General features: G+C 33.1%; 2 protein-coding genes and 1 long non-coding RNA gene across 3 annotated transcripts; 1 reads left to right on the top strand and 2 right to left on the bottom strand.

The window, feature by feature from the left end:
• Positions 1–19,260: 19,260 nt before the first annotated feature.
• LOC120124886 (truncated transcription factor CAULIFLOWER A-like) lies at positions 19,261–42,227 on the top strand. The gene is made up of 9 exons (XM_039143452.1): positions 19,261–19,442; positions 21,328–21,330; positions 39,541–39,616; positions 40,033–40,094; positions 40,417–40,516; positions 41,432–41,473; positions 41,667–41,708; positions 41,743–41,870; positions 42,140–42,227. Exons 1-9 carry the CDS (start codon positions 19,261–19,263, stop codon positions 42,225–42,227), a joined length of 723 nt encoding a protein of 240 aa, XP_038999383.1.
• On the bottom strand, positions 26,951–27,416 carry LOC120124887. Its single transcript, XR_005516312.1, has 3 exons — positions 27,394–27,416; positions 27,220–27,307; positions 26,951–26,963 (listed from the first exon to the last, which is right to left on the bottom strand). It is a non-coding gene; the product is annotated as an uncharacterized LOC120124887 (long non-coding RNA).
• Positions 42,228–52,998: 10,771 nt separating the features above from the next.
• On the bottom strand, positions 52,999–53,400 carry LOC120124922. The gene has a single exon (XM_039143478.1). It carries the CDS (start codon positions 53,353–53,355, stop codon positions 53,041–53,043), a length of 315 nt encoding a protein of 104 aa, XP_038999409.1. The 5' UTR covers positions 53,356–53,400; the 3' UTR covers positions 52,999–53,040.
• Between the last annotated feature and the right edge of the window lie 18,689 nt (positions 53,401–72,089).

Genomic DNA, 72,089 nt, shown 5'->3' with positions numbered 1-72,089 from the left:
GATGACTTGACCTATTAGTAAAATGGTTTAATTTTTATTTTAACCCCAAAACTTCAGAGAAAATATTGATTATGGGTCTTTTTGTAAATTCAAATTAGTTTAGAGATAACATTTCTTTTACCCTTTTTTAATATTTTTTTCCTCAACCCTCAATATTGCTCATCTTCTCCTCACTTTTTCTTCAGAATCTTTGCTCCATTGCAATAGCCTTCTTGTTTTCAATTATTAGTTGTAACTATCTGAAGTCAAATTAGGTGTTCTCAGTTGTAAGAAAAGGTATAAAAAGAAGTAATGGAGATAGTGAAAAATGAAGAGAATTCACCATTAAAACTCTAAAAAGATTCACCACCACCACGATGCCACAGCCTCGAGCCGAGAAAACAAGAGCTTATTCAATGGCGACATTATTGACTACAAAATACTAGGTTTCCATCTCCAATGCATTTTTTACCAATGAAATCCCCATGATGCAAAAGATCATCAAGAACGTTTCGTCGCATCTGAGTGTGATCTACCTCCACGACCTTTATAAAGATCAAACTGACATTCAATTAGTACTGGAGCTATGCTCTGGTTATGAGTTGTTCAATCGGGTCATTGAAAAAATGAGGTACTCATAGGTCGGCGTGATGGTGGTGTGACATATCACGCATGCCATAGGGGTTAACAATGATTCATAAGGGGAACATTATTCAAAGTTATCTAGAATTGTAAAATGGCTTGTTCTAGAGAAAAAACAAAGATAAAACGTTAAAGATCATAGACTTTGGTGAGTTCAGTATAAGAATTCACATATCCAATTATCATGTTGTTTGGATCCATTGATTATGTTTCGTTGGAGGCGTTTTCTCAAGGGAAAATCACCACGAGGACTGATATATGGTTATCAGGTTATTTGGATCCATTGATTTGTCTTTTTATATCGTGTTGGATTTGGCATTTTGCAATCTTAATCTTTGGAAATTGAATTTTAGTTTGTATAACTAAGATTACCCAGCTTCATTTTATCTCTAGATGCATACCTTCTCATTTTTCTCTGAATTTGTGGTGTTATTATTTTTTATCGAAAGTTGGAAATCTTGCATTGTTCTTGAAATGCAACATGAATCCTTAAAAGAAGGCAAATGGAGCAAAGATGTGTGAGGAAAAAACATTGAGAAAATGTACAATAACAAGATTGGGAAGAAAACCTATTAAAAATGAATAGATTGAAATATTGTCCCCAAACTAATTTAAATTTACAAAAAGACTCATAATCAATATTTTGGGTAAAGTGTAGGGGTTAAAATAAAAATTAAACCATTTTACTAACGGGCCACATCGTAAAACTGACTATATTCAACGACCAAGTTACCAAAACTTAATAAAACAATAACATAAGTGATCAAAACTTAATAAAATGATAACCTAAAAAAGTAAGTGATCAAAATTATATTTCCTTTTAAATTTAGTGAGAAAAAGTGTACAAATATGAAAGGAAAGTGACCTATATTTAATTCATGTATTATATACGTGAAAATGATGTAATTTTAATTTTATATATTTATAGTTCCACATCAGTAAACCGTTAAAGGTTTAACGGATGTTAACCTTCAATAACCATATCTTTAGGGGTGAGCATTCGTTCAAGTCGAGTAAATAAATTTCAAGTTATTCGATTTGACAAGTCATATTTTACAACTCGAACTTAACTTGAAATATTTTTGAATCAAATCAAGTTTAAGAAATTCGAGTCAAGTTATCGAGTGTAACACCCCGAAACCCGAGTTAGTAGTTTGGGTCAACACGAGACATTTAAGTCAAGCTAATTAGACATCCCAAGATAGTTTGTCCAAGCTATATAGGTGTTGGGCCTAAGGTATGCCCAAGAGTTAAAGCTAAGAGATAGTTTTAAAGTGAGTTAATAGGTGACCTAAAGTGTAGTTTACCCATTTTATTGAAGCTGAGAAACTTTCCCCCTCTTTTTATATCATTTCACGTAACCAAACTCCCCATAATATCTCACACATTCTTCTTCTTCTTTACATTAGTTTTGATTTCTTATTTCTTTCAATAACCAAGTTTCAAGCATTCCAATCTTAGATTTGTTTAGCCAATGTAAGAATGTTTCTCTCCATCCCTCAAGCTTTGTTTCAAGCGCCATTTTGTGAGTTTTAGATTTTTTTTTTCAAAATGGGTTTTTGGGAGTTTGAAAGGAACCTAGAGATTTAAGCTTGTTTTGAGTACTATTAAGTAGTATAAAGTGTTTTAACTTAGTTTCCAAGTCAACGACAAGTTAGTAACCCCTAGTTTTGTTTTTATTAGCCAATGAGGTGGGTGAAGTTCTAAAGAAAAGGATAAAGGTATGGTGACACTTAATTGAGTTGAGGGAGATTTTAGCAACCAAGTAGGTCATGTAACATACTCATAACTCTTTCATACTTCTAGTGGTCATTAGAAATGAGTTCTAGCTTGAGAGTAAGTTTTGAAGCTTATTGTGGTATGTTAATGGTAGATTACATGTTTTATGTTATAAGCATGATATAAAGCCTTATTTATGCTCTTTGTAATCACACAAGAGTTTAAGAACGTTTGGGTACCTCACTATAGTATTTGGGATTTAAATATAGTATTTTCATATTGTTTTATGACTTCTGCAAGTAGAGTATCGATACTTGTTCTTCATTTTGGGCAAATTCATGAGTTTCTAGGAAAGAGTATCGATACTCTTTCAAGAGTATCAAAACTTTGGGTCATAGTTTTGAAACTCCCAGAAAGTTTCGAAACTGGGCAGAATAGAATATTTAAAAGTATCAGTACTTATATAAAGTATCAAAACTTTTGCAAGAGTATCGATACTCTTGGGCTAGTATCGATACATTCAGTCTGTTTTGGGTAAAAATGTCAGTTTTAAGGGAATTAGACAAGGTACCCAACACTTCAGTATTTCTTCACATAAGACATCAATTAAGAACATTAATGAAGTTTAATTTAAACGTATAAATGAGAATAAAGTATGGTGAAATAAGACAAGCCTTGTTTGAATTCTCGAAAAAACAACCAGGAAACCCGAATTCCTTTAGAAAAGATAGTAGAGTCGAAAGTGAAGAATCAGTCCATATATCCTTAGTTAGTGTATAAGGCACTTAAAGTTGACTAGTTTTAGCGTAAGTTCCAACACTCAAGGAGTGGACTAGTCGAGAGTGCAGTGTCTGATGCATAGATTTTAGGGGCCACTTTCTCGATATACTAGATGGGTATGTGAGCTTAGAGATGCAGAACCCTCAGCCGCACCATGATGTCTACCATAGAGTAGAGAGGAAGTATACAAGTATACTCACTAAAGCATAACAAAACATATCAGTAGACCAGATAGCAGCAGACTTGATAGCTTGAGCATTTCAATGACAAACTTCTAGTATGCATTAGTTGTTAGTATGGCGTTGAGCTAGTTAGAGCAGCCTTCGGATGTTTCCGTGGGTAGGTTAGTAGATCCAGCAATTGAAAAACATTAGAGAGACCGAGGTCCAAATCCAGTGCATGGCAGAGTACGTTACAAGTTTCTTAAATGGCATGTATATTCTTGAATTCAGTTGTATTGAGTTGTAAAGTCAGTTAAGAGTCAGTATGTAGGTATCTATATATTTTGAGGGCTCTTAAATGTAAAGAGTCGTTTTAAAGTACAAGAAAGTAAGAATAAGTTGGTTAGCCACTTTGGTGGTTCTGTGTGGCGTCCTACATCGGTCGACTATATGTAGTACTGATCTAGGGTGTTACATCAAGCTTCTAAACTATTTTTTTATAATTATTTATATTATTATGACAATGATTTGTTCCAACTTTTTGACTTTATCTAACCATATATATATATATATATATATATATATATATATATATATATTCTTTCATATTTTAATGTTATTTAATATATCAAATACAATCTAAAATTATGAAATATATTCATAATACTATATTTTAAAGAAAGTATTTTGAAGGTAAAATATTGATGAGAGTATAAATGAATCAAGGAATTGATGAGAAGAAAGAATTTGCAAACAATTGTAGTCAAAATACCAAATTGAGTAAAATGCAAAGTTAAGGGACTAAATAAAAAATAACAAATAACAATTGAAGTTACATAGTTATTATATTATGAAATATGAGCATGTGGTTTAAATTTGGTAAAAAACGAACTTAAAATAAATGACAAATTGAATTAATAAGGAGATTATGAAAAATTAAATGACTAAATTGAAAAATAAAAATTGTTATAAAAAAGAGGAATTGAAAGTACAAATATATATTCTATTATGGTATAGGATTATGTGGCTCAAATTTGGTAAAAAAACAGACATAAAATAAATGACAAATTGAAGAAATAAAGAGATTTTGAAAAATTGAAGGACTAAATTAAAAAATAAAAAAAAATTGTTATCAAAAAGAGGAATTAAAAGTACATATGTATTCTACTATGGTTTAGGAGCATGTGGCTCAAATTTGGTGAAAATGACTTAAAATAAATAACAAATTGAAGAAATAAGGAGATTATGAAAAATTCAATGACTAAATTGAAAAATAAAAATTTGTTATCAAAAAGAGGAATTGAAAGTACACATATATTCTACTATGTTTAGGAGCATGTGGTTTAATTTGGTAAAAAATTGACTTAAAATGAAGAATGAATTGAAGAAATAATAAAATATGTGAATAAACCGTAAATCTGTCAAAATTTTTAGTCAAATTTTTAGTTTTTCGAGTAACTTGAAAATTCAAAATTTCAACTTGACTCTAACTCGAAAACCGAATTTATAATTCGAGTTGACTCGAATAACTTGAAATTGAAAAAAAAAATTATTTTTCAAGTCGAGTTAGTTTTGCTTACCTCTGCATATCTTAATTAAAACGAAACAAATATGATCGAATATTTTTTTAAAAAATTCAATATAAAAAAAATTTATAAAACTCAAACGAAAGTGATCATTTGTATAGTTAAAAAAATAATAATCAACTGTGGTAAACTTTATGAACAGTAGGAGGCATTTCATAAGCTCATTCGATGGAGTAAAATGCTTTCCTTGGAACATCCAATGCCATGTCCAAACGTAGCAGTCTCTGGAGAAGCATGAACCCCATTGGAACAAAACAAAACAAACTGAAACAGCAATAAATCAGAAATGACCCCAAGGTTGTTGAAATAAGAGGTTTAGGGGACAACTTTATCACTCTTACGTACAACATTCGACACGTAGCATGTCTTGTTCCTTAAAAATAGGAAGTTAGGGGCCCAAAGGCTACTAGATATAATGGAAAATCAATGTACAAATGACCATCAATTCACATGCACATGATATTTCAAAGTCCGGTGCGTTAGTGGCTGCAAAATAGTTCGGAAAAAAAGGATTAATCTAAAACTATAGAGTTTTGACATTTTATAATATCTCAATTTACAGAAATTACTATGAATTGATATTTTAGGTTCAATTTTATAATTTTCTTCAGTTTATACGTCTTGATAGGCTGATGAATTGATTTCTTAAAATTATGTGTATGGTCAAGAAATTGACCCAAAAAAAAAAAAAGAAACAGAAGAGGCATTAGTTATAAGACACCCAATAACGAATTTAAATGGCACCAAAGAAATAATTTTTGTCATGTTTTTCTTTAATGGATTAGCAAGCACCTTGACAATAATCGTATTCACCACATTACATAAAATATATAGGTTTTAGTTCTTTCTTAGTAGTATAATTATTTTAAAATAAACAAAATTTATATATTATTTGATGAGAGTAATTTTAATTTGAAAATTATCATCACAGTTATACGGTTAATTTATGATAACAATACACATTTTTCTTTAATTACTAAAATAACACTTAAACAACATTATTTACATAGATGACACAGTTTTAGATCATCTAAAACAATGGTGTGTCTAACTGGTCACATCTTTATCCTACATGGCAAGACGGGTTAGATCTCGACATTCTGATTGGTTGAAACGGCCATTTAAACTGTTATTTAATGATTTTTATATTATTTTAATTAGTTTATATTGTTTTAATTAAATAGATTGATGTTTAAGTATTTTTTTCGTGTTTGAATGAACTTAATTATTTAATATTTTCAATCCATTTAAATAATTTATTTTTACATAATTTATATTTAAATAATTGATATTTTAAATAATTAGTTGTAAAATAATTGATAGTAAATTAATTTGTCTTCATAAATATATATACATTTGTTTGGTAAATTCTTGAAAGACTGTTATATAAAATAGGAATATAGTTTTTACATTAGAATTATTGAGATCAATATTTACAATGAAAGCAAAAATAAATAAATCTTCCTACTCATTGATGCGCTCATGTCGTACGGTGATAGATGATGACTATGATGAATAATGATTGCGGAGGTGTTTGATCAATGATCGCACTACTGAATGGAATCAACTAAATTCGAGGAATGACGTTGGTGAATAGGAGGTCGGTGACTAAGATTGTTGTCGAGGAGTAGTCACAATCAATAGTGATGCACATGCAATATACATCTGGTGTTATAGTAATGGTGTATAAAACCCTTGCATTGGACTTGACGATATTGGAAAATACTGCATAAATGATTGTGTAGGTTTTCGGGTTCCTAAAAGTGTTGATGAGGATGAGCGAAAGGGTTCATTCTTTTTTCTTTCTCCAATTAATTAGGGGTCAATGGTTTTACGTCAATAGACATTTTTTCTTGACTGGTGAATCACTCAGGCTTGGTCTATCTTGGATAGTAAATACCTATTGTTATAACTAAAAAATCACGATATATAATCTTCAAAAACTACCATCATAATGCCTCGAAACTTGAGTTAGTAGCTTTGAGATAACTCGAGAATGTTTTGGATAAACCCATTACATATGTAGGAAGCCTTGGTCCAAAATTGAGTTGGTTTAAGGTTGAATTGAGCCCAAATAGAGATGAAAATGGTATTTTTAAGTTAAAGAAAAAGTTAAAGGGAGCAAGGAGGTGATTATCCCATTGTTTATTTTAAAGGCTAAAACCCATCAAGGGAGATGATGTAATCGTGAAAGGAAAAGCATGTTTCACTCCCTCATTTCTCCATCTCGATCCTCAAAGCATATCTTATTCTTCCTCTCAAAACACTCTCTTCTCTATTTGGAAATTTACTCAAATGTGCTATCTTTATCTATCAACATCGATAATTAGAATCGGTGAAGGAAAGCTCCTTAATCAACATCTATTGGGCTTCCACTCAAGCTTATTTCCTCGTAGTTAACCATGGTGACCCCAAGTGGGGGTTTAAGAGGGTTTTAAAAAACCATAGTAAACCATCTCGTTTTTTGTTGATTTAAGCCTTTGGAAACCTTCTTAACTTCTTTTTAGGCTCCTAAGTGAGTTGTAACTATATTAAAAATCTCTTGGTTGGTGAAAGAAGTTGGAGAAAGCTTAGAGAACAAAGTTAAGAAAAAGCTAGCACTTTGTTAAACCTTGAGTTATTCCAGCTGTTTAGGTTCAAGGTAGCACACTTATAGCTTATCTTTATCACTTGTAAGTTATTATGTATGTGTGATTGGCTAGAATGAGTTCATAGAGAATAAAAGTGCATTTGTAGTGAAAAATGGCTTATGATATTTTTAGATATTATATAAGATGTTATACAGGATGAGAAAATATCTATTATGAACCCTCTTAACATACATAAGCTTTAAATAACAATTAAAGGCCTTAGGAAGGCTTAAGGGTGAAGTTGGGAGTCAATTTTATGCAAAAACAAAGTATTTATGGGTTTGAGTATCGATACTAGATGAATTGTATCGATATTGTTGTTTAGATAGATAAAACAAAAGGTTTTTGGCTAGGTAGTATTGTACCCTATTCATGGGGTATTTATATTGTTCCTTGGGTATCGATACTCAAGGGTAAAGTATCGATACCATTGTTAAGTTGCAAATTCTAATATCTAGATTTGGTATTGATACTCGGGGAGTATCGATACCACATAAAGCAGAAGTATCAATACCAATTGATGCACTTAGACATCGAATCCAAAATTGGTATTTGTACCCAAGATGGTAGTGATACCTTAATATAGAAGTATCAATACTTCATCAAGGGTATCAGTATTATAAGGTATTTTTAGAACATTAAATGTAAATTGGTACTGATACTAAAGGAGGGTATCGGTATTACCAGGTTAGTATTGATACTAAAGAACTTATTATCGATACAATCATACTGAATTGGGCAAGAAATCTAATTTTGGATTAAAGGTTCGGGAAGGAGTCTATGACTGTCAAAACTAACCGAATAAACTTACAAGTGATAATAGCTAATTAATACAACACATGCTAAGAATCTTGTGAAGTAAGATGCCATAAAACCTAAGACATTGTGTGACACTCAAGAAACAATAAAGATATATCTAAGCTAGTGCCAAGGTACTTTAGTTGTTGACCAAGCATAGATGCATCGAGTACTCATAAGGAGAAAGATAGTCAGGTGTACACTTTCAGTGTAGAAATTTTGGATCTTTCCCTAAGTACCAGAGGGTACCATAGGTAGGATAAAGGGCTCTGAGTCTCGAGATACAATAAACCCTTCGAAAAAACCATGATTCATACCTCAACATGTGCATTTTGTGCTCCTGTATGCTTATATTTGTACTTGTTAACATGCACATATAATGAACACATGTAGTATAGTAGAGTTATTTGTGTGGCACTAAACTTGTGAGTTCAATGTTCATAATTTGTTTATGTGCATAGGTTCTTAGGAGGATTATTGAGTACCTTAACTCCCAGTTGGGTTCTAGACCATTCCTGGCACCAGAGTGCGTGTCAAGTTTATTTAGAGGGCATGTACTATTCATGGACTTTTGTGTTTTCGAGTCATAACTCTATTTTGATACACTTATCATGTTGTTATTTTGAGATGTATTAGGAGCTCATCACTTTTGTAAACTTATCATACTTATGTTTTTCACCCATTATTTCGAACGTCAATATTTTTAAAAAAATGAGCATGGTGTTATTTTAAAGAAAAAATTTAGGTTAACCACTTTAGTGATCCTATGTAATGCTTTAATCCTTCGATCTCCAAGTCAGATCAGATTAGGGTGTTAGATTTAGTGGTATCATAGTGCCAGGTTCAGTCTTTCCTAAGACCTGCGGGTTAGATTCTATAAGCTTCTATGTGATTAGATGTCTTCAGAGTGTCAAGAGTACTTAAATATCTTGAATGGAGATAATAACCTCTCTTTTCTTTCTTGAATTTAAGAAAATCAATAGTCAATAATTTTTCTCCTAGTAACGAGGATAGGGACGAGAGTCATGCCACCTTAATTAATGACTCCAACGATAATTTTATCTCAAATTCTAAAAGGTTTGGAGTTCCAATAGATGCTAGAGTCGATAAGGTGAAATTCTTTAGGGACTTGATGTTAGCACTTATGCACACCGCCTATGTTATCCCTAGGGCACTAGCTGTTTTATCTACCCTACGAGCATCACTAACTTCACTCATCGTAGTGTCAGAAAAGTATTCGATCAAAAGGCTCCCTTGATACAAGATCACTGATTTTTTTAGTATTAGGAATGATAACCTCATCACAGCATATTAGTGGCTTCGTGAGACCCTCTACAAACTTTATTAGTTGTATCTTACCCTTTAGTGTAAGCTCAAGTACGTCACCACTCTACTAAAGGGTGATGTCATGGACTGGTAGGAAATTATAGAGATGGCTTTGGAGACTGAGAGATCAACTTGGGAGTAATACATATCAGAGTTTCGAAAGAATTACATTGGAGAGGCTCATATCGATGATTTAAAATATCAGTTCTTGCATCTGGTTCAGGGTGATTAGTTAATTTATGAGTACGAGTGAGAGTTCCTCTGTTTGAGCTAGTATGCACTATAATTGGTGGTAGTTGAGGATGACTGCTATTAGAGGTTCAAAGAGGGTCTACACCTCGACATCTATACCCATTTTACAGTCGACCCTCTTAGAATATTTTCCGAGTTAAGTTATTAGAAGAAAGTAACTAAGAGGGTTTAGAGCATTAGAGTTAGACTGCTAAGTAGATATACGAGGCAAAGCAAGAGAGCTTAAGAGCTAACAAGATCTTTGCAAACTTCAATCAAGAGAGCTAGAGACTCTTAGGGATAATAGAGGTCCCCAATATTTCAATCTAGGAGGCTCGATCTAAGCTCAAATCATGGAGGTAGATTTGAGTTCTATAGGAGATCATTTTCATTATTTTTCCGGGCGATTGGTAGTGGATCGATGAAGATACTATCTTACCCAATTTTCTCACTCTATGGTAGCATTGTATTTGATGAGTGTTCTAAATTGATAAAAAAAAAATTGTCTATTCTTCGATCTTATGATTTATTGATGCTGATTTGGTTGTGTTATGCTTATTTTCGTGCACGATCTTACTTTACAGAATTAGAAGTAAAAAGGGTGCATTCTATATTTTTTATTATTTGGTCACGGATGGAGACATGGGCACGACTCTGATCATGACATGGTCTGATGTGGCAGTTTCTAGAAGGTCCAACCAACAGCAGTTTTCTAGAAGATCTAGTCAGCACCTTATGGAAGGTGGACGGGAAGAGATATCTTAGGACATTTATTTTTAATTTTAAAGTTTGAATTTACAAAACATTTGGAATTATCTTTAGGATTATTTTTATTTTTATTTTTATTTCTATGTTTATCTCTAGGGTTTTAGAGGCTATAAATATCCTCTTGGGGTAAGCCTAAACACAACTCAGATTTCATTCTTTTTCTTATTTCTAGTTTCATAAATTTATTTATTTTCTTTTCTTTTCAATTTTTCATTTTTATTTTATTTTAAGTTTTATTTTTAAACATTATATGTATGACTTTTGTCATGCTTAGCTAATTTTCTCATAAGCGGAGAACTTAAGCGATGACTTAATTCCAACCAGATAATTGAAAAGCACTTGAATAACTTCAGAATATCTCTCTCAATCTCTGCGCTTATTTTAAAAATCAAAACAGTTTTCAAAATCAAAGATTACTTTGGCCAAGATGTTGTTGCGATTAAATGTGTGGGAGGAACGATCATCTTATTGAAAGCACATTCAACTTACTAGGAACACACTTGGTGAGATTGCCTTACCAAGAGGGAATTGAGATTGGAATTAGTAGTTATTGAAACAACAATCCGAGTCGGTCTTCATGAAGTTAAACGGTTATTGATCTACAATAATTGATGTTGATTATATCAATTTCTGAATCCGGAATCAAAGATTGCCTTGGGTATTCGATATACAAAGAAGAGTAATGGGGATTGTCCTTGTAGACAAAGTAAACAACGTGAATCCCGAAGAGAAAATCTAATTCGATGATCCGAAGGAAGTTGAGTCAAAGCAAGGCTTGAAGTTGTTTTTACCATATTCATTTTGAACTTTACATTCTTTATTTTCTTTATTTTTACTTTAATCACTTTTTATTATTTAATTATTTTTACTAAAACCCTCTTTTTATCTACTACTTATCGTCTGGTTTAAGCAATTCAAACAGAAATTTAGGAATTTTCTAAGTCTCTGAGGATCGACTCTTACTTCTATTTATTATGTATTTCTTATATTCTATTGGGAATAAGGAATTTATTTTGATATAAAAAATGACAGTTGTCAATATTGTGTACCAGTGTAGATTGAGAGGTTAGTTTGGTTGTGATTCTCTAGATCACTTAATCAAGGATTGCCTCAAGAAACATACTGTGGCTCAAGCGTACACCCATAGGTTAGTACCATCTTTTTAGCGAGTTTAAGGATCCTTGAGAGATAGTAGCACCACATCCATATAGTACAGTATGGGCACAACTAGATCAATAGCCAGTTCTCCGAGAGTGGCCTTGACAAAGTATATTTTGAGATCACAAGAGGAGTGTGACGCAACAAATATGATCTCAGATTCATTTACAATATTTTCTATTCCAGTACTTTTTTAGTAGACCTAGGATTCACTCACTCCTATATCTGTTTCGACTTTTTCATAAAAGAAATATTCTAGGGAAGGATTTAGAGATAGAAGTTCGACTATCTAGTCCTCTAGGATTAGATGTCATTTTCGACAAGGTTCATCGTCGATGTCTAGTAGAGATTCAAGTTCAAAAACCTTATAGCTGACTTAATGGAGTTTCTATTTTAAGAATTTGATATGATTTTGGGGATAGATTGGTTAACCGAGCATGACGCTATTTTGAGGTGTACAGTTAGACAGCTTAAACTTAGAAAGATAGATAATATTAGAGTAGTAATGACCAACAAGAAGTCAGGGTGTTCTACGAAGATCATTTTAACCATGTTGTCTCAAAGTTTTATTAAACGAGGTTGTGAAGCCTTTTTAGTTCATGTGGTTGGCACAAGGATTTCAATTCAAACACTCAAGGATATTTGTATCGTACGAGAATTTCATGATATATTTTTGTAAGACTTATCAAAGTTTTCACGAAATTGAGAATTAGAGTTTGGCATTCAAGTATTATTGGGATCGAATCCAATGTCCATTGCTCCCTAATGCATGACACCGACAGAGCTGAAAGAATTAAAAATCCAAATCCAAGAATTGCTAAAGAATGGTTTTATCCAACTGAGCATATCCTCGTGGGTAACACCGATTTTGTTCGTTAAGAAGAAGGACAAGTCAATGAGGTTTTGAATTGATTACTGACAATTAAATAAGCTAACCATAAAGAATCATTATCCCATCCCTAGGATTGATGACCTTTTTGATCAACTTAGAGGAGTATGTGTGTTCTCTAAGTTTGACTTGATGTCAGGATACTATCAGTTGATGGTTAAAGATGTTGATGTAAAAAAGACAGCTATTAGGACTCGATAAGGTCACTATTAATTTCTCATAATGCCATTTGGACTCACCAATGCCCTTACAACATTTATGAACTTGATGAATCAATTCTTTCACACTTACCTAGACCAGTTCATGATGGTATTCATTGATGGCATCCTTGTGTACTCGCAATCGGAGGAAGAGTATGAGTAACATCTCTACATCATTCTACGAACACTTTGGGAGCGATAATTCTATTCCTAGTTTAATAAATGCGAGTTCTATTTATCAAAAGTATCATTCTTGAGTAATGTCATAGTGGCGAATGACATTTGAGTTGATTCATACAAGATTCAAAAGGTAGTTAAGTAGGAACTACCGAAGAGTATGATAGAGGTACGTAGTTTTTTGGGTCTTGTCGGATACTATCATTGATTCATTAAAGGTTTCTCGATGATAGCTGACCCTACGACCAAATTGCTTCAAAAGGGAGTTCCCTTCACATTGGATGAAAAACATGGAAAAAAATTTGTTCAATTGAAGGTCATGTTGACTTAGGCCCCTATTTTAACTCAACTAGAGTCTGGTAAGGATTTCACATGTTCAGTGACATCTCGCTAAATGGGTTAAGCTATGGATAATGTAAGAGGGGAAGGTTGTGGCATATGCTTCCTGTCAATTCCAGTTGCATGAGCATAAATATCCTACTCATGACTTAGAGCTTATTGTGGTAGTTTTTGCATAAAAAATTTAGAGGCACCATTTATTTACAAAAAGTACCAAATATTTACTGATCACAAAAGCCTTAAGTACTTAATCACGTAAAAGGATTTAAACTTTAGACAATGTAAATGGGTAAACTTATTAAAGAACTACGATTGCGTGATCGACTATCACTATAGAAAGGCAAATGTAGTTACAGATTCCTTGAGTAAGAAATCGATATTAGAATTGCTAGCTTTATTACCATGCCTGAGTTCAACTAGTGATAGTGGTTTAATAGCTGAGGTACCAGTTAAGCCCAAGCTATTGAGCGAGGTTAATAGGTTATAAAGTACTAACAACCATTTAAGGGCTTAAATGAAGTAAGTCTACCCAGGTAAGGCACCATAATTTAAGTTACTTGATAGGGATGTGTTATACTTTAGGGAATATTTATGTGGGCTACATAGTAAGATTTTATATAAGGATTATTGTAGTCTATTCTTTATCCATCTAGGTAGTAATAAGATGTATCGGGAGCTTCAACAATTGTATTGGCGGCCATGCATAAAAAGGAAAGTATCCAAGCTTATCATTAGGTGCTTAGCTTGTCAGTAGGTTGAAGTACAACATAAAGTTCCTTCAACTTTACTCCAACCAATTTAGATACCTCAGGGGAAGTGGGATAGAATGATTATGGACTTTGTGATTGAGTTGCCATGACTAGGTAGAGACATGACGTAGTGTGGGTTGTAGTAGACCGCTTGATGAAGACAACTCATTACTTTCCAGTTTGGATAGCCTTTACCTTGGAGAGGTTAGCTAATTTGTACATCCATGGAATTATGAGGTTGGACGTGGTACCGACTTGGATCATCTCCGATAGAGACCTGTATTTCACCTCACGATTTTGAAAATCGTTTCATGAAGCCCTAAACAATAAATTACATTTTAGCACCACATTCCATCCTTAGACAGATAGCCAATCCAAGCACTTGATTAAGATATTAGATGACATGTTTAGGTGTACTGTCATATACCATCAATGGTAATTGAGAATATCACTTGCCATTAGTAGAGTTTGCCTACAACAACAGTTGCAAGTCAAGCATTCAAAGGGCTCCTTATGAAGTTTTGTATGGATGTAAGTGTAGGACTTTGTTGTGTTGGAAAGATCTTAGTGAAGAAAAGATAATAGGTCCTGATTTGATCATAGAGATAAAAAAAGGTTGTGTTGATTCAAAGTCATTTTAGAGAAGCTTTTAATAGGAATAGGTCGTATGTGAACTTGAAACGCAAGGACATTGAGTTTGTAGTGGGTGATATGGTATTCTTTAAGGTGTCCTCATAGAAGAAAGTGCTTAGGTTTGGGCACAAGGAAAAGTTGACCCCACATTTTATATGACCTTACGAAGTACTTGAGAAGGTTAGACCCATAGCTTACCAGTTAGTTTTACCCCCAAAGTTGAAGTACATTTATAATGTATTTCACATGTTCATACTTAGGAGGTATTGTTATGACCCTTCCCACGTCATACCTTTAGAATAGATCGAGGTAAGTCAACACAAGTCTTATGAAGAGAAATCGATAAGGGTCTTGACAGGAGATGTTAAGTAGTTAATAAACAAGAGGATTCCACTAGTGAAGATTTTGTGGAGATATCATGGTGCTGACGAGACAATATGGGAGACCGAGGAAGATATACAACTTTAGTACCAATATCTCGTATACCCATATAAATTATGAGGCCAAAATTTATTTTTAGAAGGGGAGAGTTTTAATGCCTCAAATCCTAGGTTAGTAGCTTTGGGTTGACCCGAGAAGGTTTTGAATAATCCCATTACCCATGTAGGAAGCCTTGATCTAAAATTAAGTTGGTTTGGACTTAAATTGAGTCCAAATAGATATAAAAAGGCTATTTTTGAGTTGAGGACAAAGTTAGAGAGACTAAGGAGGATATTATCCCATTGTTTATTTCAAAGACTGACAATCATTAAGGGAGATGATGCAACCATGTAGGGAAGAGTTTGTTTCACTCCATTATTCCCCCCCAAAGCTTGTATTTTTCTTCCTATGAAAACACATGTTTCCCTTTTTGAAAATTTACTCAAAGATGCTAGCTTTCTACCAGTATCCCTAGCTTGAATCGATGAATGTAAAATCTTGAATCAATATCTCTAGGGGTTTCATTCAAGCTTATTTTCCCCTTAGTTAGCCGTGGTGACCCTAAGTAAGGGTTTGAGAAGGATTTAGAAACTCATAATAAACCATCTCATTTTTTTTTATAGATTTGAGCCTTTGGAAACCTTCTTAATTTCTCTTTAAGCTCTTAAATGAGTTAGTAAATATATTACTTATATCTTGATTAGTGAAAGAATATGAAGAAAGCTGCAAGAATAAAGGAAATAAAAAACTAGCACTTGGTTGAACCTTGAGTAGTTCCAGCAGCTTAAGATCAAGGTAACACTATTAACTTATCTCTACTACTTGTAAGTCATTATGTGTGTGTGATTAGCTAGTATGAGTTCATAGAGCATGTAAGTACATATATCATGAAACATGACTTGTGATGTTTTTAGATGTTATACAACATGAGAAAATACCTATTATGACCCCTCTTAACATACATAAGCTTTAAATAACGATTATGGACCTTAAGGAGGCTTAAACATGAAGTTGGGTGTCAATTCCTTAAAACAAAACAAAGTATTTATGTGTTTGAGTATCGATATTGGATGAACAATACCTATGTTGTTCTTTAGATAGCCAAAATAAGGGGTTTTGGCTGGGTAGTACCGGTACCCTATTCATAGGGTATTAATACCCAAGGGTGGCGTATCGGTACTATCGCTAAGTTAAAAATTCTAGTAGCCAAATTTTAATACTCGGGAAGTATGGATACCACACAAAGCAGAAATATTGATACCCTTTGTAAGACTATTGATACCGATTTATTTTTCCCAAACATTTAATCTAAAATTGGTGTTGATAAATAGGATGGTATTGATTCCCTAATAAAGAACTATTGATACTATAAGTTATTTTCAAAACATCGAAATACATCTAGTATCGGTATTGATACCAAAGGACTTAGTATCAGTATCATTGTACTGAATTGGACAAGAACTCAAATTTTGGTTTAAGGGTTTAATAAAGGTTATTATGGGTTTAGGGTATTGGTAATGGATGAATGGTATCGATTATGTTCGTTTGATAGGCCAAAATCAAGAATTTTAGGTAAGTAGTATCAATACTCTGTTTATAGGGTATCAATGATGTACATAGAGTATCGATATAAAGGGCACAATACTGATACCAAGGGTTGAACTCAAATTCCAAAATGCTAATCTAGTACCAATACTCGGGTAGTATCAATACCATAAGAGAGTAATATTGATACTTTAGATAGGGGTATCAATCTTGAGGGTTGTTTTCAAATTTTAGTATGTAAATTTAGTATCGATACTCGATTCATTATTTATACCACAGAAAGAGTAATACCAATACCTCAAGGTTGAGTATCAGTACCATCGTGAATGCAAAGGCTAGAAGCCCTACTTTGATCAAGAGACCCATAAACGGGTTAGGTTTGATGGGAACCTCTTAATAAAAGCTTGCAACTGAGAACATTAACAATTGTGTGATAACATAATATCATTATGAGGTAAGATTCCATAAGACTTATGCCTTGTTTGATGCTCGAGAAATAATGAGGACACACGAGTTACCTGTGTACGATGATCGTCTAGTTAGGCAAGGAATATCCATATATATCTAATTAGTGCAAGGGAACTTAAGATACTAGTTGTACATTGCTTTGATGCTCCGTGACCTAGACACATCCTGTATACTCAAGAGGGTTAGACTAGTTGGGTAAGACGCTGATGTTATGTGATCCAGATCTTACGTCAGGGTACTCAATAATGGGTGTCATTTAGTCATAAGGCACTGATGCTACATGACCCAGGTCTTACCGAAATACCTCTGGTAAACAAAGAGTTGTGTGAGTTCCGTGATGCTATGTGACCATGAGCTACATCTTAATGCTTACTCGTGTTGTGTGTTTGATGCATTATTGTCCATAACTATACATGTAACATACTTATTTGGTGATTGCATGTAGTATAATAGTTTTATTTGTGTGGCCCTGAACTTGTGAGCTTAGCGTTCGGAAAATTATTTTCGTGCATAGGTTTTTAGGCTCAAGTTCGAGGAGCTCATCATCAGACCACAAATTCTAGATTTGATCGAGTACCAGAGTACATCTTGAGTATTTTAGTGGACATGTATTTTCATAGACCTTATGTGAGTTCGAGTCATAAACTCTATTTTGATAAACTCTTGTATTTTGAGGTATATTATTGGGAGCTCCCCATTTTGTAAATCGTACACCCTTATGTTTTAAACATATGTTTATGTTATGATTTCTAAGATGATGGATGGTTTTCAATGTTATTGATTTCAAATAATGGTTAGTTGCATTGGTGGTTCTATGTAATATTCTAATATTTGAATTTCAGGTTTGAATTGGATTAGGGCGTTACAAATCTATCAATCACTTCGTAGGGATAATTTTATCATTTATCTTGGTCAAATATATATCATAAAACTATGTGAATAGTAAATATGAGACCCAAAATATAAGACGAAAAGGAAATACTATTAAAATAATATAATAAATAAATTAAAAATAATTAAATAACTATAAAAAGTTAAATAATTACAAAAAATAAAAATTATTAACATATTGTTTTAAAATTTTCATAGTTTTTATACATAGGAATGGATCCATATTGAATGATTATTGCATAGTATACACCAATAAATTAATCGGAGAGGAGTATTGATTTTTAGGATAAAAATATATTAATATTATAATCATTAAAAGAAACAATATATTAATTATGAAAATATAATAAATAAATTAAAATATAAATAAAGTAATCAAAAAAATAAAAATCATTAATAACATATTTTAAATTTTTCATAATTTTTGGTGCATTAGGATCCATATTAAATGAAAAGTGCCTATCATACAACAAAAAATTAATCAGAGTAAGTATTACATTTAATATAAATATATTATAATTATATAATTAAAATAATAATAAAATCTTAAATACAATAAAAATAAAAGTATACCTTCAAAATATTTTTTCTTCTTTTAAAATCTTTTTTTTTACTCTTCTTTGATATGAAGAATTAAAAGAGACGCGGGATGATTTATAGAGAGGAAAGACGAGTTCTAAAGAATGTATCTTTTCCAAAATATAAACAAAAAACTTAGCGAGTGAAAGACGTCCTTGAATGTTTAAAGGTTGGGTTAATTATATGGAGGATCACCTTCATTTATGTTTTGTCTCTTTCTACTTACTAGTTTCAAAAAATATAATAATTAAAGATATGAGTATCATCCCTTATATTATTTCATTTTTATGCTCTCTTGTTTTATATATTATTTTTAAAATGACAATGTACTCTATATATATAATTGTTTGAATTCGAGATCTCTAAAAAGAATAATATTCTATTTTTCCATTCATGTCACTTTATGAGTCCCTTACATCACATTTAAGTACGAATATTTTTGCTCATTTAAATGAATACAATTTTTCGGTAAAATTATTGAATTATTGACATTGCAGTAAATATAACTCCAAAACAATAAAATAAATGCATCTCTTGTAGGCTTGCATTATTTTGCGTGTGTTGGTAGCTTCCTGGCCTCACTCACTCTACGATGGGAAGAGGAAAAGTGGTATTGGAGAGAATAGAGAACAAAATCAATCGCCAAGTAACCTTCTCCAAGAGAAGAAATGGTTTGCTGAAGAAAGCCTACGAGCTCTCCGTCCTCTGCGATGCTGAAGTTGCTCTCATCGTCTTTTCTAGCCGAGGCAAACTCACTGAATTTGCCAGTAATACGTAAGATTCGCTCTCTCTCCTATTTTCTCTTCTCATCTGTTTCCAAATTTTATGCCATCTGTTTTATCTATTGTTTATCGAAAACCCATGATAGATATCATATGATCAAACCCAAAATCCTAAACAAGAGATAACCTGATGTAGAGAGAGAGAGATGACAACCAATAGTTTGACGACATGCATTTCTTTGTACCTTTCTTTATTTTTTTCCTTTTTCTTTGTCGTCCATGATATTACAAAATCTCCATACCTGTGATTCGTCCATTACCAAAGACTGTAACTGGTGTTTCTACTGTTCACAATAGTTCAGTGTTTTTACACATGTAACTGGTGTTTTCGGTAACAGAAGCTGAATTTTTAATACTCTAAAAACAATTTCCTTCCTCTAGGGTTTTCCATTTTCTTGATTACCCACAAGAGCACCCTTCTTTTCCTTATCCGGGTTCGGATCTTTTCTCAATTTGTGCTTCTCTAATATTTTAGCTTCTTCTTTTTCTGGGTTTCCTCAGCATATTTGGGCACTTCTTTTTCATTCATAAACATTCAAGGCAAACACGTTTTTCTCCTCGTTTTCCTTTGCCAATAAAGGCAAAGAAGAATAAATCAAGATTTTTTTATTCATTTTCAGATAAAATTGTACATTTAATTTATAAAAAAAATATCATCTCCATGACTAAAAGAAAGAAAATCGTGGTGATATATAGTACTCTAGCAGTACTTTCCCCCCGGTTCACCGGTGGAGTGGGGGTTAGGGTGAGGAAGCTAGACCCTAATCTTTACTATAAAAATAATACGCCTTTGAAAATTACTTCTTTTCGTTTTTTCAAGTACTTTGTATAATTGTACTAATAACATATCATATGGTTGTTGTTTTTGACATATACACACTTGTCACACTCATTTATCTTGAAGTCGTTTTCATCATGATACTATCGAACTTCTCATACCATTGATTTGGTGTTTATTTAAGTCCATACAAAAACTTTACCAACCTACAGACTTTCCTTTCTTGACCTAGAACTACATGACCCTCAGGTTATTCCATGTAAATTTCTTCGTCTAGATCCCCATTCAAGAAATCTGTTTTAATATCCTTTTGATGTATTTCTAGATTTCGCAAAGCGACAATTGTGAATCTCATTCTTATGTATGTTATTCTTGATACATGAGAGTATGTATCAAAGTAGTCAATGTCTTCCTTTTGTCGGTATCCTTTTATTATCAATCTAGCCTTCTACTTATCAATTGTTCCATATGCTTTCATTTTCTATTTGAAAATCCATTTAGAATTTCATAGTTTAATCCCCAGAGGAAGACCCACTAATTCCCACATTTGTTATGTATGAGGAATCTATTTCGCTCTTAATGGATTCCTTTCATAAGGTGCCTTCAGAGGAACGTATAGCTTCACTATACGTTTAAGGTTCAATCTCCAACATAAAGGTTAAGAAGTTTGGCCCAAAGGATTTTCCAACATTTGCACGTATACTCATTCTTGCTCTATTTCAGTTTCAACCTCTTGTTGATCATCCAGACTATCTTCATTGTTAGTCTCTAAAGTTCATTTTAAACTTTGATAAACTTCCTTGGATTTATAAGGGAAAATATTTTCAAAGAATGATATATTTTTTTATTTCATTATCGTATTCTTTTGAATCTCATGATTCTTTGATTCATACACAAGAAATCGATACGCATTGTTATGTTTTGCATAGCCAATGAAAATACAATCCACAGCTTTAGGAACTATTTTCATTTACTTTGGTAGTGGGGTTATTACCTTGGCAAGACACCCCCACATTTCAAATGTTTGTAGGAAGGTTTTTGACCTTTCTATAATTCGTATGGCCTCTTGTCTTTTTTTCTTTCTGGGTACCTTATTTAGAAGGTAATTAACTGAAAGGACAACCTCCCTCCACATGTTCTGTGATAACTTAGAACTGCCTAACAAGGCATTCATCATTTCTTTTAGTGTCTAATTTTTTTGCTCGGCTACTCCTTTTGAATGAGGAGAATAAGGTGGTTTTACTTCGTGAATAATACCATGTTGTGAACAAAATTCACCGAATGGTTCAATATATTCACCACCACGGTCGTTTTTTACCATCTTAATCTTTTTATTAAGTTGGTTTCTGACTTCCTGCTTATAGAGTATAAATTTCTCTATAGCTTCATCTTTCCTCTTAAGCAAATATACATAGAAATACTTTGTGTTATTATCAATGAAGGTAATAAAATATTTATTCCCTTGTCTCGTTTGGACAAATTTCAAGTCACAAACGTCACTGTGAATTAAATCAAGTGGTTCGATATTTCTTTCAATACTTTGAAAAGATGACCTTGTTAATTTTTCCTTAACACATATTTCACATTTATGATTATAATTTATATGAAACGAAAGAATGTGTTCCAAGTTAATTAATCTTCGCAGAGCACCATAATTAATATGTCCAATCCTATTATGCCATAAATTAAATGACTCAAACATATAAACGGAAGAAGAAACTTTATTCTTATTCATGCTTTTAGCTTTTACAAAGACAGAATTGAGTTTCCACATGTCGTTCAATTTATATCCTCTACCCACAAACATTCCCCCTTTAGGCAAAATTAACTTTTAGGATTCTAAAGCCATTAACACTTAGGAGTGATATAGAAACAAGGTTTTTTCGTATTTCAGGTACATACAACACATTTTACAGCTTGATTTCTTTGCTAGAAGTTATCTTTAAGATTGTAGTACCCTTCCCCTTGATTTCGAAATTCGCGACATTACCAATGTAGAGCTTCTCCCTATTGTTACAAGGTGTTAGTTTAGAGAAAGATTTCTTGTCACAACAAATATTGTGTGTGGCTCCAGTATTGAGCTACCATTCTCTTGCATTAAATCCAACCAACTTGACTTCAGAGATCACTACACGTAGATCTATATCCTCCACATTCTTAGTTATTCTTTCCATGACATTAGCTTTGCGAGCTTTGACTATCTTTAGATGTCTGCACTTAAAGGATTTGTGTCCCATCTTTCCATAGTTAAAATATTTCCTTTGGAATTTCTCCTTCTTGGAAATTCCACCTTTAGGTCTCAGTTTTGACCTATTTTTGGGTTGTTTTTCCTTCTTGGAGTCCCTCACTTCCATCACGTTATCCTTAGTCTCTTCTTTGTTGAGCTTTTTTGGCATTGATCATGTTGTCTTCTTATACTCGAAGTCTAACAACCAGTTCTTCAATGGTCATTTCCTTCCTCTTGTGCTTTAGATAATTCTTGAAGTCACTTTATCCAGGAGGTAATTTCTCCATAAAGGCGACCACCTGAAAGGATTCTCCTATGATTATTCTTTCGATAAGAATCTCATTAATCAATAATTGGAGTTCTTCCACTTGTTTTACTATTAGTTTAGAGTCAACCATAGTAAAATTCAAAAACATAGCAACTAAAAACTTTTTAGCTCCACCATCTTCATTTTTGTATTCGTGGTCCAATGCTTCCCATAATTTCTTTGTTGTTTTATATCCAACATATACCTGATATAATGAATCTTGAAGACAATTTAGTATTATATTTCGACATATATAATTTGAATGCTTCCAAGCTTCAACAATGTTAAAAGTAGTAACATTGTCTTCTCCATATTTAAGAACAAGATGATCTTCCATCAAGAATCTTGAAAGGTTTATTGTTGTCAAATAGAAAAGCATCTTCTATTTCCATATCTTGAAATTCTCTCCGCAAAATTTAGTCGGCTTCTCGTTGTGGTTAACTGCCACTGCCGATTGACTCACATTCAGTTTTGAATTATGAGCCGATACCATTATCTTAGCATCCAAGTTGGATAAACCGATATAGTCTACTGTCTCCATTTTTCGTAAAATAAACGAAACCATAATTAGAAATAATTCCAATCACTAGTAGAAAAAATCCCTTTAATGACGCGCATTGCGTGACATCTATGGATGCGGATGACACACATTTTCCTATCGTTGAAGCCACCGACATGAATTTAAGATGATGCGCAACTGTACGTCATAAATTTATGACGCGCATTTATGACATACATTGCGCGTCATTGAAGCCCCCGTCATAAATGAAGATGACACACATTTGGGTGTCATAAATTTATGACATTCATTTATGACTTACATTGCGTGTCATTGAAGCCCCCGTCATAAATGAAAATGACACACATTCGTGTGTCGTTATTGTATTTCGTGAATTATATATATATATATATATATATATATACATATTTATATATATATTGTAAATTGACAAATAATCAAACTAAATCACATTTAATGCCTCATAATACTAAATATATATCATATTATATATAAGCAATCCATTTGTATACAACATATTCACATTAAGTTATCAAAAATATTGTAATCATATGTCGATACAAAATATCACGGCATAATAAAGTTTGCCACATAAGATACCCATTCTTTGTGAATATCATCAATGTCATCATCCGTGTATTCTTTGCGGTGTCCCTTCTCCTGTTGCTATAAGTGGCTTTCTTGTAATAGCATCCATGTAGAGTAAACATCTTTCATTTTCTTCATGTAACCTCATTTGCATCAATACACACAAACAGTTACAAAAACTTACACAAAAATCATAGAGGGATAAACATTCAAATTCCATATATATGGAATAATGTGACAGATTTAACATTCTTTTTAGAAGGATAAAACATGCACAATTCAAAATACAGAGTAACAATCACTGCTAACTGAGAAAGTGAAATATGAAGAGGTACCTCTACATGCTTCAAGTAATCTAGAACATCTGATTGCTGCATGTATTTCATTCTTTCAACTGCATAAAACTCGGATGTGCATTCCAGGAAAGGCTTCTCAAAACTTTCTGAATAAATGCCCAAAGCAGTAAACATCTTCAAAATGACCAATTTTACATATGCATTCTTTGATAATCCAAAATCTTCAATCTGCAGAAACAACACGCAGTAGCCATACTTTAAGTTAAGAGCCAACGAAAACCTTTCAGAGACATAAGTCATCCTAGTTCCTAACATGATAACTTGATAAGTTACAACATATAGACTAATTTGGTACAATGCTATCCTGAACATACCTATATATCTTAACATCATCAGTAATAAATTTAGAAACACCCAACCAATAACGAAAGTAGGAAAAAGCTAAAGAAAGCTTATGTTGGCATATTAACGCGGAAGCGGACATACTGATCTCCATGATATAGTAGAAAACAATGATTTGGCAATCCTGTAGGAACTCACAAAGAAAGCGCATTTGTAGCAGGAATGGCACAATAAAATATATTCAAGCAACATAAAGAAATAGAGAGATGTGGTACAGTAGGGGAATGATTACTAATTCGACATATCTTTGCCTCTTAGAACAAGAAATTCTCCATGTTGGCATCCTTTTGGTATATGAGAACGCCATAATTTCAAAGCACAAAATGGTTTTTGCCGAATACAATGATACATATAGATTGTTAAAAGTTAATAAATGAAAAATGAATCTCTATATGGTGGACCAAAAAGAAAAGGTCAGATTATCTTATATCAATTGAAAAATTCAAGTCAGGTTTTACACATTAACATGCCCAACTCTTGACAAGACTGAGGCTCATGTCCAATGACATTCAAAGATTTAGTACTTACATTTGCATAACTAGACAACCTCCTCTAATAAAGAAAGATTTACACACTTTTTTTTCTTTTTTCTTTTCTTTTTTTCCTTTCAGTAACTCTCACCAAAGTGTAATGCACAAATAAATAAAAGAGTTGCATAAAACCAAGAGAATTACTTTCACTTGAACCTTCCCTGACAATGTAGGCACCTCAACTTCACCACCAAGAATTGCTTGTAAGAGATCCAAACATTCATTACAGATATAAATATTTGGATTCTATTAACTAATCTATAAGATTATTTGGCAACGAAAAGCTATATTCAAAAAGAATCAGGCTTGGACACTCAGAAATCAACGAAGATATCTCCACTGAAAGGGATAATATACAGTAAAATCCAAAGAAATGACCAAGGTGAGACAAATGGCATCATGAAAAAAAGAACAAATAAAAGTGAAGAGAAAATAAGATTCCAACATCATGTTTTGAATGTAGGTGAAATATCAGATCTGATCCAACTATATGGAACATAGTCAAGTGCAGTAATTATTTTGCATAGCCCATATTCTTACCTGAGTAAGGCTAATATTAGAATTGAAATAAACATACGCACCATCTCTAGAAAAGACAGAATCATCTGTAACCTAGATTATAAAAGCAAAGTTCAGAAGCAAGGATGATATATAACTCGACCATCAAATAGTAATTAGTTATTTACCTCTCTGCTACCCAATTTGGCAACCTCAAATCAAGTTTCAAAACTGATCATATTCTAGTTTCATGAAAAGGTATTATGTATCCCAGCTCAAAGAAAAAGTAGAGCAACAAAACTGATAAGCAGAAATTTTCAAAACCAAAAATGAATCTATAGTTGCACATAACCTACTTTCAGTAATGCGCTTCTTAAAGATACAAGGCAATAGAAGGAACTGCATCTTTATCCTAATAAACAAGTTACCAGGTTGATTTCCCTGTCGCTTAATATTACCAGCTTCTAGTATACGTATTGTATCTCCAGAATCCACACCTAATCATTTTATAGAAAAATACAAAGGAGTCAATAAAATTAATGCTGCAATCTTAAGCTACATATTCTTTGTGACAGTCAAGTAGCCACCTATGCAGACAAAGGTTACATCCTAGAACTAGTTTGATATTTCATGCATCCATGCAAAATGCAGAAACTAAAAGTAATACTTTCATAAAGATGGGTAAATTACCTAAAACTGTATTACTAACGAAGCATTGCAATAAAAAATTAGGAAAAGGAAACGGGAAAATAAAAAAATTTGAAAAAGAGAGAGAAATAACACTATAAGATCTGAAAACCAACCATAGGAGGGGAGAGAGAAAAAAGAAATACGAATTTGATCTCAAGGCTATACGATAAACCATATGAGGAATTCCTGTGAAACCCTTTCTTTATATGAACGGCTAAGAATCAAAGCTACGTCTCAAATCTTCTGAACTTGAAAAAGTTTTTTGTCAAAGAAAAGCAGCTAATATCTACCTGCAGGTATTGTAATTTTAACTTCCTTAACACCTTCAACAACCCCGGATCCTTGACATGATATACATTATTCCTGAATCATATATGTAAAACCATGTTAATTGTTAATATGATATACAAGTAAAAAAAATTTGTGGTTTTTTTTGAAAATGAAACCAGACCTTGATTATTCGTCCCAATCCGTTACAAGTGTTGCATGTTGATGTAAAATGAGGAATTGTAACCTTGTTAAGAGTTAAAGAGTCAATAAAGTATAATAAATAAAAGGTAACATGTATTCTCTTCAAAAAGTGAACCCGTTTGGGAGGATTTATAAACTCACATTCCCTTTGCCTCCGCAAATTGGACAAACTTTAACTTTGGCATTTGGTGGATAGCCACACCCATCTGCATTAAGAAATAAACAAGGCATGAGAAAACTACATATATAAAAACCGGAGGAAGAAATCCTTCACAAAAATGGAAAGATTAGAGAAATACATTTATCATAATGCTATAAAATATTAGCAGCAAGAATACAGAACAATTTTGGACAAACATAAATTAAGAAGTAGAAGGGCATTAACGCATGTAATTTACTATATTTGTGCTTGTAAGATTCTTGAATGTGTCATAATTCAAGAAATCTTTTTACTCTACTTACCACAAGAATCACAAGGAACAAATGCATCAAAACATAGATCCTTTGTGCATCCTTTAGCAGCTTCAGAAAAAGAGAGCAAGAGCTCTGTCTAAACAATTCCAGACAGAACATATTATAACTTGAAGAAGTAAAGCATGAAACTAATAGAAAATTCAGGAGAGAAAATGTGTTGACCTGAATATCTGGTGAAGTCTGATCATTTCTCATCATTTCTGCCATTGAAACGAATAGTGCCAGAAGATTACAAATCACAGAAGCTAAGGTACAAAGGGAAGCAACAAAGAGACAAAACTTCAGATAAAAGTTACAAATCACATAAGCTAAAACATACTGAGGAGAAGAGCATAAAAGCACTTGTCTAGATCTTCCTCCATCTAGTTTCTGTCGTTTAAATGCTTAATTTTCTATAGCAACAAAGGGAAGCGGGAAATGATGAAAATAATGGGGGGGAAAAAATTAAAATACGACTTTTACAGATGACACACAATTAAAAGTGTACTCCGTGTTTTTACAAATTTTTTGAATTATGATTATTAAATATGACACACATTATTGTAAGTCATAAATCGTTTATATTTTAAGAAATATGACATTTTTTATGACACACTTATTTTGCAAGTTATAAATTAGCGTGTATCATCGTTCGTGTGTCATTAAAGGTATATTTTCTTGTAGTGAATAAACAAAATTTAATTCTTGTTTATTTTAGAGTTTGTTATCGGACAGAACCAACCATTCATAAATAAGTAACCGTAGTTAATTTCATGACAATTTCTATTATGCAAATTTGTCCACTTTGAGATTTTAGTAAACTCGATAAGACGACATGATAAATCCCGAAACTATCTCATTTTCCCACAATTCTGAATTATACCGGATTAAGAAAATAGAAGATGAGTTTGTCTTAAGATTGTTATCCAATAGTAAAAATCCGAGACTAAATTGGAAACAAATTTTCGGTCACTCCTTAGTGCTCTAGATCTTTTTGTCGTCTATCTCCCAGGATACAACAACTAGATGATCAACTATAGTAGCACAACAATAAAGATCACAAACTTTCATTGCCTTCAACTATCTCCCAAAAAAACTAAGGGAAAGATAATATTTTATAAGAATAAGAGAAAATATTTTTTTTCAAGAGAAGAACACTTCTTGAATTTTGAGTTGTGAAAAAACTGAGAGATTTGCTCAGTATTTATAGAGGAATCTCGAGAGAGTTCTACTTCAACTAAACATCTTTTAGAATCTATATTTAAATAGATAGTAATATCTTTTAAATTTAAAATATTAAAACTGAGAATTTTACTCCATCTAAACATCTTTTAATATCTAAATTTAAACATATAATAATATCTTTTAAATTTAAAATATTAAACAGATATACACTCCTTTTATTATTCACGTTAAATAAATATTAATTTAATTTGAAATATACAAAAGTATATAATTATATTTAATATTAAAAGTTAGAAAGATAAGAAATATCTTTTTAAATTGACATATTCAAAGAGTAATTATCATACTAATATTTAAATTAAATAATATATTTTAATTTTAAATATTTAAAAGGACTCTGAATTTAATATAAATATTAAATACATCAAAGTAATTCCAACAATAGATTTGTGAATCTTATTAGCTTTAAATAATTTTAATTGGATGTGAATTTGATTAACAAACAAATACAATTCATGTTCTTAAAAAGTTATCTAATTCTGATTGCTTAATTTTACAATATTTAGCTAGTATTGAATTACGAAATAAATGTAAAGAATGAATGAAAAAGATAATAATTTTATTGTGACATGACATTAAAATATAACAGTAATTTATGTTGGTATACTTTTTTTAAAAGATAAGAATTAAAACATATATTATCATATATAATTACTTAAATTAATATAAAAAAACATTACAATATAAACGTTTTGTATACTACTATACATTTCTATAAAAAAAATATAAAAAAACATTAATTCTTCTTTGGAGATGGCAAATGATTTTTATTTCAATGTTTTTCTTTTTCTTTTTTTTTTCATTTTATTAAGTTAAGTAGTGCATATAATTAGGGGTGTGCAAATCCGGGTACCCGGATTTTCGGGTATTCGGAACTTTCGGGTCGACGATTTCTCGGCCCGTGTCCCGACCCGGATGTTACGGGTACCCGGTAATCGGATACCCGGATTTTGCGGGTACCCGGTAATCGGGTACCCGATACCCGATTTTTAATTTTTAATTTTTAAATTATTAATTTTAAAAATATATACACAAATTTAAATGTTCGAAACTTCGAATTACATACTCTAATATCCGAACATAAAATTTAAAAGTTCAAAATACAAAATATAATAATTCATAATATAAATAATTCATTATATTTTATATAATTATATATAAAAAAATAAAAAATAATAAAACTAACCAGGTACCCGACCCGGCCGGATAATTTTTTTAAAAAAATTACCCGGTTTTTTTAGATCTAGGTCGGCGGGTCGGGTCAACCGGGTCGGATAATTTTGCACACCCCTACATATAATCTTATGTTAAGGGGTAGACTTCTAAAATTTTAAAGAGAGTGAATTTATAAATTTTTAGGATCGAAAATAACTTATTAATAAAATTAAAAAGAAAATATTTATAATATATAACATATAATAATTTAAAAATTTTAAAGAACCCAGAGAGAAAGTCAACACGAGGATTGAAGAAAAGAGACAATGCAAACGTAAGGGTGAGTTTAGCAATCTGGGGGTGGAGAAATATAAAAGAATTCAGGGGCACGTGGAAGAGGAAATCTGGGGGTGGAGCAATATAAAAGAATTCAGGGGCACGTGGAAGAGGGATCTATGTGGAAACTCAGCAAATGTCTTATTGGTACAATGGCTACGGATTGGAACACAGATGAAGTGAAAAGAAGGCTTCACTCTTGGGGCCTTGGAGATCACAGTATGGTGGAGGACCAAGTCGAAATGATCCAAGACCCAATTTTGTCGAGGTCGAATGAAAAAAAAACTCTTAACTGGGCTGAGAGGGTAGATTGCATGAACAACGAAGAATGTAAGGGCACATATGAGGCTGTGGTTTATGTAGAAATCTTTGCAGATGATTGTACGCACAATAAGGAAGATGACGACAGATTGAAGATTCCTGAATTTTCGATCACCTCAAAACCGGTTCGGGAGAGGAGATACAGCTCGCTCCAGGACTTCCAAGATAAAGCCCCTACTGAAGCAGAGAAGAAAAAGAGAGACCGATTACAAAGAAGATTTTAAAAAAGGGGGAATGCTGTTGACTCATCGGAACTAGAATGGATATCACTTTCAGACTCTAATATGCAAGCGATATGGGATAATTACACTAAATAGGTGAAGAAGGCGCTTCAGTTGGGTAAGAATCTTGGCGTCGAAATTAGGGGTGATGAGCGAGAGGCAGTGAAATAAATCGCAAGGTTAGAAAAATTTGACCAAAGAAGCAAGCAAATCTAATAGGTACGCCCGATAGACAAAGTTATCGCGATGAGAATCATAACATGAAATATTAAGGGATTAGAGTCAGTAACGGAGATGTCAGCATTAAGAACTTATTAGAATCCATAAGGCTGAAATGATGTTTATTCAAGAAAGAAGGTGTCCTTCAATGAAAACGATATTGGGAGACTTTGGCATGACGATGATTTCGAGTTCAAGGTGTCTCAGGCATCAGGCTATTCTGGTGGATTTTTAACAATATGGGAAAAGAACAAATTCATGTTAGAGAAGAGCAGCATCTCCCCCAGGTACATTATACTCTCTAGGAAGTGGGTTGAAGAAGATATATCTTGTACTTGCATTAATGTTTATGCACCTTGTAAAATGGGTGCAACTTAGTTTATAGGATGAGTTTGTGGATTTGAAGATTAGCTGGAGCATCCTTGGTTCATAGGTGGCGACTTCAATACGATATGATTCAAAGAGAAAACCAGAGGCAGAGGAAATAATTACATATGAATAGGGGAATTTAATACTTTCATTGAAATTTGTAATCTGGTCGAGGTTTCTCTAATAGGGAGAAGATCCACTTGGATCGATCTAGGGAGCAGTCGTAGTAAGTTGGATAGATTCTTACTAGAGGAGAATTGGTTTCAAGTGATTGGGGATTTAATGCTCCATGGCTTACCCCGAAATGCTTCGGACCATATTTCACTCCTTTTAGCGAGAGAGGTGGTGGACTAGGGGCCAAGACCCTTCAAGATTATCAACACTTGGTTCTCACGGGAGGGATTCTTGAAGGTCATTAAGGAAACTCTTTTATCTTGAACCATCGTTTATCTTAAAGGAAATAAATGAGGCAATATGGTTTTGTGGGGAATTGAAGGCTCAAGGCCCTGATGGGTTTAATGGTCTTTTCTTGGAAAAAATGTTGGGACCTGGTGAATGAGGATATTATGGAGAATTTCGTCAATACTGGTAAACTACCAAATAATTTGAATTCCTCTTTTATTGTCCTCATCCCGAAATCAGAGGCTCCATCAAATATTTTAGAATCCAGGCCAATTAGTCTAATTAGCTCAATCTACGAAATCGTGTCCAAAGTGCTTTCTAAAAGGCTTTGCGGGAAATGGAAAAGACTGTTAGTGAGGCTCAATATGTTTTCTTAAAAGGAATGCAAATCTTTGATTGTATTTTTATTACTAATGAAGTTATTGACACGCTGGAAAATAAGGCAAGCAAAAGAGGATGTATAATTCTGAAACTTGAGTTTTCAAAATCCTACGGTAGAGTGAGGTGGGATTTTTGTTAATGGTGTTTCATCAAATGAGACATGGTAAAAGGTGGTGCAAGTGGGTCTTTGAATGCATCCAGACAGCCAAGGTCTTAATTTTTTAAATGACTCTCCAACCAAGGAGTTCACGATGTGTAAAGGCCTGAGGTAGGGGGATTCATTATCCCCATTTCTCTTTATTCTAGTAACTGAAGCACTACACCTATAGATTAAGAAAGTATATGACATGAGATTGATCGAAGGATTCCTACCTCATCTAGACGGGTACAATTTCGTGAATTTCGCATCGTACTCGTTCCAATTGGGGTAGAGATGGGTATAAGTTTAGTGGGTAGTGGACGGGTGTGAATGTAAAAGTCATACTCGCGCGGGTAGTGGGTGGATGATGGTTTTGAAACCTTACTCGTCCTGCATCCGCCCGCTCACTAACTACCTAGCATATAAATTTTGGACCATTATGAATTTAGGTATAATTTTAGAGATTATTCTGTAAATCTTAATATTTTATTGTAAATGACTTGTAATTTAACCAAATATTAGGGTATAGATAATTTTAGAATTGAAGATTGTCATTTATTCTACCTCAAATTGACAGGTATGGGTGGATACAGACAGATACGAGATGGATGGTGAGTATCCAGGTAGTGAGTGTGTGGATGGATTTGAGAATGTATTCACGTGGTCTTGTGTGGATTTAAAAGTTTTACTCGTTGTGTGGATGGTTAAGTGGTGGATACAAAAATATTAAGTGGGCGTAGGGATGGGGATGAGGAGAGATATCCGCACTGGCCCCGCCCATTTTCCATCTCTAATCTCATCCCTCATGACTCTATTTACCTTGTACAGTTCATAGATGACACAATCCTCTTTCTGAGGCAGAATTAAGAACAAATAGTGAGAGTATTAAACGCATGCTTGAAACAGAATATTAATTTTAGAAAGTCTTATTTGATGGAAATAGATAAATAAGTATATATATTTTGGCTAAATCATGTGGCTGTAAAAGGAGGCTCTTCCCATTTAATTACTTGGGAATCCCTTTCGGTGCAAACCCGAGAAGAATTTCAACATGGGATCCTGTGGTGGATAGATTCAGGCTTAAGCTTGTAGGCTGGAAGAGTAACTTTGATCAACTCTGTTTTTCCAGCGCTCCCCTTATATATGTATGTCTTTCAAGTCCCAAAGTTGGTGTTGCTTAGATTGGATAAGATAAGAAGAAACTTTATGTGGGGAAACTGGTTTCGTTACAAAAAGTTGAGTAAACCGGAGTAGAATGTGCATGTCAAACAAAAGTGGTCGTGCAGGTGTGGTTAATATTAAAGCACAGAATAAAGCACTATTAGCAAAATAAGGATGAATATTTATTTTGAGAAAAGTGGCTTTATGGCGTAAAGTTATCTGTGCAAAATAAGGGGATTCGAATCAAAGATGGATGCCATCCCAGGCAGATCAAGAAATTATCTCTGTTATTTGGAGGGGAAGTATGAATAACCTGTTCAATGTACTTGTTGGGAAGTGGATAAATCAATTGGGTTTTCGTTGGAAGCTGGGGGATGACAAATCAATTTTGTTTTGGGAAGATATTTGGTGCGGTGATAAGACTTTTTTCGATCTTTCCCACGGCTATATATATCAGTAAATTGCAAAGGGAGCACGATTGCGTCAGTAACAGAGCAAACTATTTTGTATGAGATTAACTGGTCATCCTTATTTGCTAGGCCCTTTCTGACAGAGAAATAAAGTGGTTGGAATCACTCAAAACAATTATTGAGGGGGAAAATGTTTCTCTTCATATCGCTGACAAAATAATTTAGTTGTAAGATCAGGCTGGACACTTTTCCGTTGGCAAATTAACTGATCTGCTGGTAAATGCAAATTAATAGATCCTGTCTTCGAGTTTGGTAATATTTGGAAGTTGAAGGTACTTCCAAAAGTAAAAAGCTTTCTATGGATGTTGAAGATTGATAGGATTCTGAACAAGGAGTTTCTTATAGCAAGAAGAATGAAATTGGTTGATTCTTCAAGCAACTGTCCTTGGTGCAAGGAGGGAGTGGAAACTCCTTATCATCTACTGATTCAATGCAGTTTCATCTGCTGCTTTTGAAGAAAGTTTTGCAGTAGGTGGTCTATTGGATGGTCACACCCTGTGAGCCTAAATGCATTTTTTGTCTTTTCTTTTTTGGTACTTGGACAGGTCCACCAAGAGCAATCTGGTTTATTTCGGTTGCAGCTGCGTTATGGAGTGTGTGACTGACTAGAAACGAGGTGGTGTTTGAAAATAAAATTACTACCCAAAAAGATCTTTTATTTTTTTGTATAGATGAGGGTGTTCATTTGGTTAAAAACAGTAAATGATTGTCTTTCTCAAAAAAGCAGATTGGTGGAATGGCCCCATAGGATATTTAGTTAAAAGAAAGTCTCAAATGGATTGGATTCCACCAGCAGAAGGTTATGTGAAGTTTAAAGTAGATGACGCTTTTAAAGAATCTGCAGCAAGTTGTGGGGGTGTCTTGAGATTGAATAAGGGTGATGTTAGAGTCATTTTTTTAGGTCTCGTTGAAACAGTGAACTCTGACTTTGCGGAATTGGTTACAATAAAAGCTGTGCTGGAGATATTCAAGGAAGCTGGGTGGTTTGAAAAATTGAACTTGATTGTTGAATCAGATTCACAAGTAATGTTGAATTGGATGGGAAATATGTCATTGAAGCTTTAGCGATGGTGGGTTCTATTTGAAGAGATTGATAGATTATCAAGACAAATATCCAAGTGAAGTTTGTGTACGTTCCAAGAGAGGAGAATGAGTTAGCAGGCCATCTTGCAAAACAAGACTTGTTTCGAACTATGTTGTTTAAAGCTTGGTAAGAACAAATGCTTATAATTTTATGCTTGTAGGATTGTTCCCAGAAATGATTTTTAATTGCGATGGTCTTTGTTTCACGGATGGTGTTTTCTATTTTGTATTCAAGCCTTGTTATGGTATATTTTTTCCTCCATTTAGATTTATGAAGCTTTTTATTGAGACATCTAACTTGGGCTATAAACTTCAATAAATAAAACCTTTAATCGCTGAGGGAAAAAATAGTGACTTTTCCCACACTAAACCATTTATACATGAAATAATGTCTCATTTTCTTATTAAAATGCATACTAATTGAATCGCAATTATTAGCTTTTTATGCTAAAATCAATTAATCTTGCATGCGGAAGTAATTAACACATCAGGATCTTGATAGGGTACTTAAATCACAAAATAACCGAAAGGACCCTCTACTTTTCAGTTACACATAACACCACTCAAACTTATATTTTCACAGTTTAGGATGGAGGGATTTACACCCGATAATTGCCTCCTCAATATTACACTAATCATCACCGTGTGTACAACAACAACAATTATTAATTACTTAAATTATATGAATCAATATTAGAAATCAAAATTTCTAACATTCTCCCACTTGATTCATATATGACAAGTATATAACATATTAAAATAATTTGAGCTCACCTAAATAATGTAATATACAAGTCCCAACTTCGTAAGAACTAAACTGTCCGAATCATGGTGGTCATGGGCCTGAAAAACATCCTGATTCCTTCCATGTATTATGTCAATCCAATTCAAACAAACAAAATTTAATAAGATAAACACCCGAAAATATATTATCCGACAATGTCTTAAAATAAGATCCAACATCTATAATCATCACAAAATATGCGTAACTGAAATACAATTCATATATAAGCAAAATCCAAACAAACATTGATATGTAGAGTATCAAACAAATATAAATGTGCAAGACATATATTCATACATGTATGACTAATGATCCGTTATACAAGGACTTCGTGACTACTCCCATTTCACCAACATGACCAATAAATGTCTTAGGAGCTAGTCTTTTAGTCAATGGATCCATAATCATATCATTTGTGCCAAGGTGCACTATTTAAACTCTTTGATTTTGCACCTTTTCTTTGACAAATATATACTTTAAATCCATATGTTTGGCACCCTTGGAGTATATATCGTTCTTAGAGAAGAATACAACCGCTACATTATCACAATAAATCCTCATTAATTTAGCAATGTACCAATGATGTCGAAACCATCAACAAAATTGTGCAGCCATAACGATTGAACTATAACTTTAAAGCATGCTACAAATTCAGCCTCCATAGTGAAAGTAGCAATGACAAACTACTTACCACTCTTCCATGAGACAACTCAATCAGCTAGAAGGAACACATAGTCGAATGTGGACTTCCAAGTATCCGAACATCTGGCATAGTCTGAGTCCAAGTAACCAACAACCTCGAGGTTACTAGTTATTTTATATGTGAGCATGTGATCCTTATTGCCTTTCAAGTACCTCAAGGTTACTAGGTACCTTATTCAATATGTATACGACAATCCTCAATGCATACATCCACAGTGAAATAGGTATAGAACTATCATTCATCATACTTCTCACTATTTCCATCAATGTACGATTATTTGTTTTGCTACACTATTTTGTTATGGCGATCCAGGCATTGTATACTGCGCACAAATGCCCTTAGACTCGAGGAGTTTTTTAAATGGACCTGGAATTTGTCCAACTTCTGATGTCTTTCCATAATATTCATCACCTCTATCGAAACGTAATACCTTAACCTTTATATTTAAACGCCTCTCAACCTCCGTAATGAATGTCTCAAGGACATCAACTGATTGAGTTCTTTCATATAGTAAATATAGGTAACAATACTAGAGTAATAATCAATGAAGGTGATAAAATACCTCTCACCGCCCCAAGATGGTACATCGAAAGGACCACAAATATCTATGTGTATTAAATAAAGTAATCAACTACTCCTTGTGGAAGCCTATTTTGATACAGGTTTGGTTTGCTTACCCTTAATGCAATCCTTACAAGCATCATTCCAATCAATAAAATCCAATTGAGACAAAACTCCATTTTTAATTAGCCTCAAAATCCTTTCTTTGGATATATGATCGAGTCTTTTATGCCACAAGTCAGCAAAAGATTCATTGAGTGCATTCTTTTTCATACCAACATCACATTCAACAACAACATTAAATATGAAATTAATAAAAGTAGAATTTAGATTGAAACAATACAAAGTATCCAACAATAAACCAGTACCAAAAAGGTTTGTTTCACGATACAATGAAAAACAACCACGTCCAATCCTAAAACATCCAACCTAGAAATAGAAACAAGATTTCTAGAGCAATCTAGAACATATAGACACTTATCTAGATCAAGGCAGTAGTCCGTATCTAACACAATTCTATATGTCCCCACATCTTCAATTTCAGCTTTTATAATGTTTCCCATAAATAGAAAACTTTCACTTTTCGGCATTTGGTGGATATTTAGGTAACCTTGCCTAACATTGGAAATATGAGTGGTTGCACCAGTATCAAGCCACCAAGTATTAGAAGGTACCTCAATCAATTTGATCCAAAGCATACGGAAACAAAATGTATACCTCTATTTTCAAACCATGCTTTCCTCTTTGAGTAATCAGTCTTCTTGTGCCCAGTTTTGTTGCAAAAAAAAAAACATTTCAGTATATTTTCAACCCTTCCTTGCCTTTTACCAGGTTGCACCTTAAATGGATGCTTTCCCTTGTTATCCCATTTCTTACTTGGAGCTTTGCTGCCACTAGAACCAGCGTTTGAATTACCACAATAGGCAAAGTTGGCTTGGGGAAGTTTGACCTTAAGGTCTTCCCTTTACCTTGTCTCCTCTTGCAATAGCATGGCCTTAGTATCCAAGAGAGACCATTTTACCTTAAGTTGGTTGTATGTTCTCCGAAATTGCTTGAAATTATCACCCTTACATGATTTCATCATGAACTCAACCAATACCCTATCACCAAGATCCATATCTAAACTTTTAAGCTGGTTGTAAGTATTCACCATGTGAGTAATGTGTTATTCCATTGAATGAGCTATAGTGTACTCTCTATTAGATAAATCATCAATAAGAGCAGCAACAACAGACTTATCCATAATGTCTGTCATAGTACACTTCTTAATTTCAACCACAAATTCCCTCACATTCTCAGTCTTGGGATGAGAATGTTTAATATTAGGCACTGTGTTAAGCTTAAGAAAGCTCATCATAAGCCTATTTGATCTCTCCCAATTATCCCACAGTTTCTTGTCTGCCTCCGAACTAGTAACTGTCGGTTCAGTGGGCTCATCCATAACTAGAGCTAAATTGATTCCTAAAAGGCCAGTATTTAGCTTGACATATTCAATCCAATCATCATAGTTCTACCCATTAAACTCGATACCATTGGTAGTCATATTTGACATAGTAGAGACCACTGCAAACATTTACATCTTACATATTAATTGGTTTAAATTTAACGTACAAGTCATCTTTGGATGTAACTTATATATTAATTAAACAAAGTTCATAACCTACTTCAATTGTTATTAACCATGAGTGAGATCTACATTTGGGTAATCATATAACTACATGTTAACAACTATAAATGTTTATTATTCTTAAATGTCATTTATGATGCTACATCAAATAAACATTTGTAAACATAATGTAAATCATTTAATGAATTTGGAATGGGCCACTTTGGTGACCAACACACTTACTAAAATATTAAAGATTTAAATCATGATCCAAAATTGTTTGATGTGATCCTACACTTGTCACGTCAACTTCACTTGCCACGGCAACGTCGTTAACTCTATTTGCTTTGGCAACTTCACTTGCCACAGCAACGTCATTAACTCTACTTGTCGGGATCATATCATTGTTCCTTATCAATTAACAATCAATCTGACATCAATATCATAATCAATTGTCAATTTGCAACTTCAATTAATCTTCAATAAGAAAATACCCAAATTTCTTATGAGACCTTTAACAAGAAAAATACCCAAATTTCTTATGAAACCTAAATTAGTGATTAAATTCCTATCGAAACCTGGCTCTGAGGACAAATGTTAAAATCAATTAATCTTGCATGCGGAAGCAATTAACACATAAGGATCTTAATAGGGTAATTAAATCAATCAAATCAAGCTCATGGAATAATTATTAAGAATTATAGTAAAAGAAATGAAAACTTACTTGATGATTCCATTATGATAGTTGAATATCCCAAAAGCAAGAATGTTATCCAATCCCAATACTGTATAATCCTCAATTCCCCTTGTGATGATATCAAGACTTGTTTGATTCTTGATGAAAGAATTAAAACCCTAAAACAAAGAGTGTTATTGTTTTCTTTTTAAGAGAGAAAAAGAGAGCCTTGAAAGAAAGAAAAAATTGTCTGCTACGTGAGTCTTTAAAAAAATCTGATTCCACTATGTTTTTAAAATCACAAAATAATGAAGGCCCCTTTAGTTTTCAGTTACACATAACATCACTCAAACTTATATTTTCACTCGATAATTACCTCCTCAATACTACACTAATCATCACCGTGTGTACAACAAAAACAATTATGAATTACTTAAATTATATGAATCAATATTAGAAATCAAAATTTCTTACATTTTACACTCCTTTCTTCAACAGTGTGCATGAAACTCTGGGGAAATACTGGCAGCAACGTTACAGCTCCCCAGTCGATATTCCTGGGGATGAAACAAAGGTAAACTTTTGTTTACTAGTTCATTTTCATTTTAATTGTTTTATTTTCCTTTTTAGTGTATGAAATTATCGAATGTTGAACTCGGCTTACAACGTATCAGTCTATGAATAAATATTTTAACACATTCGCATATCATCTTATCATTATTATCGCTGTTATTTAGATTTTTATATAAATGTCATATAGAAATATGTATCCAACTTTAATATGTGCAGATATATATATATATATATATATATATATATATATATATATATATATATATATATATATATATAAGAGATCTTTATTTATTATACTTTCATATCAAAATGTTTGGCATATACAATTAAAAAAAGTTCGAACTACTTACAGTAATGTTTGTTTCCTTGTATGACGTTTTTCTTAATATGGTACCTCATTTATTGTTCAACAATACATTGTCCCAAGAGCTATTGAGGTTAAAGGCAAAATACGAATCTTTGCAGCGGTCTCAAAGGTAATTTTATATATTTTATTATAATGATTTAATTTTTAAAATAATTGTGTAATTTTTTGTTTAATCTTTGTTATTGTGCTATTTTTCGTGACACATAAGTTTTCATTATTTTTTTATATTCTCTTCATGTCGTTTACTAATACATCTTATATTTTACTTAGTTAACAATTTAATTTTAACACTAAATTAATTTCCTTGATTATCCTTTATAAATGCCATTTTCAAAATTATCATATACTTACATGGATACATATTATAGCCTGTATTAGCAATTGTGTTGATGGACATTGGCTATTGGATGATCTAAAATGTACATGTGAAGGCATCTACTTGGGGAAGAGCTTGACTCACTCACTATAAAAGAGCTTTATAAGATGGAGAAACAGCTTGACAGAGCTCTCTCCCAGGCCAGACAGAAGAAGGTAGTTTATCATCAATTTTGCTCTTAATTTCTGATTTACCACCATTCTCCTAGGCAGGTTCTTTTGTTATTTCTTTATACAACTAATATATTAATGAAATTGTTTAAAAATTTTAAGAAAAAAATAATTTAGATAACCTCAAACTATTATGAAAAAAATCAATTAAATTTCTTACAACTTCAATTGAATCCAGCAATCCAGAAATTTAACTTGATATACTGTTTGAATAATAACATTAACAATTTTTATATAAGTGATCGTTCACATGTTCTATTTTGTACCCTGTTTAATTTTTTTTCTTTACTTTGATGCGATATATAAGAATAAATAATTGTCACATCAACAAAATCAACGCGTGGATTATCACATGTACAAAATTTACCAACATTATCATCCGTTAACTGTCAATTGATTTAATAGTCAATATCGATTAAAAACCTATTTGATTAAATTTCATAATTGGAAGACTCGAATGATTATAAAAAAAAACTATGAATGACTTAATATACTTTTAAAAAAATTACAATAAAATTAAACAAAAATACTAAAAAAATTTAAATAGAAAATAGTATAAAAACATCATAAAGTTAAAATATAAAAACTAAATTTTAAAGTAATTTAGAAAGCTTTAACATTTTTAAACCTATATTTATATATTGATTCTCAGATGGTGGTACCTCTCAAAAATCATTGAAATCTCAGTGTTAACTTGGTAATAAGATGTTTTATTCCATACCCAAAAAAAATTTGTTTGTAACATTTCTCAAATATCATGAGATAATCAAGATTTTTTTTTCTTGACAGAATAGTTAAGTTACCTAATTATCATGGGAATGCCGCTTGCTACCTATGCACTTATTCTTTGCAGTTGCCATAACATTGAAACTTCAATTTCTTGATTATATATGACTGCAGATGCAATTGTTGTTGGAGCGAATGGAAGAGTTAAGCAAAAAGGTAAAAGAAACCAACTAGCCAAACTACTTTCTTATCATGAATTACTGCAAAAATGTGTGTGTGTGTATGAGAGAGAGAAAGAGAGAGAGAGAGAGAGAGAGAGAGAGAGAGAGATGGTAATTTAAAACATTCTCAGATTTGGCTTAACATTGTACTTTGTGCCATTCTTTTGATGCTTTGCATTAACATTCAGGAGCGTGAACTTGCAGATGAAAACAAGAAGCTTAAATCTCAGGTTTGGTGACCTTGCACATTTATGGTATTTACAGCTAGAATTAGAGAATATTTTTCAACCACCACAAGTGTTAGGAAACCCTAACATAGATGTGGGAAATGAATTTGAACTGATTCCCTCACAGGCAAACCATGCCCGGCAACAACCTTCAATTCAGATGGGGTAAGCTTTCCCTCTACAATCCAGCTAAAGATGAAGTCAAAGAGGTTAAAAATGATATGGAGTTTTCTTTATTTTTAAGCAAATTACATTGTGATGAATAGTTGGACTCAAGGATGAATCTAGGACTTGACACAATGACCCCTGAAAATTTCAAATTCTCATATATTTTAGATTTTTTTTCTGTTGATAATCTATTTTAACTAATAAAATAATAGAAATTCTTCCCCTAACATAAAATTATGTGTCCGTCAGGACCTAACTTGCAACAGGTACCATCAGTTTATTCCCCAGGAAACGATGATTGAAGAGCGTGTGGTGAACAGAGGTGGGAATAAGCAATCTACGGGGTGGCTTTGATCCTTTCGATCTCTCTGTGTAGCTGCAAGACGTTATAGTTGTTATCATCGGCAGGGGTATTATCAATTAAATTAAGATAGACATGTATGTATCTTTGATGTATGTGTTTCTACTTTACGATGCTTTGTATGCTTTAAATATTTATACTGTTTAAACATAATCATTAAACCATGGAATGAAGATACTTGCAAGCTATTGATTTAAACAAAAAAGTTGATGATAGAACATCATATATTTTCTGTTTATATTTCGAGATAATCAAAATAATATGTGGTTAACTCTCATGGAATAATCAAGACTGAACTAATCTAAAATCTGATATCCAAAAATATTTTAATACCACGGATGGAGGCGACTTCTTTTGTAAAGTTCTGATTTTCATGGTCAACATGTGAGGGTTGATCCAAGAGATATGTGAACCTTGTGGAGGTAGCAATTGAAGTTGTTGAGCCGAGTGTCAATTAAATTGGGTGTGATTTGGGTCGGATTGACCATAAATTTTTACATATGAGAAAAAAGAGGAAGGACAAAAGTACAATTTTACCGTTGAAGAGAAAGATGCTGATATCTTGGGATTTTATAGAGAGTAGGGCGTGATTTTTGGGGACAAAAAGCTGAAGGGCTTTTGTCTCTTCTCTTCATCTTCTCCTTCTCCTTCTCCGTTTTCTTATTCTTTATTTCTCCATCAAGTTTCATAGGTCAAAGGTAAGTTCTTGGACACATTTTAAGCTCCTTTAGACTTCAAATTCATCCTTAAGCCTTCCATCAATCTTGTTTTATCATTCAACAACCTTATTTTCATGTTTCAGCTAGAGAAAGTAGGTGGTGAGCATCCTAATTCAAGAGAAGAAAGAGATAGTGAGTATAGCTAAACAAGGAGCTTCGTTTCGAGATTATCTAACAAAGGTAGTGTATTTCTAATCCTTTGTGGTGTTACGACTCCATTAAATGTGATGTTTTGTCGGGGATTTAATATAGAGAAAATAACCTCAGTGACCAAAAATGCCTTATAATATACGATTTTAACCAACTTTTTTTGGATTTGCCAAAATGACCAACTAAATCGCAATGCGATCGATAATTCGCAACGCGATCTCCGGTATCGCAAATCAGTTTCCAGATTCGCAACGCGAACTTCGACCACGACCACGACCCCGACCCCGACCCCGACCCCGACCCGACCCGACCCGAGACGAGACGAGACGGACGGACGGCGGCGGCTGCGCGCGAGAGTCCCCCTTGTTCTCTATCACTCAACAAGGAAGTGGGAAAGCCAAGCCTTAAATACCATTCCCAATAGTATTTCGAATACTATGTGGGATTGAGCATTACCAACACTTGTTTCAAATACTATGTGATTATTCAGGAAACAATTAACAATCATGCACCTTAAAACAATTGAATCAGCAACCAATTGCATTAGTATTATACGATTAAATATGTCATAATTAAAAGTCAATCTACAATCAATCGCGATTTTTGCAATTTTAAGCAAAACATTCAAAAAAAATTGCATCACTCGCGAGAATAAAAAAAATTGTTATCGTGCAATTACAATCAATTGAAAATAAATTAGAATTGCATGAAAACTAAACGAATCACAAATACTTTTCATACAAATACTAAAGTCATTAACTATAATTCACAAATAATATCACTATTTAAGGCTCAATCCCACATAGTATTGGGAACAAGTGTTGGTAATGCTCAATCCCACATAGTATTGGAAACACTATTGGGAATGGTATTTAAGGCTTGGCTTTTCCACTTCCTTTTTGAGTGATAGAGAACAAGGGGGACTTTCGCGAGCTGCCGCCACCGCCGTCCGTCTCGTCTCGGGTCGTGGTCGGGGTCGGGGTCGTGGTCGGGGTCAGGGTTGTGGTCGTGGTCGTGGTAATACGTGTCTTCGACACGTCCGCGTGAATACTATCTTTTTAGAGAAAATTCTTAAGAAACAAATGCAATACCACCGGTCGTTGTGATTTTGGACTATCGCAACGAACTTGGAATAAATCGCAACGCGAACTTCGACTATCGCAACGAACTTGGAATAAATCGTGACTATCGCAACGAACTTGGAATAAATCGCAACGCGAACTTCGACTATCGCAACGCGAACTTGGACTATCGCAACGAATTTGGAATATATCGCAACGCGAACTTCGACTATCGCAACGAACTTGGAATAAATCGCAACGCGAACTTCGACTATCGCAACGAACTTGGAATAAATCACAACGCGAACTTTAACTATCGCAATGAACTTGGAATAAATCGCAACGCGAACTTCGACTATCGCAACGCGAACTTGGACTATCGCAACGAATTTGGAATATATCGCAACGCGAACTTCGACTATCGCAACGAACTTGGACTATCGCAACGCGAATTTGGAATAAATCGCAACGCGAACTTGGACTATCGCAACGAATTTGGAAAATCGCATTGCGATAGTAGAAGTTCGTGTTGCGATGGTCGATGTTCGTGTTGCGAATCTGGAAACTGATTTGCGATACCGGAGATCGCGTTGCGAATTATCGATCGCATTGCGATTTAGTTGGTCATTTTGGCAAATCCAAAAAAAGTTGGTTAAAATCGTATATAATATGACATTTTTGGTCACTGAGGTTATTTTCTCTTTAATTATTTGAGCATATTGGGGGGTTACACTACTGATATTGAAATTACAATATCGGTACTGGAATTAAAGTATCAATACTGGAATTACAATACTAGTAATGGAATTATGGTATCGATATAGGAATTACAATACTAAGACTAGAATTACAATACCGATACTAGGGTGATTATAAGGTAGTGTCTATTCAATAATAAAATACCCACAAAAGAGATTTTGAGGTCTCGATGGGTGTTCTTAGATGAGTCGAGTGCATGTGTTCGTGGTGTGAGGCTGAACTTGAATCTTCTAATCATTTGATTGTTAATTGTCGACTTTCCTTCTGTTAAAATTGTATGTGTAGATGATGGAGTGTGGCTTGGACGAGTTCAAGTACAATTGACGAATTATTGAAATTTTCCTTCTAATCCCGTTTGAGAAGAGAGGCCAAATCGATTTGGTTTATTTGTGTTGTTTCTGCACTTTGGCAATCAAAGAAGATGCACTAATTATTGTAACAATTGGTGGGAGAACCCATTATACTGTCTTGTGGTTGATTGCAAGGGGAGCAATTCGATTTCGAGTTGGTTACTTCTGACGGTCGGTTAATTGAAGTTCAACGTGGATAGGACTGCCAAAGAGGAAGCTTCTGGTTGTGGGGGACTTCTTATAACAGAATCAGATATTGTTATAACTTTTCGGGACCAAAACCTTGCTTAGGGTCAGACTAGACAAAAGTATCAGTATTTAAAATCAATCTTGAGATATTTGTGGAGGCGAATTGGACTGAAAAAGCTGAATTGGCTATAGAGTTGTATTCTCAATCAGCCTTGAATTAGATCTTGACTACAACTCCTCGACCTTGAAAGTGGTGGCATCTTTTTGTTGATATTGATCGATTGGTGATTAAAATTAAAAGGGTTCAGTTTGTCTATGCTCTAAGAATAATGAACACCGTGACAAATCATTTTGTTAAAGCCAGAATTTGTAGACGTGATTTATTTAAGGCTTGGTGATAATGGTAAGTTTTGAGTTTTTAAATGTTGTGTAATTGTGGCGCTGCTTAAATCTTTGTTAAGATAGAGAATAATGGTTGTGGTTTGAAAGAAAGATGAGAAGATGTATTTTGCCTTTCGGACGTGATGCATCTTTGTACTTTGTTATTATCTTGTATACATGTGTTTTCATCTTAGAGTTTCCTTTTGTTTTATTTATTTTTGTTTTATTTTGGTTATATATATAGTATAGTTTTGAAAATAAAATATAGTTTTGAAATATATATATATATATAATTTTTAAAATAAATATAGTTTTGGAATATATATATATATATATAATATAGTTTTAATATATATATATATATATATATATATATATAATTTTGAAAAATATAATAAGTATAGTCTTGAAAATATATATAATATAGTTTTATAAAATAATAATTTGGAAAATATACACAATATAGTTTTAGAAAACATAATATATGGTTTGAAAACAAATAAATATAAGTATATAAATAATTTGGTTTTTGAAATATAAATAAATATATTATAATATGAGTTTATATTTTGAAATATATACGTTTTTAAAATTATTATTATTATTATTAATTATATTTTATTTCAGGGTCCAAGTCCAATTCGGGTCAACAAGCCAAGTCTAATGGTCCAGGTCCAGAAGTTCAAATCAGGTTATCCAGCCCCAGTCAGGCTCACCAGCCTGACCAAACAGGCGAGCCCATTCAAGGCCCGATGATAAATGACTCAGTTCTGGCCCAATATTGCAGCCCAAAGTGGAGAGACCCGTTAGGGTTTCATATTTTAACCAGTCACCGCCAGAAGCCTAGAACCGTCAGATCTAAACCAATATGACGGTCTAGATCAAACAACAATTAGGGTTTAACCCTAAATATCTTAGCCAGTCGCCTCAACCTGAGCCGCTGGCGTTGGTGAGTCACCGACCATATCCCAAAAGATCTGGGTGCATTTAATGCACCCAGCCACCTCACGACCTCCCCTAGCTAGTCACTTCCATAGACCCGATGACTCAGAGGTAGCCCCCCATTAGACTGGTCCGAAAGACGAGTTGGAGGTCCCTATAAAAGGAACCCAAACTTGCGAGAACAAAGAACAACGACGGCAACAACCAAATACCAACAACATAAGCAACCAAAGACCAATAACAGAAGCAACCAATCGAGCACTAACAAACCGAAACACTAGAAAAATGCAAAGAAAGAAACAGAGAAGAGGAGGAGTCTTACCCTCGAAGCCTCGCTGATCATTGGAAATATCAAACGTCATCGGAGTACCATTTTTTCGAAGGTAAAATCCTAGATCTACAGAATTTGGGTAAGATTTAGGTTGAGTGAGGCTTAGTTTTGGGTTTAGGGTATGGAGATCTTCATTTTGGGAGCTTTTTATGTCGTCGGTCGCCATGGACGGCGGCGGAGAGCTCTAGTGAACGGTGGCCGGAGATTACCGGTCTCCCTCTGGTGAGGGAAGGAAGAGAGAGGCCAGAGAATTTGTTTCTCTCATCTCTTAAAGATAGAGAGTGAATTGAAACAAATGAGAGAAATGGCCATTTTGGGTCGTTTTTAAGGTTTATATACATCATGCGAAATGACGTAATTTCGGGGAAGGACCAAAGAGCATTTTTTATGTGGGATAATTATGTATTAGGTCCCTTGGGCTTTGTGATTTCTTGTTTTAGTCATTGAATGAATTTTTCTGATATTCTATTTTGAGCATCATGTTTTATCCGAATTTTATTTTGGTCCTAAAGCCTATTTTTTTATATTTGTATGTATATGTGCATCTAAATTTAATTATATTTTATCTGACATGTATAATGACCTCATGAGCATAACTCAGCTTCAATTAAAATAATTGTATTAAAGGTAAAATTCGTTCATTTTAAAATTACCGGGAGGTGACTGTCTTAACTAATAAGAATGTCACTTTCGAATATTTTAAGATGAAAGAATGTCCTATTAAGTGGAGCTTTAAAAATTAATTATACCTAAAATTTGAGAATGAAAGAAAAATAACATATTCATTTATTTAAATTCTCCGAGAAAAGATAATTAGAACTTATCTAAGGTCCGATCTCAAAGTCTTAAAATAAATCGAATATTATTTTTCTTTCTAAAAAGATTGGTAATTTTAAATTAATTTAATTTCTTGAATTTAAATATTAGGGTGAAATTATAATATTTATTTGTTTCAATTGGAGTAGGACTTGACTGTCTCAAGATACGATAGATCAATTCTTTTCGATAGAAAATAATTAAATATTATAATATTTTATCCCAAAATTCAAGAATTTTATTCGAAGGGATATTAAATTAAATTAAATTCAAACTTGCAAATTTTATTACAAATACAAATAATTAATGGACAATGTACCGATTTAGGGCGTTGTGGGGGTGCTAATCCTTCCCCACACATAACCGACTCTCGAACTCATTTCCTGGTACGCAGACTTTTTAGTGTTATTTTAATAATTTTTAAATTTAATTTTATTAAAATAGCAAAATATTTTGGGTGTCCAATCACACCCTAATAAAATATTGGTGGCGACTCCTCGAATCATATTTTATTTTATTTAAAGGGAATCCTAAATTTTTCGAAGGGAGAGATTTTTTAATTACATCTTTAATTAAAAATTAAATTTGTTTTTTTTAAATCGTTTCGACATATCTCTTTCATTTCGATTAGGAGTAGGAAAGTTTTTAACGGGACAAATAATATGGATTTAGGCGCTCATGATATTAAATAAAATTAAATATGTTCAAGAAAAAATGATTATCTATTTAATTTTAAAATAAAAATTTTAAAAATTAAAAAATTATTATAAAAATATTTATACTCATTTGGTAATTCTATTTATTTATACATTTTTGAAATATTATTTTCTAAAATTTCTTTTGAATAGTGAAAGATGATTATAAGATAGTCTCTATTCAATAAACATTTAGTCATTGACAATTCACATGTCCTACAAACATAACTACTTAAATTTTAAAAATTTAGAAAAACAACTCTTTTTTATCGTTGATACATTCCAATAAATTAATTTTAAAAACTTTTTTTATTAATCTAGGGTAAGTATCAGTGACGGACCTATGTAGCCCAGGAGGTAATAGTTGCATACCCATTTTCCTTAAAAAATACCAACACTTGATATATTATATCAAGACTTAAAAATTATGATCACCTTTGTTTTTACTTTTCTGCACACCTTTTTTTAAAATTTGTTCTCAAATGACGTGAGTAGGAAGCTAATAAAGTGTTAACCTTCTATTCCATATTTTAAAATTAAAAACTATTGATTAAAATATATATATATATATATATATATATATATATATATCATTTTTATATTTTACAACCATTCATTTCACCTCTTTTAGTCTTTCACTCTTATACTAAAGCTTATGTTTTGTTTTTTAGTTCAAACCCACACATGCCCCATCCTCAGCCCCAGCTGCTACTCAAATGTTGGTCCCTTGTTCGAATCTAAACCAGCCGCCACGACTCCGTTCACCGACGATTTTCCGATGAACTTCCCCAAACAAGCTGCCTATAAGTTGTTGCTCATTTCTTTTCCTTAGATAGTTAGGTTCTTCACTCATTCTTTTACCCTCTTAAATTTAGTTAAATTTATATTTGAGTTTTTAAGTTTTAAAATTTATTTTTTAATTTGAGTGAGTTAAAATTAAGGGATAAAATTAAATTTTGAATCAACTTAATAGACTTTAGTGATTTTATGAAGAATATTTGAATGTTAAATTGTGATATGTAAAATTACTAATATGTATTTTTGGGAAGGAGAAGAAAATGGTATACTAAATTTGTGTAATTTAAGTAGAAGCAATTTAGATATTTTAATTTTTAAGTTGAATCCATTAAAATTATTTAATTAGTAATTAAGATCTTACTTCTTTGATAATAAATATAATTACTAATAGTGAATTATAATAAATAATTATTGTGATTTGTAAATTTTGTAATTGTAGTAGTAAGAAGATGAATGATGAAAAGATGAACTATCAACGAAAGAAAAAGAAGAAGAATGGAACGTTGAATTGGTTTGTTGAAAGCCCAAAAAGAATGATGCAAGTTCTTCCCAAGTGTCAATTTGTGTCTCATCACCGACTCAACCTTCAGCAACTCAAGTCGAACAAGAATTTTATTTCCCTTCAAATAATATGCCACAAACTCAAGAAACTGGAATGAGATCTACATGTATTAGACAAGATGATAGTACAACATTTGCATCAAGAGAGATGGAAAGCCAAGTTAATGATATCTCTATTCCACATGATCCGGCTAAAAGGAAAAAAATTATTCATACAAAGAAAACATACAAAGAGGTGTTTGCCGACCAAAAAAGCACAAATTTCCTCAAATGGACTTCGAAGTAGGTACATTACGTCGCTTTAATAAATCTTGATTTAATAAGTATTCTTGGCTTGATTAGTGTTTCAAAATATGTTGCATTTTGCTTTGTTTGTTACTTGTTTAAGAATGAAACTACCAAAGCTGCAGGAGGAGATGCATTTTTTGTTAATAGATTTAGAGGTTGGAATAGGCCAGTTTGGTTCAGAAAACATGTTGGTGGAATAAATAGTGCTCATAATCAAGTTTTTCAAAAGTTTGAGAATTTAAAGAACTTTAAGTCATCCTTGAAAGTTTCTTTAGACCAACAAACCGAGCAAGCTAAAAGTGACTACCGAATCTGCTTGACTACTTCTATTCATTGTTTGAGATTTCTTTTATATCAAGGATTGGCACTTCGTGGTCATGATGAATGTAATGAATCAAGTAACAAGGGAAATTTTCTTGAACTTTTGAATTGGATTGCGGAAAAGAATGATGATGTGGGAAATATTATTTTGAAAAATGCACATAAAAATAATCAAATGATTGCACCTTCGATTCAAAAAGAGTTTGATGTGCAAAAGAAACTACCAAGGCAATTGTGGAAGATCTTGCTAAGGATTATTTTGGAATAATAGTAGACGAGTCTAGTGATGTGTCTCAAAAAGAACAAATGACTTTGTGTGTCCGTTATGTTGATAAAAAGGGAATGATATAGGAACGGTTTCTTGGAATTGTTCATGTTGGAGATACCACATCTTTGTCTCTTAAAGAAGCTATGTTTTCTTTTCTTGATGAGCATTCTTTGAGTTTTTCAAGAATTCGTGTGCAAGGGTACGATGGAGCTAGTAATATGAAGGGTGAACTTAATGGTCTCAAAACTCTAATCATGAGAGAAAAACAATTTGTATACTACATACATTGTTTTGCTCACCAACTTCAATTAACTCTTGTTGTCGTTTCTAAGAAAAAATAAAGATCGTGGTTGGCTTTTTGATACACTTGGAGATTTTTTGAATGTTGTTGGATCATCATGTAGGCGAAAAGATATGCTTAAAGGAAAACAAGCTGAAAAAATTGCAAAAGCCTTTGAAAATGGTGATATTGTGACTGGAAAAGGTTTAAACCAAGAGCTTTGTTTAGGTAGGTCGGGCGATACACGTTGGGGTCTTATTATAAGTTGATTTTGAATGTGATTGATTTGTATTCTACAATACGTGAGGTGCTTGATTTGATTGGTAATGATGCTCGAAATGGTGATGATGCTCAAAAAGCCGATAATGTGAGTTTTGCAATAGACTTATTTGATTTCATTTTCATGATTCACTTTATGAAGAGAATATTTGGGATTATGAATGAATTAAACAAAGCTTTACAGAGAAAAGATCAAGATATTGTCAATGTTATGTCACTTGTTATTTTAACTAAAGAAAGATTGCAAAATATGAGGGAAAATGAGCGGGAGTCTTTTTTTGCTATAATCACTTCATTTTGTAACAAGAATGACATTGATATTTTTAATATGGATGTTGTGTATACTCATCCGGGAAGAAAGAAACGTGTCGTTTGGATACTACTAATATTCATTATTTTTTAATTGAAGTGTTCTTGGGAGTTATTGATCTTCATCTTCAAGAGTTAAACAACCGATTTGATGAGGTTAGTATAGAGTTAAACAAACAAAAGATACTTAGACTTGTTGAATTATATCCTGATGAATTTACAAGTGTTGATAGACTAGCCCTTGATGATCAACTTGATAATTATATTGTTGATATACGGAGGGATGATAGATTTTGGGTATTGAAATATATGGGTGAACTTTCCATGAAGCTTGTCCAGACAAATAAGAATCAAGTGTACCAAAAAGTCTATTTGCTCATAAAGTTGGTACTCCCCGTAGCTACCGCAAGTGTGGAAAGAGCATTTTCTAAAATGACCATCGTGAAGAATAAGTTGCGAAATAGCATAGGTGATCAATTTTAAAATGATTGTTTGGTCACTTATATAGAAAGAGATGTTCTTGTCCAAATCGATGATGAAAAAAATCTTGAAATGATTTAAAGGAATGAAAGCTCGTTGAGAACAATTTTAATTGTTTCTAGTGTTTAGTAATTTTTTGTACTTTTTGAATGAATTGTTATTTTGGATTTTTAATTATGTAACTTTTTTTATTAATAAATATTATAATATTTATTTTGGACCCCTATTTTTTAATTCCTGGATCCACTACTTATAAGTATAAGACAATATATATTCAAAGATAACTCTCAACTATTTAACATTAAACGTTCACATATATGACATTTCTGGTACTCGAATCCGAAACCTTAAGAAACAATAATAACTTATTTTATGATTTCAGTAGCTTGATTCGTGTTATTTTAAAATAAATTGTAAAAGGAATGATTGGTTAAATTAAAGGATTTAAGATAAACACCACGTGCATACACAAGTTGGAATAAGCAGCCAACTTAGCTTTTATCACCAAAAGACGAGACTTTTTCTTCGTTAACGGAAAGAAGGCCAACGCTGATGGCTTTGGTCATTTCAAACCGGCAATTTGACAGTACTTTCCACTTTCCAGAAGCCATGTACAGAAGAGAATAAAATAAGAGAAAGATAACTCGCAAAACCTAAAAACAAATCTGTTGTTTCCAATTCAATAAAACTCCCGATCATGCAAATTATAAACAAATATTTTTTCAGTATACTACAAAGAAGAAACGAAATACAAGTACAAATCATCTTCTATTAATTCCTATTGAAAACTACCCACATATACGATACAAGCCAATTAGTTTGGCTACCTCTATAGTTTTGTAGCAGGTGAAGAAATGATGTGAATAACAAGGCCGGGGAAAACATCATCAGGATCATTGATGTGAGGGTTGCGCTCGACGATGAAAGGGTCGTCGCACTTGTCGCTGATTGTGTGAAGAGTCTCACCTTCTCCTACCACATAGATTTCAGCACAGGGTCGTTGGCTCAGGAGCTTCCTCCCTTTCACATCTGCAGCTTCATCTGATACACAGTTTGCCCCCACTGAGCCAATCAATATTAAAGCCAACAACGCTACGGTACAGTACCACGAGGCTGCATGAACTAGCTCCCAAGGTTTCTTCATGCTATTGGTTAAAGTTATAGTTGAGAGGAAGGAGAAGCAAAGAGAGATGATTCTTTTTTTTATTGTAGTCTTGATGAAACAGGGGAATAATGGAGGATTACAATTAGAAGAAAAACATAAAAGGGCTTTTTATACCCTACTTATATTGATTCTTTCCGTTGGTAGGAAGTTGAGGTCAACGGCAGCCGGAATGGAAAGGGGTATTTTAATATATATATATATATATATAATAAATCGTTTAAAATATATAAATAGGGCAAAGCACACAAGAGGACTTTGAACTATGGTCAAATGATTGTTTCGATTATAAAATTTTCAAAGTTATAAATTAATCATTAAATTTATGTAACTATTACAAAATGATAATTACATTTAATGAATTGTTACAAAACAGTCATTAAACTGATCGAACTATTACACTTATTATAAATTTTCAATGACCAATTTGTAAGAGTTCGATAAATTTAATGATCATTTTATAATTTTTAAAAATTTAATATGATAATTTAAGTATAATTTAGTGACATTTGATATACTTTAGCAATTATTATTATTATTATTATTATTATTATTATGGATAATATTTTATTATTGATTGATATGTATAGATTTATTTACTATCATTACCTCAAATATAAATTCAATACAAAATAAATATAAATTATTATAAATTATTTGTCTTCGATACATTATAAACATATAGATTGAGACACTAAGAATAAAGTATGTACGTCTTGTTAAAAACCTTTTTTAAACCAAGTATAAATAATTAACCTTTTAAGATTTAGTTATATTTTTTAACTATTGACATGTCATCATATAATATTATTACATTAAGTTTAAATTCTTTAATAGTTGATGGGATTTTAATTCAATTGTCTTCATGTTGTTGTAATTTTAAAAGATCATAAGTTAAAAAAATATTCAAATGTAATTTAAATATCGTAATTATTTTAGTTCTATATTTTTTATTGTTCTCCGGGTTTCAAGGCTTCGCCTTGCCTAATCTGTACCAACCGGCGTTGCACACTTAGTTTTGGTAGGCGAGTCTCCCATCAGGGATTTTCTGCATATGCAATGACTCATGCTCAAGACATTGCTTAAGTGATATTAAACTGTTTACCACTCGAATCAACTCTTGTTGATATTTTAATTTTATAAATTTAATATTAATTCATATCATTTAATTTTATTCATTTTTAATATAAAAATCGAACAACTAAACCAACTAAATGCACACCCTTAATTCTTAATTGCAAGCAAGATTTGATATGTTGAAGACAAATAAATTGATATGTTTAGCACATAAGTCGTACTGGTGATTAATATTTTTTTTCTTGAAGAAATCGTGATTAATATTTTAAACATTTCGTAATTTATTAGGTTTACCTTAAAAAACAATTTATTAAATTTATATTGATACGATCTACAAATGAAATAAAACGATTTACAACACACGTCAACAAATTGATTAGTGTACTAGTAATATTTTATAGGGTTCTTAAGTCAGTAAATTAGCAAAAAGGGCATTAATGTTAACGAGTGTAATATTTAATTAATAAATTTCAACAATTTATATTACTATATAGAATGCTCTGCGTACTACCATATTATTATATTTGTATTGTAAAATATGATGCAATTTGTAAGCAACATCGTAACCGATAATGTAGTTTTCAATCTCCAACCACATTGCTATTCTTATCATGAAAAGAGTCGGTGGAAATTTAAATTTATTATATATTTTATGTAATTTTTATTGAAATTTATTTCCGTCGTCTTATAATTTTATTAATTTCTCAATTTTTAAATTTTTAAAAATTCACTCTCTTAACATAGAATCTTGCGTTTATCTCCACTTATAATTAGACTTCTCGATCATTTGACATTAATTTATTGCATACAATTCTGTTTTTAATGCATATTTCGAAATGACTCGTGCTTGTTTAGAAAATATATACTATTATTTTTTTTTTATAAAAATTGAGTTATATTGGAAAGCTTGTTTTATTATTAGAATATAAATTTAAGTTGAGTTATTGGATAAAAAATTATGAACATAGGTGAAAAGGGAAATATACCCTTTTATATTACGTATTTATAGAATCATTTAAGGCCGCCAACACCCTAATGAAAGACTAATACTTTCTACGAATATTTTTGAAGTATTTTTAATACAAATAACGTTGAAGGGGTTTCCTATAGATGTTAGTTAAAATATAATTATCATTCCAACTTCTAATAATCATTATTGAAAGTTAAACCTTATCATTGGTATAAAACCTAAATGAGTTTGTGCACGTCTTTATAAATTTTTGGAGATTGTATTTTAACAATCTAATCGTTGAATTTCATATTTTTCACTCAAGTAAATTGTACGTATCAAATTTTTAATAGGATAAAAATATTTAACTATTTATTTTATATAAAAATATTTCAATCGTTAAATGTATATTAATAATGATCACACTTTAGATGAATATGATAGAGATATCATATTGATTAAAGATTTACATGCGTAATAAATGCAATTGTACAATGATTGAATTGTTAAAATAATAATTTTATAAAATCTAATGAAAATATATAAGACTCGCTTAATTTTACACTAATATAAATTGATCTCTCTCTAGGTATATTATTTTAGTTTTTTCTCTTTTCCTAGTAGATCGAATAGCTACGCTAGCAGAACTTGTATTTATTATCAATAATCAAGAAAGACTCCGATCAAAATTAGAGGAAGCAGCTGTACCTATGACAAAATTCTATAGTCCTCAAAATCCCAATTTAAGGGACCAAAAGCGGATTTGAATCTTGAAGTTTTGTTGGAAAATTCCAAGCACAGCAATGACCAAGTCGTTCGCCCTTTTCAACGTTTTCGGATGTCCAAAACCCATCGGGTAGTCTCAGGAAAGACGGACTAATATACGGCGTTACCGGAAACATAATAAGATATTTAACAAAGTCGGTTTAGCGCTACCGGAAATGTTGAGTAATAATAATGTTGTAGGTGGAAATCATGAAGAAATATTAAAAAAATTTGACTATCGGCAAACTTAGCTTGTCGGTACGTATCGATATAAATAAAATATGTATCGATACATAATAATATATTAGGTAAAAATATGAGAAAATCGGGTTCAATATGACAAAACCGGTAAAGCGCTACCGGATATGTTGAAAGTAATGATTCCAATGAAATAAGTATCGACACTTTTGGAATTTAAAAGAAAAGTAGTACTAGAGCCTAAAAAGTATCGATAATTTATAAAAATGTATCGATACATAATAATATAACATGTAAAAATATGATAAAACCGGTTTCATTATGACAAAACCGGTAAAGTGCTATTGGATATGTTGAAAGTATCAATTCCATTTAAATAAGCATCAACACTTTTGGAATTTTAAAAACAAGTAGTACTAGAGCCTAAAAAGTATCGATCATTTATAAAAATGTATCGATACACAATAATATAACAGGTAAAAATATGATAAAACCGGTTTCATTATGACAAAACCGGTAAAGCGCTACCAGATATGTTGAAAGTATCGATTTCATTGAAATAAGTATCGACACTTTTGGAATTTAAAAGAAAAGCAGTAATAGCGCCTATAAAGTATCGATATTTTATAAAAATGTATCGATCCATAACAATATAATAGGTAAAAATATGACAAAACCGGTTTCATTATGATAAAACCGGTAAAGCACTACCGATTATGTTGAATGTATCGATACTTTGTATGCGTAAGAAATTATCGATACTTTTAAAAGAAATAAGTAAATATCCTATCAAAAGTATCGACACCTGACTTAAAAGTATCGAGACATTTCTTAATTGTATCGATTAAATATACATAACATATCCGGATAAAATATAAAAGGCATAGCTAAATTTCCTCTGAAAATAGATAGAACACGACCGAGCTTTTGAAATCGAAGAGTAATTGTTGCTGCATTTCAGAAGGCATTTTTAAAGTGAAGTTTGTTTGTTTGTTGCTGCAGTCGAATCGAAAAATACGTTGTTAAAACCCAAGTTTTTTATTATTACAATAATCGAAAATAGGGGTATTATGTGTTGTTTGGGGTTTTCGAAGTAAAGAAGCATTTGAGACCGATTATAGGTAGAAAGTGATATTCTAGGTAGATGATAAATATGGATACTTTTATTAAATATTATAGGTAGAAAATGATATTATAGGTTGTATAAATGTGCCGATACTTGGAGTATTGAGTGTTCTCATTCCTTTAAAGGAAATAGGGATTAAGATTTTTGGGTTTGGTTTGGGGATTTAGAATCGAAGCCAAGAAGGATTTGGGACCGATTATATAATATTATAGGTTGAAAATAAATATGGATACCTGTATATAATATTATAGGTAGTAAATGATATTGTAGGTTGTATAAATGTATCGATACTTGTAGTAGTGGCCATTCAAATTCTTTTGAAGGAAACCGTTTTACTACAAGAGTTGTTATCGATATTTGTATATTGAATAAAGTGTATGTAACCAGAATTTGATTTTGATTTGCGTAAACTGATATATGAAGGAAAAATGAAGTCAACGGATCTTGCAATTGTTGGTGGCGAAGATGACTTTGAAATTGAGGCTGAGAGTCAAAAGCAACCAAAGGGTGGATATATGTACTTATAGTAAGTATCAATGTATTTTTGTTATTATTTTTGACATGGTAATCGAATTAAAATATTTAAGAACTTTAAATTGATTACAAATTTTAAATGTTGACAGTATGATCGAATGCCAAAGGATGAAGGAAGCTGGCAATCACTTTGGTTCGATATGTAAAATGAAATTGACATTGAGTATTATTTAGCGTTAATGTATTGATTAAGAAACGTTTATGCTTAATATTAGGTGAAATGGTCAGAGGTGGATAGACAATAATACAAAGCTTGGATAGACAAGAATACAAAGCTTGGAGGAAAACACATGAAAAGAAGGTATTCATTAAACTTGTAAATACTTTGATAAAAGATATATAATAACAATAACATTATATATTTTAAAAAAATGTAGGAAGTGTCGACAAGGTGCAGCATAAAAAAAGTGAATTCATTAATTGAACACCTTAAGGAGAATGAGCAATTGAATGTGCTGAAAGAAATGGGGTTTGGATCTTTGATAGGAGTAATGGATCGACCAATTCAAAGGGAATTGTGTCGATCTTTGGTGGAGCAATTCGATGTCCAATAATATATGGTTAAATATAGTGATTATTCATTTCCTCTGGGGGTCCCATGTGCTGCAGCCGTCTTGGGGTAGAAAATAAAGGTTAAAGTGTTGTAGAAGTCAGTAAGACTAAGAACTGGAAAACACTTGCCTCCAAATATGATTTGAAGCAGAAAGTGACATATTGTGAACTTGAAGAGGAAATCAAAAGTGGATCTTACGAGGGGGATGACCTGAAGACCCGAGTTCTATTGTACTTTGTCGGGATCTTTCTTTGTCTAATGGGTGATACATCAACGAGCAAGGACAATATGAAGTTGATTTGTGATGAAGGCTTGAAAGGTGAATTCAATTGGGCAGAATATGCCCATTCGAGATTGATTGAATTAATAATCATCTTTCAAAAGAGCCATCAGAAATACCTCAAATGGTACATAACAATCTTAGAGCTAAATTATAACACCCCCAACCTGTATCCGACCCGGATCTGAGTCCGAGGTGTCACATTGACTTTTCAAAGCATTTTCTTTTACAAACTGATTAAAAGTTCAAATTCACATTTCATGAAAATGAATATTTTACATTAATCAAAGCAATTGGTTAACAAAACATATCAGAGCATGTTCAACTCAATCAATTAGTACATGCCAACTATATTCAAAATAACCAAATACATCAAAATCATCTCTTTTCTGATCTGAAACTTTGTAAGGAAGATGTTAATATGTCTTGCTCCTCTTAACTTCTCTTCTCGCTTCTATAACCTACGTGTGAAACAATCACAAGCTAAGTCTATGACTTAGTGAGACATTAAACTTAGAAAAGAACTCTAATTATTTAAAAATACATGAACATATCATCTCATGATGCCACACCAAAACAATATAACATATATTTATATACAACGTAATATACACATATATATATCACACACTATTTCCATCTTTAATCTTATTCCACTATCAATATTCTTATCATTTATATCTTATAATCATATCCTCTTGTATCTATTCTTTAATCAACATATGATTCATTTAACCAAGCAATACACACATCATCATATAAATCATATAATACAATTCATATCACCAAAGTATATACATTACATGTAACATATTTATTGTTATCTCTTTGTTAGCCCATGTATACTAGTGAGAAATAAAGATATGCGAGTACATTGAGGTTGTGCACATATGCTGTCACCATAGCTCATATAAGTCCCACTGAGTGGCATGTGAAATATGTCCCGAAGGACCTGTGAGTATGTCCCGAATGACCTATGAGTATGTCCCGAAGGATCGCGTAGACCCTCGACTCTTGGCATGCCAACTATACCTCTAGCTCTCCTGACACTTACATGGGCATTCTCTTTCATATCATTTCATATATTCACATGTACTTTTCACTTTTCACTTTTCATATGATTTCATAACTATATATCACTTAGCTTATAATACTTCTCTTATGTTCATATACCATATATATCATTGACATCTTTTATTCACATATGTTTCTCATACATCACATAAACTCATATCTTCTTATCATATTATTTCTCCTGTAATCACATAGATCACATCTCATAACATACATCATGTACATATAATAACTTATTGTATATCATATAACTTATGGTTTGTACTTTTATACTCACATCATTTATATACTAATTTCATATATTGCCTTAGTTCAATTTCACATAGTTTATCATATATACATGTATTCTCATAAATTGTCATCAAATAGCTCCTATAACATCTTTCTATGGCTTCATTTAAGCCTATAAATCTTCCTCATATAATTTATCTCTTGTTATCATATATTTATATTTATAATATACCACATAACTTTTATTGCATATTTATATTGCATTCCTACATCACTAATTCATAATATAATTTATATTTTATCATCTATCTTATTCTTTATTTCTTGGTATGCACTTATATTACATAATATATGTCATATTTATAAACATATATATTATATTATATGTGTATATCATCACTTTATATACAAGTTTACTAAGTGATTTATTATTCCCAGTTCATTTTATAATTCAATATTGTCTAGTTTTCTTAAATTCTCATAAATCATATAATATCTAATACACTAATTCACTTAATTGATCATATCAATATGTACTTGTCTAATTCATGTTTCCATTATTCATATAACCTTTATACATGTTTACCTAGTTCCTATTGTTATCATGATTTCACTTTCATCATATTCTCCTATTATTACATATTTTATCGTATAACCATATATTCACATAGTCTTGTATTTCATTATCATATAACTTATATTTGTTCTCTTATAACTCTTCTTATTCATATATTTTCATTTCCATAAATTATATAAATCTTATCACATGACTTATCCTTTATACTCATATAATTTCATATTTATTCATATATCATCATATAATTTATGTAAACATATATATTATTTATATCGGTTCTTATATCTTATCACACTAACATAAATTCATACAAATCATGTCACGCATACAATAACATATTACTCATACACCCATAACAAACACATACTCAAGTTCATGAATTCATGCATAATACTATCTGAAATAGACTTGTCGCAAGTCTTATTTCCATTAAACATCATATAATATCTAATATGCACTCACCTGGCCTCACTAGTCAATTCGATCTCTTATATTTCCCTTGATCGATCTTACTTGCCCATGGTTTCGGAACTCGTTTAGGCTAGGTATCTATATAATTACACAGTTTAAGGCAATTATTAGATGCCTACACCTTGTAATTCGATACTAACAACTTAAACGAACTTAATAAACCAATATTCACTTTTTCCTTTAGGGGGTACCGATACCCTCCTTAGGGTATCGGTACCCTCATTGCATTCTGTAAAATTTTCGTTTGAGAGGGTATCGATACCTGTCGAATGGGTACCGATACCACTTGCCTGAAAGTCACATTTTAAGCACGAAAAATCACCTAAACTTACTTAATTCTTCTTATATAACCTCCTTTTAGCCCTTTAAACTTAACTACACTTCTTCTAAACAACATATATCACTTAAACTCACTTTAACATTCAATATTCCTTCTTGAATGTGAAAACCAAGAATCTTACCAATTTCTTAACATGTTCTAAATTCGTTTCCAATACTTCAAATTTCTTATTTTGACTGATGACAAGTCAAATTTAACTTTCAACTTCAATTACTAACTATTTTCCAAGATTTCATTCAAAAACTCCAATCCTTTAATCTCTTATAACTCTTTCATTCCTTGTTTAAAAGCTAACTTAATCCTTCCTTAAGCTTTTCTATCATCTAATGATCATAACTCAATCTTAAATTCAGCTATATATCAGCCAATAAGAAATTTTACCTTTGTTCTTGGCTTCCACGTGAATAAGAAAGGAGAAGAAAAGAAATCTGGAAAGTTTCTCACATTTCCCACGTTTTATATTACTCAAAATGAAGATAAAAATCTTTCCTATGAAAAGACCATTTTACCCCTTTAGTTTACCCATCTTTACTATTTAATCCAAAATCCTTTACTTAAGTCCCTGAACTTTTAGCTTATTTCATAATTGAGCACAAAGTTTCCAAATTTACATTTTAGTCACTGATCTGACTTTTGGGATATTACATAAATGAGTTGAAGAACGTTTTTGTTTTTTATATAAAATGATAGTATAGTTATTATATAAAATGATAAATTTAATTATAAATACAGGTTGCACTGTTTGATTTTTGGTCGGACAATAATAGTGTGTCGGTATATGAAAGAACCAGAGTGGCACGTATCCATGCATGGGGAAAGGAAGATGTGGTTAGAGTGATGGCGAAGTTGAAGTTGGATAGACCGGTGAAGCAAGAAAGGGAAATAAATGTAATTAAATAATATTAAGAATATAATCAATGTATTAATATTGTAATTTAATTTTGAAGGTTATTGGAAAGGAGGCAGTGGAGGAAGAGAATGAAGAAGAGATGGTAGTAGGGGGTGACGGTGAGGGAAAACAGAGTAAATTCGACATTTTGATGTCTGAATTGGCGGATTTCAAAAATTTCCTTTTTGATATTTTGCAAAGACAATCAAGAGTCGAAGAGGCAATTGAGAGGATTAAGGGGGAAGTGGGTGAAAAAATAGATGGAGTGGTGAAAGAAGTTGTGGAGTTGAGGGGTAAACTTACGGGGGTGAAGAGAGTAGTTGAGAAAAAGTTGGATGAAGGGTGAAATAAAAGAGATGAAGAGTCATGTGGAGGAAAAATACGATGAATTGAAAAAATATGAAGAAAAAAAGATGGAGGAAGTGAGGAGGAAGGATGTGGATGTGATTTATACACCGGAGTGTGTTATAGATGCAGATTTGGATTCAGAATGTCCTGTACCCAAGAAGAAGCAGAAGTTAAGCTGAATAAAAGAAAACTTAATTTGATTTTTATTATGTTGTTGTGACAAAAATTATATGCAAAATTATAGGTTGAAAAAGATAAATTCCAAGTGGAATTGGTGATTACGAAGTTACAATGTGTGATTATTTATGGAATAGTGGGTTAGAATCGTCATAAGTGAAATATATTGCTTTGTGAGTGATATTTAAATATTTCATGACAAAATATTAATCCTAATGCTTCATACATATATGTTGTAATCGCAATGGGAAATCAATTCGCTACTGTATCCGACGTTGAAACGTTGAAGCCTATGGAATGGGTTGGCGGTGCGGTAAGTAGGAAGTAAAAAATGTTAAAACCTAGTGAATATGTTTTGATTGTGTAATTAATTTTGTTAGGTTATTGATTTGGTCGGCTGGACATTATGTTACGAATCGAAAAAGTTACGCGGGAAGATTGGTTACCTTCCATACCACTTAGCGGTGAGTTAAATTAATAAATGTTGAAGATTAGTGTTATAGACGGTAAATTAATAATGATTGAAATACAACAACAGGCATTGGAGGGCAATCCAACTGTTGATGGTGTTGTGAGCTTTTGGTGATGATATTGGATGACTATGTGAAATTCACCGAGTGTGACAAGGTAAGACACCATACCAATTGCAAATGATGTTTTCAGATATATAATGTTGAATTTTTTCAAATTAGGTGTGAAATTTATTGCAGATCCTGATCACAATAAACTACAGTAGTTCCCATTGGTATCTGTTGATGTTGGATATGGTTTCTTGTGTTACAACGGTATATGATAGTCTATTTTCATCTCCAGCGGCCAAACAGAGGGTGAATGATGCTAAGAGATTGGTATGTATGAAAGGAAATTATGTAAATTATAATGCATAATTTGTTTGGATCATAACTTGATATTTTTTAATGCATATGACAATATTAGATAGATATAATTAGGAACACATTTTTGTAGAAGCATGTGGTGTTAAAAGAGCTCAACATAAACCATTCTGGGCTAAAGACTATGTGCCCAAGTGAAGATTCTGCAGTATACACGAGAGCATGGTGTTTCATTCTATTTTCAACACTTTCTTGTTAGTTGGAATCATGTTTTCCTATCCTTTAGCATATTGTTATTTTGAGTCAAGTCTTCCTAATTTTTAACAAGACTATTAGAATTTTCTATTGTTAGTGGGATAGTGTAGTTGAGTCGTATTTCATCTAGTATTTATATGTGGGTTGTTTTCCATGAATGGAGATCAGAAAATTGCTTCAACTATTATCTTACTTTCTTCATATATTATTTCTGGAGTTGAGTTCCCACTCGAAGTGGAACAACGTTCTTGATATCACCTATCTTTTTGGTGCTTTCGTTGAGAGAATGCCTCCGAAACACGATCAGTCCAAACCACAGTTAGAGGAGCAATTTGCTACTCTAAACGATCAGTTCCAAGCTTTTCGAACAAAAATAGAAGAGATGCAAAACCAAGTTGCTCTCATTTCACCCATGCAAAACACTCTAACCCAACTAGCTACTATGGTTGAAGGTATTCAACTTCAACTCACCCAAGCCATGAAACATAGTGAATAGGAAACAGGAAAATCTGAAAACTCCAAAAACAAAGGTCCATACCAATACAGCTCTCCCAAATCTACCCTCAACTTACAGTCCACAAATCCAATATCCTCTGTTAAACCCCCTAAACTGAGTCTTCCACCATTTGACGGATCCAACCAATTAGATTGGATTTTTCAAGCCAAACTATACTTCAACTATTACCAACTACCACCTGAAGATCGGTTGAGTACAATCTCATTCTACATGCAAGGTCAAGCCTTGAGTTGATTTATGTGGATGTATAATAACCAGCAGCTAACGACGTGGGACGCTTTTGTTCGGGCCTTGGAAATACGCTTTGGACCATCGTCTTATGATAACTACCGGGCAGCCCTATTTAAGCTCCGTCAAACAGGTACGGTCACAGACTACCAAGCCAATTTTGAGAATCTCTGTAATCGTGTTACAGGGCTACCAAATGAAGCTATTATAGACTGTTTCTTATCGGGCTTAAAACCAGAAATTCAGGAAGAGTTAGCCATCCTCAAACCTAGCACAATATCCCTGGCTATTGGCCAAGCCAAACTAATAGAATCCAAACTTCGAGATCGCCGAGCTCGTTCTAATCTTGGGAGCAGATTTCCTTTTAACCCAAACACTCCACCTACACAAAATCAACCAAACAAAACCCCAGTACCTTTATTGCCATCCCCACCAAGCATCAATATGCCTCCAGTTCGCCGTCTAACCCGAGCAGAGGCAACTGAAAGAAGGCTCAAGGGCCTATGTTATAACTGCGAAGAGAAATATGGACCAAGCCATATATGCAAGGGACCTCAGTTTCTGCTCCTAGTCGTAGAAGAGAAAGAACAATCAGATATTCAACATCCTGAGTTACCACAATCAGTTCCTCATAACCAAGCTCAATGTCATACTACATCAGATTCGGAGTTCTATCTCTCACTTGCCGCCTATTTCGGAATGTCAAGTCCAAAAACACTAAGAGTGAGTGGAGAAATCCAAGGTCAGGTATACTCAATGTTAATTGATTCCGGAAGTACTCACAATATCATGCAGCCCAGTGTCGCATCTTTTTTGGGACTTCCAATTGTTGTTGTCCCAAGTTTTTATGTAATGGTGGGAAATGGTGAGTTGATCAAGTGTCAAGGAAAATGTGCAAATGTGAAGGTGCAGATTCAAGGCTGTTGTTTCGAGATTTCTTTCTTGGTGTTGCCTATACAAGGGGCTGATTTGGTGTTGGGCGTAGAATGGCTAAGTTCATTAGGCCGCTTCGTCTCGGATTATTCAATCCCAAGTATGGAATTTACATACCAACAAAAACAGGTCAGACTAATCGGAGACAAAAATATGTCTATAACTACCCCTTCTCAACTAAACCGCATGTTGCACACAGGTTTCGTCATGACGATGCACACAATCATTTACGAAACCAACCCACCAAGTCCTATATTAGCCAACCAAAATAGTAACACAAATTACCTACCCCTGGACACATTGTTAACTGAGTTCAACACTATTTTCCAACCACCAACTGAATTGCCACCTTCCAGAAACCATTATCATCATATACACCTCACTTCTGACTCCAAACTTATGAATATCAAGCCATATCGCTACCCTCACTATCAAAAATCCAACATGACTGAACTTATACAGAATATGTTGAAAGATGGGATTATCCTCCCCAACCATAGTCCTTATTCTTCACCAGTGCTCTTAGTTCAAAAAAGAGATGGGACATGACACTTTTGTGTCGACTACCGTGCTCTCAATGCCATCACTATTAAGGATCGATTTCCAATCCCAACGGTGGATGAATTATTGGATGAGCTCCATGGTGCTACGGTATTTTCAAAGATCGATCTGCGCTCTGGGTACCATCAAATACGTGTGGCAGCTGAGGACATTCAGAAAACAGCTTTCTGCACTATAGATGGACACTATGAGTTTGTCGTCATGCCCTTCGGGCTCTCCAACGGGCCCTCAACCTTCCAGGCTGCCATGAACGATTTATTTCGTGAAGTCCTACGACATTTTGTACTGGTCTTCTTTGATGATATCCTAATATACTCTGCAACACTCAAGGAACATGTCAAACATCTCCGTCAGGTTTTCACAATCCTGAAATCACATCAGTACTACGCAAAATTATCAAAATGTGTTTTCGGCGTTGCTACTATCCATTATTTGGGCCACATTATTTTAGGTGACGGTGTTCGAGTAGACCCAGAGAAAATTCAAGCCATTATGGAATGGCCCAAACCTACCACCGTATCAGCATTACGAGGGTTCCTTGGCCTCACAGGCTATTATCGCCGCTTTGTTCGTCAATATGCAGGTATTGCCAGCCCGTTGTCTGACCTTCTTAAGAGCCAACAATTCAGGTGGAATGAAAGAGTAAAGGTTGCATTCAAAGAGCTTAAAGATGCCATGACCCAAGTTCCTGTACTCACCCTTCCAGATTTCACGGCTACATTCAAACTTACAACTGATGCATCAGGAACCGCTATTAGAGTTGTACTTTCACAAGGCGATCATCTCATAGCCTACTTCAGCAAGAAACTGGTGCCATGAATGCAAGCTGCATCTGCATACGTTCGTGAGTTATTCGCCTTATCAGAGGCTGTAAAGAAATTCAGGCAGTATTTACTCAGTCGTAAATTTTTTATCTTCACTGACCAACAAAGTCTGAAATATCTCATGTTGCAATCAGTACAAACACCGGAGCAGCATAAATGGCTCACAAAACTGATGGGGTATGATTACGAGATAGTATACAAACCTTGTAAAGAGAACAAGGTCGCTGATACATTGTCACGAGTTCAGACATGTTCATATGCCGCCATCACAGCTCCTGAATTTACATGGCTCTCTGCCCTACGTGAATATTTTGCAACTGAGCCTAAAGGAATGGATTTTCTACAGAAGGTGAAATTAGACCTCATTTCAGGTTTTATAATACATGACGGGTTGATATACTTTAACGGAAGGTTATACATACTTGCAGAGGCCAAACTCTGACAACAACTACTTGTTGAATATCATACCTCCCCACTTGGTGGACATTCAGGAAACCGAGCCACACTAGCACGTCTGGCCTCTTCGTTCTTTTGGCCTGCAATGTCTAAAGATGTGTGTAAGTATATAAGTTCATGTCATATCTGTCAGACACACAAATACTCCACTCAAAAACCATATGGCCTTCTTCAACCACTACCCATTCCCTCACAAGTTTGGGAAGACCTGAGCATGGACTTCATCACCAATCTTCCTCTTTCAACAGGCAAAAACACCATTTGGGTCGTTGTAGACCGACTTACTAAGTTCGCACATTTTATATCTCTTCCATGAAATATACTGCCCCATATCTTGCCTCTGTTTTTCTTAGTGAAATTTGTAAGCTCCATGGCCTTTCTAAAACCATCGTTTCGGACAGAGACCCTCTTTTCCTATCTCAATTTTGAAAGGAACTGTTTCGCATCCTTGGCACCAAACTCCACTACAGCAGCTCCTACCACCCTCAGTCTGATGGCCAAACAGAGGTAGTGAATCGGTACTTAAAATCGTATTTGCGTTGCTATACTAGCGGCGAGGTAAAAAATGGAGCAGGTATTTGCATTTAGTAGAATTATGGTACAATTCTAGCTTCCACTCTTCCATCCAAATGAGTCATTTCCAAGCTCTATATGGCAGACCACCACCTACAGTACATTCCTATATCATCAGTACCTCAAAAAATGCATCAATTGATGCCACACTCACTCATCGCGACCAACTCCTTAAGCTCTCAGTCACTCTCAACAAGCAATGATGCAACAAGCAAACAAGAAGAGATAGGATGTGAAATTTGAAGAAGGTGAACTGGTATACGTCAAGTTACAGCCATACCGTCAAGTGTCTCTCATTCGCATACCATCTCAGAAATTAGCTCCAAGGTTTTTTGGCCCCTATCGCATTCTTCGACGAATCAGAAATGTGGCTTATGAAATCTACCTTCCTTCTACCTCTAGAATCCACAACGTATTTCACATATCTCGTCTGCATCGCTGCTTAGATAACCCACCAGAACCCACTTTTCCGATTCCGACAATAGATGAGGACGACAGACCAATAGTAACTCCGGAGAAAATTATTGATTAGAGATAACTTTGGAGCAATGGAATTTCAAAAGAGTAATGTTTAATTCAATGGAGCGACACTGCACCAATCGATTGCACTTGGGAAGATGTTGAGGAGCTTCGTTGCAGTCACCCATCGCTCTTTTCTGATACTGTTCCTTCAGTTTTCGTAGGAATGGATGATAGCAGCCTTGTGGACAAGGCTAAAGTCATGGAGGGGGGAATTGTTAAAAGAGCTCAACATAAACCATTCTGGGCTAAAGACTATGTGCCCAAGTGAAGATTCTGCAGTATACACGAGAGCATGGTGTTTCATTCTATTTTCAGCACTTTCTTGTTAGTTGGAATCATGTTTTCCTTTTCTTTAGCATATTTGTATTTTGAGTCAAGTATTCTTAATTTTTAGCAAGACTATTAGCATTTTCTATTGTTAGTGGGATAGTGTAGTTGAGTCGTATTTCATCTAGTATTTATATGTGGGTTGTTTTCCATGAATGGAGATCAGAAAATTGCTTCAACTATTATCTTACTTTCTTCCTATATAATTTCTAGAGTTGAGTTCCCACTCGAAGTGGAACAACGTTCTTGATATCGCCTATCACCATCTAAAGGTCCCATTGAATCAATTCAAATTTGTGGAGGATAACATGAATGAGCAATTGAATGGGTATGAGATGTTATCATAAATAGAAAGTGCAATTTATGCAGATTTCATAATTGACATGTGTAGTATTCAAATTTTGTTATAGATATGATTGCATCATTTATGTGATTAAACGGATGGAATCGATCGGTTCTAGAGGGGCAACTAGTGATTTTGTAAGTGAAATGAAAAATTAGTTTGCTGTTAAATTGTTAAAAGTCGTAGATTGAATGTTGTAGTTTACAATACTTAACATATTGACAATTTGAATATAGGTTGTTGGAGAATGGGATCGTATGTGAATATTAAACGATCTCGTTATCAAAATAAACGAAGAGAAGAGATGACAAAAGCTTTCATCAAACACAAGAATAACAAAAGGGCGCGATGATGTAAATGTAAGAGAAATTTGTATACGATTTATAATTTTGTATCTGAATGTAATTATGTATGAGATGAGAAAAGTTAGCAATAAGTTGTTGTACATGTTTCTTATACATAGTAGGAGTCATGTTGATACTTACGATATATGGAGATTGTTGTCTGCATTATTCCAAATGTCACTAATATAATTGTCATCATGTGCGGGACTGAATGGCCATTTCATTATGTCTTCGTAAAAATCAGTTGATGTAGGTTGTGTGCTTGTTTCAAAACTGAGCTTGACTTGAGAAAATGTTAGTTTTTTATGTCCCTCACCATTGCAAAACCCACATCGCCTAATTTTCTTCTCGACCTTGTTATTTGGTACTTCTTTTTGCTTGCGTTGTTTTCGTTGAGGGTCGCGAACTTTGTTTACTACACTACTTCGGTTGACTGAATCATTCAAACCAAATGAGTTTTCAAATTTTGTTGTTAGTCTTTTCATCTCATCTCTTGCGGTTTTGAAAGAATCATTTGTCTTTGATACAATGTAGCATAATTGACTGGACGTTGCACGTAGAGCAACGAACTTTGCCATTTGCATTAATTCTTGAGGCACATTCAAGTCAACAAAACTGGGTGCACAAGCCTTCACATCCTTAGTCCATTTACTTTAAATCAAAGAACCGGGCAAAAATGAGTATTCCAAGTTCTTCAAAACGTGAAGTTGATGGCGACATGGAATTTCGATGGTCTTGAATTTTCTATACGAGCAATTTAGGGTTTTCGTACCAAAATCAAAACTGATTTCAAATGTCTTATTTTTTTTCTTTGTACTTTGTCAAAATATAATTTTGATATTCATTTGATAAGGATTGAATATCTTCCTGAAGCCGGTACAATGTCTCTCGTTGAAGTTCTTCTTAGAACAAACGAAAAGACTCGTGCGTATAAATCTCAGCAGCATGGCTTTCAAGGTCAATCAGTTTTGTGATCAGGAAGGGCTTCGTCTGGGAACTTAAGTAATATTCCTTCAACTCATTCATACACATTCTACTAATTCCTTCTTCAATTACACGAAAACATCTAAATATGTCATCTTGTGTTTTAGTGCAATCGCAAGTGAACATTTATAGACTCTCACCTTTGTGTTGAGTGAATATTGGAAAAGAAATAACTGGTTAGATATGTTTGTGCCCATAAGTACCGATTATTTCCCTTCTCAATCACCCATTGATGCTTTTCGACATTGAATTCTGAAACAACTGAATGACAGTGAATATTAAATTCGTCGGTTGTCCACCAGGAAGCCATGCATTTTGAGAATGCTGCTGTAAATTTTGGGTCACCAATGTTAGCTTGTGCATTGCGAGAAATATGCCAAGAATATAATTTGTGCTTAGCAGAAGGGATGACAGATTTGATAGCCCTCTGCATTGCCCTATCCCCATCGGTGATAACTGAAATAGGTGATTTATTCATCATGGCTTGTAAAAAATTCTTTAGTACCCACTCGAAAGATTGGGACATCTCGTCAGCGATTATGGTAGTAGCAAACACAATTGTGTTATGGTGATGATTGACACCGACAATAGGCATAATTGGTTGACCATACAAATTATCTTTGTACGTTGTGTCGAACGTAATTACATCATCGAAGCATGTGTAATCTGATCTCGATGTACAATCCGACCAAATAAGATAATGCAATGCCCCTGATTCCTCTACCGAGTATGTCATAAAAAACCAGGGATTATCATGTTTCTTATAATCAAAGTAAGCAATAAGCGCATTCACATCCCCATTGGAGATTTCCTTTAATTTACCTCTTTGAAGTGCATTATAGAGGTCTTTATGTGTAAATCCAACATTATGATAACCCCCTACCTTCTGCGTTAAATAGTTCATTACTTGTGACGTGTCAACACCGACCTCTTTCAATGTTTTTGCCTCATCGATATCAGCCTTACTTACAACTCTATTAGAACACATAAATGGTGTCATAGCAGGTATACACAATGCATGATTATGTTTCTGAGAAGACTTACTTACAACCCACTGATCGTTTGTATTTGTTGTTGTAACTACGACGTTAGCCTTGTATCATGTTCTTGTGACTGGCGTATGAGCACGTTGACGATCAACAGTATTGACTTTGAATACTCGAAACCCTTCTTGGAACAACAAAATTATTGTGTCTTCACATTCCCTTCCATATTAAGCCGTGTTGTTCCCCGACGTGTACCAAAACCATGTTCCCGTGCGAATCCCTTGTAAAAGTACCAAGCTTTATCACGTGAAGAGAAGAGCTGACCAACCAATCTGTCAGATTCATCAACAATATGTACTTCATGGCATTCATCGGTTGGCTTAACATTGTCTGATACAGTATGATCCATATGGTAAAAATTTGGTTGTGCAAGTTCAGTGG

The sequence above is a fragment of the Hibiscus syriacus genome, unplaced genomic scaffold (assembly GCF_006381635.1).
Source record: "Hibiscus syriacus cultivar Baekdansim isolate YM2019G1 unplaced genomic scaffold, ASM638163v2 tig00110429_pilon, whole genome shotgun sequence".
NCBI lineage: Eukaryota > Viridiplantae > Streptophyta > Magnoliopsida > Malvales > Malvaceae > Hibiscus > Hibiscus syriacus.
Note: the sequence above shows the minus strand (reverse complement) of the source record. Positions and strands in the feature narration are given on the sequence as shown.

Excerpts from the sequence above, each read along its gene's own strand:
- LOC120124886 (XM_039143452.1), top strand. The coding sequence starts at position 19,261 with ATGGGAAGAGGAAAAGTGGTATTGGAGAGAATAGAGAACAAAATCAAT. Across the intron at positions 40,517-41,431 it reads CCCAGGCCAGACAGAAGAAG|ATGCAATTGTTGTTGGAGCG; the intron begins GTAGTTTATCAT and ends ATATGACTGCAG. Across the intron at positions 41,871-42,139 it reads CAACCTTCAATTCAGATGGG|GTACCATCAGTTTATTCCCC; the intron begins GTAAGCTTTCCC and ends AACTTGCAACAG.
- LOC120124922 (XM_039143478.1), bottom strand. The coding sequence starts at position 53,355 with ATGAAGAAACCTTGGGAGCTAGTTCATGCAGCCTCGTGGTACTGTACC.